This window comes from Zootoca vivipara, chromosome Z1, assembly GCF_965207765.1.
Source record: "Zootoca vivipara chromosome Z1, rZooViv2.hap1.1, whole genome shotgun sequence".
In the NCBI taxonomy this organism is placed as follows: Eukaryota; Metazoa; Chordata; class Lepidosauria; order Squamata; family Lacertidae; genus Zootoca; species Zootoca vivipara.
The window spans coordinates 17,649,600-17,721,688 of record NC_142583.1 but is presented as its reverse complement, the minus strand read 5'-3'; the positions used below and the strand labels follow the sequence as shown (position 1 = coordinate 17,721,688).

Below are 72,089 nucleotides of genomic sequence, written 5' to 3'. Positions count from 1 at the left end.
ATACTTGCTGGAAAAGGTGCATAGGATTGCAGCCTTCTTTCTTTCTTTCTTTCTTTCTTTCTTTCTTTCTTTCTTAGAATACTAAAATGGTTTGGCCTATACGTATATCTATTTATTTATTTATCTACTGCTTAAATGGCTCCTAAGTGGTTTGCAGCTATAAAATAAATACATAATTAAAATACACAATAACGTTTCCGTTGAGGCATTTAGGCAATAACAAGATATTCAATAATACCATTTGTTTGATTCTTTTCCTTTCTTGCATGTTCTACTTGTTGCGTGTTCAGACCCAGAGACCTCCCCGCTAAACCAATTCACACTTGACTCAAATTTTGGTTTGGTTTTTGGCAAAATTTAGGCCACAACTTTATTGATTACAGAAAGTGAGTGGTTGCATAGGCTCTGGTTCGACTAGCTCCCTGCACCCTTGCAGGTAGCGCTGACCCAGGGCACCAGCATAGGTCAGCCAAGGGTGAACACATGGACAGGCGGAAAGCCGGGAACAGGCCATGCCCGCCACCCAGATGTCCCTGGACTCAGGCTCCGGGCACAACCCCCTCGCAGGGGTTGACCAAGCCATTTGAGTCCCTGGATTCCTTTAACGGAATACCCTTCACATAGGGATGGCGAGAGCTTTCTCCCATCCCTACCACCTTAACCAGTGCCTATCCGCCACATGAGCACCCGTGCTCGCCGCCAACCACTCACACTTGTAACCAATCCCTTAACCCTGCTGACATGGCGGTCAGCCATAAATCATTCCCAATCACAGACAGATGAACCCCATCTGCCCAAGGCCAGAACCTTTTTGGCCACTGCACACTGGATGTGCCTCCTGGCCCTCTTGGTGACAGCTGGGCATCGGCTTCCACGCCACACACATCGCTGAAGATATTAGAAATAAATTTAAGGAACCGCAAAAAGAGGGGGAAGGAAGTCAATTTTAACATGACTGAAAATTATTGAAATGTATAAACCTGAAAACTGTAAAAAAAATTAATAAAACATACTTGCAACACCCTTTCTCGTGCCTTATATTGACTGTTCAACAACAACAACAAAAGTATGCACCTCTTGCTAGTCTAACAATTATTTATGCGGTATGCAAAGGAGCAATGGGAAGCTTAGTGGGGGAAAGGTAATGCATCAAATATCTGGAAAGGCAATGAGTTTAAATAAATGCTGCATTGATTTGTTTTTCTTTTACTGACTCCTTAATGGATCTGCAGCAATGAGATTGGCTGCAAATTGATTAACTTTGTAGCTCTAATTGTGTCTTAGGCTTTCAAAAAAGTGAGTCTGTAAGTGGGATTTTTTAAAATTATTATTTAAAAAATCAGCACTATTTCTCTGGAGGGTGGAAGGAATCAAATGTGTATAAAAAGAACAATAACACCCTGCTAATCGAGTGAGATGTTTCAGTTGTGAGCACCATCTCTGTCCATGTCACCTGCATCTCAGCCCATGAAAATTCATAAACCGAGGTGTTCGTGGAACCGAGGTTCCACTGTAACTTCAACATGTAAAGCATGGTCATATAAATCGGTCCTCTGTTGTGAGACTGGACAAGAATTGCAAGATCTAAAACTTAACAAATACGGGGGGGATTTTTCTGTTTCGTTCTTCAGAAACTTATTAGAGAAATCTTTCAAAGAGCCTTCTGGCACATTGGAAGCTTGCTTCAAATCATCATTTCCCTCTGCATCCTATAATTATGGATAATTCATTTTCTGCAGCTGGAAAACCTCACACTTCTATCAAGAATTCAAGGCTGCAAAGTGCTGAGGGAATGCCTCAGAGGACACATGTTTGCTCTGTTGCTCAAACGAATGTTTCTAGCTTGTGCCTAGTCTGATTTAAAATTAATGCAGCTGTGTGCTGGTGCTAGAACTCAACCTTCCGCCGTTCTCTGCAGGATGGAAAATATTCCAGCCTATTAACTTTGGATGGTGTTTGTCTTGAAGAAGATGTCGCTGTGTTATTGCCCTGGCTCAGAGTGGGAGAGTGTAAAGATGCTGATATCATGCATCAAAAAAGAATTATGCACTTGTTTTGTATCGATGAATGTCATTCTTTAAGCTTCGCCTGGGTGTCATCCGACATCTTTCCCTCCCCCCAAACTTCACGGGCTGCTATTCTTTCCCATTATTTTCCTTGCTCAGCCTTTGAAACCTCTACAGATGCTCCCTCGCAAGATTCACAGCAAGGAGGGAGACGAAACAACAATGAAACTTTGCTTTATTATTTCAGGCACGAGAGAAAAATAGCACATATTTCAAGTGTCGTGCGTGGCCTGTAGAATTCCAGGATCCATTACTTCTATTTGAGTCAGTGGATTTACTGAGGTGAAAATGTGAGGCCTTGGTAGTCCCCCAATGCATGCTGCAATGCTGCTCAAAAATATAAGCAATATGCAGTATGAAGACGGGGCTATATACACACCATATCCTTAAAGCACATCCGTTCTGCAAATAATCCTGGGAACTATATTTTAAGCTACTATTCTCCACACAAAGGGACGCGGGTGGCACAGTGGTCCAAACCACTGAGCTTCTTGGGCTTGCCGATCAGAAGGTCGGCAGTTCGAATCCCCGCAACGAGGTGAGCTCTCGGTCCCAGCTCCTGTCAACCTAGCAGTTTGAAAGCATGCCAAAAAGTGCAAGTAGATAAATATGTATCTACTCTGCTCTGGCGGGAAGGTAAACCGTGTTTCTGTGTGCTGCTCTGCTTTTGCCAGAAGCAGCTTAGTCATGCTGGCCACATGACCCGGAAAAACTGTCTGTGGACAAACGCCGGCTCCCTCGGCCTGAAAGCGAGATGAGGGCCACAACCCCAGAGTCACCTGCGACTGGACTTAACTCTCAGGAGTCCTTTACCTTTTTATTCTCCACACATTTAACAAACTACAGCACCCCCCTTTTTTGAGGGAGGGAGTGTGCTTTGAATGTATGGTGTGACTCCCCCCTCCCCAGCTCCCACTTTCTGCGAGATGTGAAGTCACCACAGCAACGTTCCTCCTCCTCCTCCTCCTCCTCCTCCTCCTCCTCCTCCTCCTCCTCCTCCTCCTCCTCCTCCTCTTCCCACCTTATTTTCTGACAGTTTCCTGGTCTGTGCTCCATTTCGCAAACTCTTCTCATGGGGGTGGGGAAACATGTATTACGAAGGAGGAGCAGAGGAGAGATAATGGATGGCTGGTATGGGTGGCAGCCCCTTGTCTCCTCCCATCTCATCTTGCTCTGGGCTCAGTCAATGAGTGATGATGAACACGCAAGTATGAATCACCTCTCACATTCTGAAGGCTAGCAGGGCAATATATGAACACAGTTGGCCGTTCTCCCTCACATTTACAGTCCTCTCATTTTGCTTCTTAACAAGAAGGGCGTATATCGCTTGCCAAGGACAATTGTCAGCTAATATTGTTGAGGCAAATCTCAAAAAGAGAACACAGAGGTATGATTTCTGCCCCACCCCTCCAATTCTTAACAGTGAAGTCCATCTCAGAGGATCTTTATCGATTACGTTGGCTTGCTCGTAACTTACCCTCCTATGGAAAACATACTGGGACCCTATAAGTTACCGGGTTGTGACTCCAAATGATGGATTTACTACTGTTTCCATCTGCTCGTTAATTGGAATGAATTATTTATCGACTTTCCCGAAGAAAGGTCTAATTATTATGGATAATCATACCAACAAAAGACTCCAGCGCTTGGTGGAAAGAGCTTGCCTAATCAGGTTATTCAAAATGTATGTAAGTTGGCATTGGTAAAGAGAGAAGCCGGAAAGCGTTCTGACGGCATTCAACCATTGCTACACACCAGAACTTTCACATGTGTTGTGTGTGTGTGTTTGAGAGAGGTGCATGTATGTGGGAGGGAAATAATGAACAAAGAAAAATAAAGGAAAGGGTATTGAAGCAAAACCCCTGCGCGAGCATAATGTACAATAATATTTATGAAACTATAAATATATAGGAATATATATTTATATGACTATATATACAATTATAATATTTATAAATATTCATTTGAAATTCACCCAAATGTCTCCATCTACCCAGGGGGTTAATCATGCTGCAATTTCAGCCTGCAGCAGCTGTTTCCAGCCAGGCTATGGTGACCTCCAGTCAGAGCAGGTCATGGTGAGGTAGCCAGATGCAAAGGACAGCAAGACTCCTGTATTTTGCGGAGAGGAGGAAATGCTATCAGGTACACTTTTCGTACCTATTGCCTCATAAACATCACCTTTCTATTTCACTGGTTGGCAACACCCTTTTAAAAAAATGAATTTATAATGATTGCCTTGTTAAAGCAGATGATGGATATGATTCAAAGCTGTCAAAATACCCCCCCCCCCGCTAATTAGAAATGGTGTAGGACGCATTTGCGTTGGTCGGTCTGGTTTCTTCTGGAACAAACGTTTTATTATTGGCACATAACCAGCTGTCAAGTAAATTATTTGGCTTGTTATTAACTCAATGCTGTTAAAGGCTGAAGAAGTAAAAAAAATGCTTGTCATGCTGAAATTCAAATTATGATGATGATGATGATGATGTGTGTGTGTGAATATTCTGACAGATCATATTCTCAGATGCTGAGCTCTCCTCTCTGAGATGACTTAGATTGTGGGATAATGACCGCTCCCCACATCAATGGGGAGTGACTTTTGCATGGACGCACGCAGCCCCCTGATCCCAGAGGTGACTCCCTGGTAGTTAATGCATGAAGGGGTTAAGACCATAGAGTAAGTTGTTCTTTCATTCTTAACTGTTCTTTCATTCTTAACTAGGTCACACCCCCTCACCTTGAGAGGAAGGGTTACCGGATGTGAATCCGATCAGAAAGGACTTCTAAGCTAGATGTCCCAATCTTAGACCGCATGGCTTTAGCAAGCTATCCTTTTGAAACTAAGTTAAACTCTTGTGGTCTCTTCCAATTCTACAATTCTATTATTCTAAATAATGCCTTTGCTTTCATGACTTTAAGGTAGCGATATTGTCTTCTAGAGACCAACTTTAACCATGTTTTCTTGAAAGCCCCATTGATTTCTGTGGGAGCTGCTCCCAGGTAAGCATGCACAGGATTTCAATCATAGTGAAGGAACATAAAGGGTCTGCAACCCTATTTTCTTTTCATAACTCCCATGCAAAAATGAAATGCCTCTCCGAGGATAGTTGAATGCCTAATTTTGCTGATTCTCTCTTGAAAATGCCTATCCTCAGTTTTTTCTTCTAGAAAAAAGCTGCCAGTATTCACCATGAAGTTGTTTACAGTAAGTGCCACACTTTTAACAAGTGCTGAGTGACCCCAGAAAAAAGCACTGTCCATCCTAATGATGGACACCCACCTCACACCCAATTTTCCTTCTAGCCAGGCCTAGCAAGAAGCCTTGGTTGTGGGGGAACATGTTTGAGGACAGATTTTGCTGGGAACAACTGACAGGCATGGGAATGGCGTCCACCCGCCAGCCTACTAAATTCTAAAACCAATTTGCATAAAGTTATTGATTGTAGTGTGGCTTACCATTAGCACTTAATGCTAAACGAGTTAAGTCACACTGAATTCTGAAGAAGGTAAAGGTAAACTGTCAAACACTTCCAGAGTGGTCATTGCAATACATTTATTAATATACTGCAATGTATACCCTCATGTGGAGGTATGAATGTACTACAGCAGTACCAAAAAGGTGGTTATTTTTAAGTGTGTACATTTTGTTTTGGGAAAAGAATCCAAGAGAAATCCCATGACCCTGCTTGTAAAAATATATATGCTATGTTATAAACCTAGTTGTCCAGTCTGCACAATCAAGTGGACAGAATCAAATTAAGTTGTGATAGTATGTCCCAAGGTATTTGAAAATGACTTGGTCTGATTTCTGAAAGCAATCACTCTCTCTCTCTCCTTCTAACAAACCACCCATGTAAAATATCAAGACTGTACAATAAAACATAAAATTCCATAAAAATACAGTGGTACCACTACTTACGAATTTAATGCGTTCCGAACACACATCCGTAAATAGAAAAAAATTGTAAGTCGAATCCCATAGGAATGCATTGGGAGAAAAAATTCGTAAGTAGAAGCAACCCTATCTAAAAATTCGTAAGTAGAAAAAATCCTATCTAAACCGCATCCAAGATGGCGGATGGAGCTCCATTCGTAAGTAGAAACATTTGTAAGTAGAGTTATTCGTAAGTAGAGGTACCACTGTAATACAAAATAATTGTAAAAATGACTGGATCATCTTGAGAAAAATTAAACAACCAAATAGGCCTGTTGGCATAAAATGGTTTTTCAAGAAATGTCTGAAAGTTAGCAGCAAGGAAGCTTGTCAACTAACAGCACTCCTCTGGGTAATCTCAGTGATCAAGCTGGGATGTAAGGGCTCGTGTGGTTTCTTGAATGCAAGTATATACTAATACCCACATAGAAGAGTGAGGTAGAAGAGTGCATTAACTTTTTGGTGGGGTGGGGAATCCAAGGTGACAACCCCCCTCAGCGTAGCCCTACTCTCTTCCTCATGCCATGCTATTTATGGTGGAGAATGCTGAAATAGGGCTTATGTTTGTCTAATAAAGACAATCAACGCGTCTTGGGCCACCTTAAAAACTAACTAATTTATTTATAGTGCCATAAGCTTTTATGCACTCTCATTTAAGTCCGTAAATGTTTATGCCACAATAAATAATTTGTTAGCCTTTAAGATTTCACAAGACTCTTTGATTGCTTTTGCAAGAAGAGATTAACATGCTTCCCTCTCTGGAAATGTGCACATCCTTATGCACAGACCGTAAGGTTCACATTGTATCTGTATCGGTGCTTTTTTTTCTTGTAACCAATTCAATTCTATTTTTCAGTTGCTCTGTCTCCACTTTGATCTTTGTCTCAGGTTCTGAGCTGCTCTTTAAAAGAATGAAGTTCTGTGATATCCGTTCTCTATTATTTTTTTAAAAAAAGCTATAACTCTTCACCTTGGACCAAAGTGGATAAAATTTGCAGGCACAGGAGTTTCTCCAGAGTAGATTAAGCTGGCCAAGTTGCAGACAAATAGGTCCAGCTGGTGGTGAGGAAGTAGTTAGGATTCACAAGTTCCTTATGGGAGGGCAAATGATTTGTCCCTTGCTCTTTCTTCATTAAAGCAATTAAGAGATAACTGGTATGAATACTTGTACAGTGATACCTCGCTAGATGAACGCCTCGCACAAAGAAAAACTAGCAAGACGAAAGCAAGACTCATTTTTTTGAGACTCGTAAGATGAAGTTTCCTATGGCCGTGCTTCGCAAGACGAAGCAGGGCAGGTGCGCGAACAGGAGAGCGGCCATCTGGTTGGGAGTGCGAATGGTGAACGGAGTGTGAACAGCTGCTGGGGAAGGAGGGAGGGAGCGGGCAGAAGTTTCCATTGTCGTCCTGCCCGCACCCCTCCCTTACTTACTTACTGTACTCGTGGGTGCCCACGAACCACTGGCTGCCCGTCACCACCGTCACTGAGTAGGACGGCATAGCTGCACGGAGGCGCGCAAACGGGAGAGCGGCTGTCATTGAGCAGAACGCGAGCTGCCGAAGTGCTCCATCTGCCCCCGTCCCGTCCAGTCCCACTGGCTGCCTGGTTGGGTGCGAACAGCTGCTGGGGAATGAGGGAGGGAGCCTCTCCCTGGCCCTCCTCCTGCTTCCGCCTTCCCAGAGCCTTAAAAACTTCTGGAGCAGCCGTGGTGGGTGAGTCGGCGCCTTTTTGCACTTTTTTTTGCCCATAGGAATGCATTAATTAAATTTCAATGCATTCCTATGGGAAACTGCACTTCGCAAGACAAAATTACCGCAACATGAAACAGCTCGTGGAATGAATTAATTTCGTCTTGCGAGGTACCACTGTACATATTCCCAAAAATTTCATCTTCACTTTGTCCTTTCATTCTGGCAGTTGTTTGTGTCTCCCAATAGACACTATGGGCCTCTGATAGGCCTTACAACATAAGGCTGTCTAAAATGCTTCCTGTGGACTTCTGAAGACCCGTCCACTGTTCTACAGGCAGCATTTGGACAGCATCACTTCTTGCAAGGTCCATGAGCCTAGAGAAAGTAGGAAATTATAGAATTATATGGAACTGGAAAGCACACAAACAACACACCTAGACTTGGTAGCAGTGGCGGGGGGGGGGGGGGAGAACCCCAAATTATTCAACCCACAAGCAGAGGTGAAACACACTCCTAATCCTTCAATACAATGTGTAATTTGTTGGTTAAGCTTCTAAAATGATCCATGGTATGAGAGCAAAGGTGTTATGAGCATGGCTTATCTTCATCTGTGATATGCTGAAGGACACAGAGAAAATTATGAGTCATCTGAATAGGAGAGCAGCTAGTTAAGTGACTGCGCAAGACTACCATGACAATATTCAGTCTGTTGTCCAATTTCAAAGCTTTTTAACATTTTAAAATTACCAGTATATACTCATATTGCTTTATGATTTCAATTGCTAAGAATCCCCAAAGGTAAGCTCATTGTTGCAAAACAGCTGATTGCTTATTTGCATTACAGCAGCGCAAGAGCTTATTTTTTCATTCTGTCCCTTTGTATAAGGTTTGGATTCTCACTGGAATTGTTCTGGATACCAAAATAGCTGGTGGGTAGGTCAAGATCTCAGAATACCATAAACGAGAGCGTAATTCCTGAGCAAATACTATGAATTGTGCTTGCCGCACCTATGTTTATACATCAAACCAAAACACTGATAACGTTGTGCAAAGAAGAATGCCCTTTAATTGGTTGCCATCAGCCTGTGTTTCCTTCCAAGTATAACGTTTACATCTCAGAACCATGCATTGGCAAACTTCTAAGCAGACTGCATCACATATGTTAAAGCAGAGCTTTCTAAACTGTGTGTCGCGACATATTAGTTTGTTGGCTGCAGTGTCCACGAATGCGCCTCGCGCTCCTCCCAGGGCTGGCAAGGAGTTAGATTAACCTGCTAGCAAAACTGAATTACTGTGTTGCGAAATGATGCTTGTCTACAAAGTGTGTCACCGATGTGAAAAGTTTGGAGAGCTCTGCGTTAAAGATACTTGTGTTAAGATCCCATCAAAGGACACTGCCAAGATATAGACCAGAATCTCAGTCATCTTTGTGGCAATTAGCTTTGCAGTGCTTATGTATTACATCAGTTCATGTACAGTAGTATCTTGGTTCTCTTTTTTTTTCCCATAGTAAATTTTTATTATTTTCCTCAAATTTCTTTACATCAACATATAAATTTTACAATTGTACATTACACAGCTCTGACAAGCTTTGACTTCCCTCCTCCCTTAAGTAGGTACCGTAGTTCACTTTACTCGCGCATTTTAGAATTTTATCATTTTCCAATAATAGGTGCTATCTCAATATCTAAGATTATACTTATATTACATCAACATTGTAGGATCTAGTTTATACCCGCCAGAGTCTTTAAATTCTTGTAGTTCTCCTTTGCATAGTCCAAAAATTTACTCCATTCTTCTCTGAATTTTGTGTCTTCCTGATCTCGAATTCTGCATGTCAAATTCGCCAACTCTAGATATTCCAGCATCTTCACTCGCCATTCCACAATTGTAGGTAGTTCCATCACTTTCCATCTCTGGGCTATTAATACTCTCGCTGCCACTGTGGCGTACATGAACAGTCTTTGATCTGCTTTTTGGATTTCATTTTCCATCAACCCTAGCAAAAAGGCCTCGGGGTTTTTTGGGAATGTATACTTAAATAAGTTTTTAAAAATTCATTATAAACTAGTTCCCAAAGACTTTTAACTTTGTCGCATGTCCGCCACATTTGGTAAAAATCACCATCTGCTACCTTAAATTTCCAGCACGCTTTGTGCTTCTTTCTATACATTCTCGCCAGTTATACTGGCGTCATATACCAGCGGTATATCATTTTCATTACGTTCTTTTTCAGGACTGAGCATGCTGCGAATTTAAGGTTTTCCTTCCATAATTTTGTCCAATCTTCAAACTCAATATTGTGCCCTAGATCTATTGCCCATTTTATCATACATTCCTTTACTGTCTCATCCATTGTGTACCAGTCTAACAGCAAAGTGGTATCTTGGTTCTCAACTTAATCCGTTCTGGAAGTCTGTTCCAAAACCAAAGCGTTCCGAAAGCAAGACGGGCTTTCCCATAGAAAGTAATGCAAAATGGATTAATTTGTTACAGACTTTTAAAAACAACCCCTAAAACAGCAATTTAACATGAATTTTACTATCTAATGAGACCATTGATCCATAAAATGAAAGAAAAAAAACAATGTACTGTAGTCACACAATCATTCAGTAGCTAAACTGGGTTCCACAAAAAAAGAAATAAAAAGAGTTGCAAAAACAAAAACACAAAGTAAATAGCAAAAACAGACCTAAGTGTAACATTCAAAACAGAAGTGTGGCACTCAAACCGGAAGCGTTAACACTCAAAATGGAGCATGTTCGGCTTCTGAAAAAAGTTTGCAAACTAGAACACTTACTTCCGGGTTTGCAGTGTTTGGGTTCCAAGTTGAGTACCAAGGCAATTGAGAAGCAAGGTACCACTGTAGTATCATCATAATACCACAGTCTTGCTGAATCAGACCTCCCTGTGTTGTTTATCACCAGCATCTGGAACTGACTTTCCACATAAAGGCTCCATTAACCTTTAATGCCATTGCAGATCTACCATCTGTAACTTATTAGTTCATGGCAGCTGAAATGTGGTGGTGTCAGAACCTTGGGGCAAAAGTCCAGGGCTCTGCTCAGCAGAATGAGCAGGAACATCTCAGTGCTGGTTGAGCACATGTTAAAGTAAATTAAGTTTTAGATTTTGGGCTTAATGGTCTAACTGCATTGCTGTCGGGGTTGCACCAGATGAGCAGGAGTGGTGGCAAGCCTCCCTAGGCGAAGCGGCAACCACGGAAGAGTCTGGGGAAATGGAGGAGTTCAATACCTGGAGAAGACTGGTGGCGGCACTCCTCAGAAGAGGAATAATCAGATAGGGAAGAGGGAAGACCAGAGCAGCAGGAGGAAGGAGTTGAGGAAGAATCAGGCCCTTGTGAGGAGAGGAGCCGGTGGGCCCCCTCCCCATCTCCCTTCTCAGCTGCAGAGCGTAGAGCTGAGAAACGGAGGGAACAATTGGAGGCAGCTGCAGCTCGTAAAAGGCGTGGTGAGGAGCTGGCTACTTAAGGAAGGCCAGCTGCTCCCTTTGCCAGCACTTGCAACTGCTGTGCTGTAGCGCATGGTTGTCCTTGCTCATCTTGTCCTGGTTCCAGTGTTCCTGACTTTGGCTTCTCCTGACCCTCAGTACTGACATCCACCTCGGCTGGTTCTCGACACAGACTGCTCCTGGCTTCGGCTTTTCCTGACCCCCGGTACTGCCGCCTTCAGCACGCCAACCTGTTGGCACCCTAACAATTGCCGCAGCCAAGGTTGTCCTGGGTCTCTGCATGGTGACAACAACATTTCAGTGTGCAAACTAAGACCACCCACCCTTTGGTCACTGCTTTGTGGTGACAGGTGGTAAATACAGTACAGGCCTTTCCCATATCTTGGTCATTGCTCAGTAGAAGTGGAGTAAGGGTCTCCGCGTGGTCTGCTGCTGTCCACAGCCCTCACGCTATTTACATAGGAACCAGTCTGACATCACAAGTGGTTTGAATGAATGAGGCTGCTTTGCTGGAAGTGTATGTTCACACTTACATGGACATCACTTGATGACTCCCAGTCAAACACATGAACCATCTAAACTGAAAAGTGTTGCGGTTAAGAGTCATATCACTCTTTCGAGAGCTGATCCACACTTTCCTGCGAGTATGCCAGACCGAACACAAAGGGACTGTCTTTGAATAGATATGTGTGGGGTTGCCAATCCTTTTGCTGTTGGCTTAACTAAATGGAAATCCAAATCCCCAAAAATATGGAATAATGTTTCTTATCAGTGCTGGATTTACGTATAAGCTAAACAAGCTATATAGCTTAGGGGCCCACTCTCTTGCCCCCCCCCCAAAAAAAATGTAAAGGAAAATATAAGATAAAAAAAACAAAATAAAACCTACATACAGCAACAGTGGCAAATGGCTTTAGTCACCTATTAGGTCCATAAATTACCTTATAGCATATATTCAACACAAAAACAGCGACAATTTATTGTTGACAAAGGACAGCTGGCCATATAAAGGGCCCCATTATCTTCAGTAGCTTAGGGCCTCATCAAACCTAAATCCGGCCCTGTTTCTTATACATAATAACTACTACCAAATCAACATTTGTAATTAAATGGAAGTGTTCTAGAAGGCTCACATTTAAAAGATGGTTACAGACAGCACACCAAAGGCACACTGCAGACCATAAAAAAGTAGAAGATTAACATATATTAACAAATTTAATAAGGTTGCTATTAATAACCACAAATATTTATATTTGATTTAGTATTTAAACTGCCATGCATGTCTATACTTACATGATGAGAGCTTTAAATCGGCTCTTTTAAAAATATTGAATATATATAGAACACTCACATGCCAAAAGCAGGGGAGATCAATTAAGTTCCCCCCCCTTTATCTATGATGAAAGGCAAGTATACACCATCTGAGAATACCAGAAACGGGAAAAGGAAAGAACTTGAGTTGCTGTGAATCACATTGCTAAAGTTTTTAACAAAGGAATGTGGCTTCCCCTCCCCTTGTAGAATTCTAATAGCTTTCGAGTGGAGAAATCCATTAGTGCCTGATTTAATTATAGCATACTCAGGTGCTTCTTTATGCATTAGTATCTGCTGAAAAGCTGCTCTCTAAATAGGCCTTATTCAATGAGTGGGAAAACGTGTCTTGGGGGAAATGGTTGCCTAAGATTTGTATAATCACACACACACACACACACACGAACTTGTGTCAAGCCATTCCCAAAGCAAGAAATTTTTTTTTTGAATGAAATTAGAAATTAAATTTGGTGCACATTGAAAACAAGTGTTGTAACATAAAGACACCACAGTATATGCTGTGTCTCATTTCCAAAAGGAAACACAGGCCCTGGGTCAGCGTCTAGAACAGGCACCCCCAAACTCGGTCCTCCAGCTGTTTTGGGACTACAATTCCCATCATCCCTGACCACTGGTCCTGTTAGCTAGGGATGATGGGAGTTGTAGTCCCAAAACATCTGGAGGTCTGAGTTTGTGGATGGCTGGTCTAGAACACCTGAAATCTTGTGCCACTCAGAGACTGGGGGCAGCGTGCAACAATACTATCAGTGGAAACACATTAAAATGCAGATTGGATCTCATCTTTTGTCCACAGCAATTCATTACCTGGTCAAGATTTCAGTTCCCTGTGGTGAGCACATTTATCCTGCTTCTAAATGTGCTCATTATAGTCCTGGCCCTCATACATCACCTCCTTTTGAAATGGTCTACTGCCAATTATCAAATATTTTAATTCTCATCCGGGACGAAACCCTTCCTCGGGGACCAGAGAAAGGCACAGAGTCTGCCGTGCCAAAGAACTATAAAGCTAAAATAAGGAGACATCATTACTGAAGAATTATAAACCGTGAGTCAGAAATCTAATTTGAATACTCTGTCACACAGGAATAAGAGGAATAAGCAATGAGATACAGCAAGTTGATGGTTGTCGAAATTTGCCAGGCCTATTTTTCTAGTTCCGTGCTCAGCTTGCTTTGGAGGCAGGCTCACAACTGCATGGTCTGGTGGTGGGCTTGGTCCATGATTTTCTTCTGCCCGTGCTTAGATTGAGAAGCCGAGGGCATGGTCTTCCTCCTCTAGCACTCCCTGTGATGGAGAGGCACTGTAGCTATTCTGTCACACTGCTACACTGAATATTCTGGAGAATGGAAGTTCAGCATCAGCTGAAGACAAAATAAGCTCCATCATGTCTTTTATGTACATATTATAAGGCTTGCAGAACGTGTAATTTACCAAGCCAACCACAGCTCCCCAGCCCTGTATGATGATCCAACAGAATCTTGACAAGGTTCTTCAACGAAATAGTGAGGGGCTATCCAAGTGGCAAGTCCCAATAATACTTGAGTGTTTCATCATACATTAAGCATCACATTTTTTTTAAACAAAAAGGTGGAGCAACCTGTTGCTAAATACATTCACTTGGAGAACCACAGCCTGTAAGACCTGTCTGTAATTGCTACAGAGATGCCAATAGGTCCAGCAATTTTAGCAAAAAGGGAGAACTTCTGGATGTACATGCTGCACAACCTCAACCTAGAGGAGAGCACCAGCATCACTTATCTTCAGCAAACAAAGGCCTTCTGAGTATTTGATCCTCAAAGCTCTGTAGCTGCCACCTTGGAAAGCAGATAATTTCATTTATATTGGAGCAGCTGATGAAGGTGGAAGCCAAAACATTTCGCAGCACACATAGAAAGCATGCTGTTGTATTCATCACAGTAACATTATTTTAGTGATTAAATGGATTTTTAAAGGGATCCTGAGCAAGGTTATGTAAAGAGCTGTTTGACGCTTTTAGACTTCTATCATCTCTCTCTCCCTTTCTCTGTCTGTCTTTTTGTGTATCATCTACCTATCTGTCTATTTGGGTGTTCCTCTAGATCAGGCATCCCCAAACTTGGCCCTCCAGATGTTTTGGGACTACAGTTCCCATCATCCCTCACCACTGGTCCTGTTAGCTAGGGATCATGGGAGTTGTAGTCCCAAAACATCTGGAGGGCCGAGTTTGGGGATGCCTGATCTAGATGCACTGACAGTGAAATGCTTTTCTCATGTCCCATTTTTCAAACCTGTGCACTGGTGTCACTACCTGCTTATCCATATCTATAACTTTATTGATGAACTTTTGGCAAGTACCACAAACGTCTTTATTACAGAAGGCTAATTAACTGAATTTTATAATGCTGATTTCAATTCAATCCATTTATGATTGTCTTGAGATTTTTTTGTACAACACTTAGATGATAGTAAGTGGTATATAAATAGTCAAAATCCTCCTCCTCCTCCTCCTCCTCCTCCTCCTCCTCCTCCTCCTCCTCCTCCTCCATCATCATCTATCTCCTGCCTATCTTCCACCATAGAATTCAAGGCAGAGGTGTACACAGGGTTCCTATGGAGAGCCAGTGTGGTGTAGTGGTTAAGAGCGGTAGACTTGTAATCTGGGGAACCGGGTTCGCGTCTCCGCTCCTCCACATGCAGCTGCTGGGTGACCTTGGGCTAGTCACACTTCTCTGAAGTCTCTCAGCCCCACCCACCTCATAGGGTGTCTGTTGTGGAGGAGGAGGGGAAAGGAGATTGTTAGCCACTTTGAGACTCCTTCAGATAGTGATAAAGCGGGATATCAAATCCAAACTCTTCTTCTTCTTCCTAAGCTGACTCTCACCTGGGCACCAACCAGAACCAGACTAGGAATGAATGCATCAATCTGCCTCTGGTGTGTATCGCCACATGGAAATTCACATCGTATTGAAATACGGCAATATGCTTTTCATCTCAAAAGTGCACTTTGCTGCATTTTCTCGAGCTGAAAACTTGGTTAGAACATTCAGATAGTGTCAAATCCTGTGCTGAAAATCCACATCCTGCACCTAGGATCAGTTTGTATCAGAAGTCACAGAAATTGCATGCTTCAAGAATCTCACATCCAGACCTGCTTAGTTTCAATGAGGTTGCTGGGTCATGTGCTTCACCCCCCATTCAGTTAATTTCCCTCTGCTGCAGGTCTTATGGCACAAAACGCCCTAAGGCAATCAGGTTCCTACAGGAAATTCTTCCCCTTAGACTTTTTCTTGAGGGCACTAAAGCTTTATTATAGCCTCATAAATCTTCCTACTACATTTCCTTTTATTCCAGGTCAATCATTAAATAGATATCCTGGAAGCCTTCCCGAGTTCAGTCACTGGAAAACAAAAGCAGGAAAACCTGTTCCCAAGCTGATGTTGTTTTCAAAAGATGTGTGGCTTCTTCTACCCACACTCGGAAAATAAAGAGGTGAGAGACTTGAAGCTGGGTTAACTGGGGACACGGCTTTGTTAACTACACAAGGAAAGGAGACCACCAAGGGATCAAACTGAACAGATGTTTGTTTGTTTGTATCTTTTATGAATTTTATTTTCAGAAATGTACATATACACATCTTACAGTCTCATACTTCCAATACAAATATATGCCTTATCTCCCCCCCCCACTTTTGTGGTTTCTTATCTAATTTAATTTTTTTTAACACTGCATTTTCCCCTTCACTCCCCTTTTAAATTATTCTGCAATTAATCTTGATGATACTTTTAACTGCTTGATTTAAGTTAACCCTACCAATGCACTTGTACAGGTGTTTGTTTATGGGAGAGGTTTATGAACATGTCCCCCTACTGGCTCAGTCAGGAAGAGCTTTACACTTCTCTACCCAGCCCAGTACGTACATTGCCTGTCTCTGACCCCTCACTGTTTAGGGCAGGGGTAGGCAACCTAAGGCCCGGGGCCCGGCTGCGGCCCAATCACCTTCTCAGTCCGGCCCGTGGATGGTCCGGGAATCAGTGTGTTTTTACATGAGTAGAATGTGTCCTTTTATTTAAAATGCATCTCTGGGATATTTCTGGGGCAATTCATTCACCCCCCCCCCCAAAATAGTCCGACCCACCACATGGTCTGAAGGACGGTGGACTGGCCCACAGCTGAAAAAAGTTGCTGATCCCTGATTTAGGGAGACCCTTCTGATGCACAAGCCCCCTGACTCAGACCTCAGAAGGTTCATTCCCTGCCTTTGATTCCCACAACTCTGGGTGTCAAGTTTCAGGAATCTCCTTTCACCTTCTTGGTGCCTCTGGGGTGCTCAATGAGTACTACTACTTCTTCTTCTTCTTGTTCCCTGTCTGTCTCATGTAGGGTTTTCTCCTTAGCCCATTCTCCTCCCGAAGATGTCCCACAAGGCAGCTCTGCATATTTTGGTGTAATCTGCATATTCACTTTCATTTCAGTCACGACCACCACCGTTGCAATCTGGGCTTTACAGAACAAAATAGCCCCTCCCAGTAGAAATGCATTCATTAGCTGACCTAAACGGCTCTAGTGTGATACCCAAATGCCCCTTGAATAAGGGTTTCGGAGAAAAATGGTCAAATAATCAACAGCTGTGCATTAAACATTAGTCAAGTTGTTAAGACTCATGCACAGAATGCATTGTTCTTGCTCCTGAAGAGTAATTGTTTGTTTGTACTACATTAATTTGGCCTGTAGACTGCATATGATCAATAGATAAGGGAAAGAATTACATTGATATATCTGGCAGGGACAGGGCAGGAGTGGGGTGAGGGAGAATTGTATTAATTTGTATTGACTGATAAAAAATGGTCTGAATTCGGAATGTATTAAGGAACTGGCTGAAATCTCTGGAGACACCGATTCCAAGGAAAGGGGGGTAGACTTAGATTTGTGGGTGGGAATAATAAGGGGGTAAAAGAGTTTGATAGTTAAGTTTGAATATTTTTGGGTAAAGGGTAGAGAATATTGGGTAAAAAAAATAGCAGTGTGAAGTGTGAAGGGTTAATAGTAAAAAAGAGGTTATAATTTGGAAGAAAGAATGTGAGCTTAGAGTTGGAAACTGCAAGAGCTAGTGAATTATTAAGAACTCAAGAAGGGGGAACGAGGAAGTCTGAAATGTTTAGAATTGAAGTTATATACGGTAGTATGATTACCAATTTGGGTTTCTTTTTTCTTTTTCTTTTTCTATCTTATTGTTATTTTATATGTGAAGAATATGGGAGAATAAGATTTGATGATATTGTTTCATATTTTTGTATTTTTGTATTTTCTTTTTTCTTTATGTAAAATTCAATAAAAATTATATATATATATATATATATATATATATATATATATATATATATATATATAAAAGATATATCTGGCAGGGTTGCGGTTTGTTTGTTTGGACAAATTTTCATGTGTGACATGATGTACAGGAGCTTTGCTTGTGTATATTTGGCACTTTCCTCCTGCATGCATTCTTGTTCATGGGCACGCGATGCAGCCAAAATCAAGCACCACAAAAGCCTATTGATTACAATGGGTCAGAATCCCTGTTCAGATGTAATATGAATGCTTGGAGGGGAAGTGAGACGGAGGCCTCATCTCCACTAAGCATTCAAGGCAGTATTATAACAGTTCTGGTTTTCCATTGCTGCTTAAAGTCTTGTGATTCTAGGGATGGCCATCTCTCATGGATGCTTTAGTTGTGATTCCTGCATTGCAGGGGGTTGGCCTAGAGGACCCTCGGGGTCCCTTCCAACTCTATGATTCTGTGATGCTGCTTTAAATGCGTAGGTGGGGAGGGATGAGTGTGCCCAATCGTCACATCTTCAATGTAGGCTCTGAAAGAGCCCCCTCAAACATACCTGTGTGAGTACACCGCAGTGGACAAACATTTCAACAACAATAAAGCACTCAGGATGCGAGAAGCAGGCAGGATGAGATCAAAAGACTGCAGATTAGCAGCTGCTGTTCCTTTCCAATGGATGGCAGCTGCTAGAGAAAACATAAACAATTCATTACACCTCTATTGCATGGCTGGATGTGCCCTGGACAACATTACAGCCAAAATAATATTACGGTCTCATACGGTTTACAGGAAGCAAGGAGGCGAAGAAGAAAAAGAAGTAGAAAAGCCACAGTACAAAGCAGATGATGTAGTTAAAGAGCAGCCATCTGAAATGTGAAATATGAGAGTACGTGCAGAATATCTTGTTATTGTGAGTGCTGGGTTCATTCAATATCAACACACAAATGGGCAAACGATCACTTTCATAAAGGAGGGAATAGAATCAGAAGCTGGTGTTGGGTGATGCCAGCTCAGGTTCGCCTATCATTCTGGTTTTCCTAGGGCAAGCTGTTATATGTGCATGTACTAGAGCAAGGTATATCTCTCCCTCCCGTCCCCATGCCTCAGAGATTCAACTTCTGGAGAGGTGGGAGGAAAGGGATGAACATCAAAAACAGCGACTCATGTGCAACCGCACACTAACATTGCATTGTACTAGCAATTAGATAATACTGTATCCCATTATCACAATACATGCTCCTTGGGGAGTGTTGCCTTCTGCACTGATGTGATTGCCAGGCACCCAGACACCACCTCTGCATGGCCAAGGCATCATGCTGTAGCCATAAGCTATCTGCAGCTTCCTTGCATGGTGTGGTCCATTTCTGTACCGGTCTTCTCCAACCTCGTGCCTCCACGATAGCCCCGGTCAGCGTGGTCCCAGAAATGGATGGGAGCCCAGTTCAACTGGTAATGTCCTGGATTAATAGCCCCCAAACACACAACCCCAGTTAATAGTCTCGCAGGTCTATTTTGAACCAGCTGCGGTTTTCTAGATCACTTTTAAAGGCAGCTCATTGCAATAGTCTGAATGGGAGATGATGACCAGAGCGCAAAGGACTGTGGCCAACCTCTTTCCACCCAGGGTGTGTGGTCACAGCTGGCATATCAGCTGAAGGTGCTCTCAGTCACACGCTTGTTCCACAATCAGGTGGAAGCAAAACACAGACACACACATACAAAAGACCTTGACCATCTCGTAAAGCTGTCTATAAATTGGCCCTAGCTCTCAGATTTAAGAACTGGGATGTAGAAAAGAGATGGATGTTCTGCGACATGCAATAAATATTTTTCCCCCTACTTTTTGGTGCTGGGCATAAAGTCTGTCAAATGTGAGAACATTAATAATAATAATAATAATAATAATAATAATAATAATAATAATAAAGACACGAACTTCCTCAAAACCCTCTTTCCTCTCATTTTATCACGGTCTCTGTTCCACTGTCAAAATTCTCTTTTCCGTCCTAAATCTAAAGGAAGTTGTTTTAGCAGCTCTGTGTCACTTTTAACTTTTATGTCACACTTCTCTTAGCAGCTAGACTCTTGTGAAGAGCGTTTTAACAATGCTGTGAAAAAGTGGTTTGGATTTCTTTAGTAGAGACAGTAAACATTTTAATGCCATTCTTACTCCCAGTACATTTCCGAGCACAATTCAAAGTGTTGGTGCTGACCTTTAAAGCCCTAAACAGCCTCGGTCCAGTATACCTGAAGGAGCGTCTCCACCCCCATCGTTCTGCCCGGACACTGAGGTCCAGCGCCGAGGGCCTTCTGGCGGTTCCCTCACTGCGAGAAGCCAAGTTACAGGGAACCAGGCAGAGGGCCTTCTCAGTAGCGGCACCCACCCCGTGGAATGCCCTCCCACCAGAGGTCAAAGAGAACAACAATTACCAGACCTTTAGAAGGCATCTCAAGGCAGCCCTGTTTAGGGAAGCTTTTAATGTTTGATTTCTGTATTTTAATGTTTTGCTGGAAGCTGCCCAGAGTGGCTGGGGGAACCCGGCCAGATGGGCGGGGTATAAATAAATTATTATTATTATTATTATTATTATTATTATTATTATTATTATTATTATTTGTAGTCCTTATCTGAACACTTATTCCTGAGTTTCTCCAGTTTTCCTGCAATGGTGGCCTTTCACACAAATAAACCCTACATCCCAATTGCCCTTATTATCTAATGTCTGTCCTGCTCATATTTCTCATTTACAGGGGTTTTTGGGGGTGCCTTTTCAAAACTACTATGCTGTGCAGAAACACATGGGCATTGCAGAGCAGCAATGTCTAGTTTGGCCTGAACTCTCCAAAAGATGAATTTCTGAATGGGTGAAAACATCTTCTTGACTCTAGCTAGGGTTCGGTCCCTTCCACCCCAATTTTTTTGGACATGGGGATGCCAGCCCCCTCCCAAAAATATAGGAACGGGCCCCCAAAAGGGCTCACCCCCAGGAGTTGGCACCTCTCTTGCTCCCCATTTTATCTTCACATTTTATTTGTGAGGTGGGTTAGGCTGAGAGACAATGACTGGCCCAAGGTCACCTGGTGGGCTTCATGGTATATATTTCAGTTAAGCATAGGACAGGATCACACATAGGAGAAATGAGTACATGACAGCGGTTGGGAGTATTTTGGCATACATTGTTTAGTGTGAACCAGGGCTTTTGTGTGTACTTGAGTAGGCATTGCCTATGTGATCTGTTTTTCCATTTTTCTCAGAGTACGGCTTGCTTAGCAATGTGTTAGTTACTATGAAAATAGTCAGAAAATTCATTTCAGTGTGCTTTCAGCCTGCCTGAAAGATATCTGAAATGTCTGGACCCGGGCCACAACTTTGTACTCAGGCACAAATGGGTGTCATTATGTTATGAAATCTTTACACAATGTGTATAAACCATGATTTCTCAAGCAATCCATTTAATCATCTTCCTTGCTTTTCTGTAACATAAAGCCAAGAAGTCTATCAGCATTCAGTTTATGGAGAAACACAGCAATTTTGTTATCACAGTAAGACAATTTATATCTTGTTTGAATGAAGTTTTAGGTATAAGCTTTTACTTTCCTTCATACTGTGAAATATAATATACTCTCGGCTATGAGTGATCACAGAAGAAGAAGAAGAAGAAGAAGAAGAAGAAGAAGAAGAAGAAGAAGAAGAAGACTCTCTTGTCATTTATTATTTTTAGCTCATTTCTTTTGTGTAAATAGCAGCTGATAGGGACATAAATCTATTTTTTTTGGAAGAAAATATTTCTGACAGCTAGATGCTAAAGTTATGAAGTGCCACTAATCATTACTATGTTCTGGTTATTGAAGCAAAGAATCCCCCAAATCTTCACACCTTACTCTCTGTTAAAAGTTCTTTCTATTTCTAGTGTAAAGGGCTTTATAGAGTAATCATAACACTTTGAACTTGGCCCAGTAGCAAACAGCAGTAAGTGCAGATCTCTGAGCAGAGATGTTATACGCTGATGGTGCCATGTATATGAACCATAGGAAGATGAATTTCAAGTAAGTCTTCAAAAGGTTTTATTTATGTAATGAATAATTCCAGTATGATAGTGAGGCAAATAAAAATTAATTCCAGCGAAAAAATCCCAGGACAAGGCCCTGGTGTTTGGTACACCCTGACCATTAAAACATTGCTGATGAAGGATTAGCGAAACAGGGCCTTGTCCTGGGATTTTTTCACTGGAATTAATTTTTATTTGCCTCACTATCATACTGGAATGGATTCCTGTTTGAATCCATCCTATCATTACATAAATAAAACCTTTTGAAGACTTACTTGAAATTCATCTTCCTCCTGGCCCGAGTTCTTGTGATTTACTGTTTATTTCTGGACTTCACCAAGAACTCCAATTTCTACAGTATGAACCATAGGATGCAAATCCTAGGGGCCGAGGTCACTTCAGCTCCCACCCTAAAATATTTGAGGGGGCTGGCCCCCTCAAAGTTGATGGGCATTGTTATTCAAATGGTGTGCATGTGCCATGTCATGTGATCGATTATGCAAGGCTTATCTGCTCCCCCAATATTTTATTCCAGTTGGCATCCCTGGTATGAACTCTAAAGGTGCAGAGGGCCACACATCGACAACTGAGATCGGCGATGGACAAGGAGCAAACTACGGCTTCAATCCTGCACCATTTTACCAGAGATTAATTCCCATTGGACTCACCTGTGTGTAGAATTGTGCTGTCGGTCAAATAAATGAGAATAATTTCTACAGAGTGGGGAAAGTTCCTGGGAGGCAATCCAGTTGCTTATTGCAATCTAATGCAGACATCAGTGCTGTAACTGCTGTTGGGAAAGGGTGAGCCTTCAGACTGCTTTGGAAAAATACTCAAGCTCCTCTCTATTTTTTAAAAAGAAACAAAAATCTCCCTGTTAATCTGAAGAGAGCTTTGAGAAACTCACTGAACTTTAGTTGCCAATAAACTTACAGAGAGAGCAGTGGTGTAGCGTGGGTTGCCAGAGCCCGGGGCTGCATGGAGGGGGGTCGGGTGGGAAGGAGGGAAACAGGTGGAGTACACATGCACATTCAGCTGATTAATGGGGTCCACGTCACCCAGGAGATTGGAGCCGTAGAGCTAAGAAAAGAAGACTCATTCCATTGTCTGGAAAGATCACTTCCTGGTTCGCATGGAGAAACTGTTTTCAATGGAGCCCAGTGACAGAAGCGTGCAGCTGTACTGAGGCAGCACTGAGTGTTGAAATTTTGTGTCCCTCCCCACACCATGCCATTGGGTGAGAGTGATCAACCTAAGCCTTGGGGCCCAATGTAGCCTCCCCACCTGGTCCTTGGAACTGTCCCCAGGCCACACCCCTGTCTGGTGCTGCTTCATAGCCCAAATGATTTTTGCCAGGCTGGAATGTGTTCCTGAACTCTGATAATGCCTCTTGCTTATCTAGATAGAGGTGTAAGTGTGTGTAGAATATAGTACCCTGTAAAAAATGTCCATTAATGGAAGATGGCCCAGAAGGGAATGTGCTCCTTGGGTTGATAAAGGTCCCCCGTGGCCTAAAGCCTCAAAGTCTCCTTAGCTTCTCCAGGACTTCTGAAGGGAAAGAGCTCCAAGAGAACCATCGAGGTCATACCTGCTCCAGAGGGTCTTGGACCATGAGCTGTGCACAGGAGGAGCACAGAATGGGCAGAAAAGAGAGCAGGAGGAAGTCAGTCAAAGGATGACTGTGGGAGCAGGATTGGAAGAAGAGGGGGTGAGGTAAAGCAGCAGAATAAGGACTCTGAAGAGTGCAACCTGAAATCAAGAATCCAATGACTGCACACATAAGAACGATGGGCCTTTAACTGGCTAGATGCAGCCCTTGGAAAGCAGGACTATAAACCTGACCATCTAGACCAGATTATAATGCTTCTGGCAGTTGCTTCAGGGAGATCCCAAAGCAATTTCCTCCTCCTGCTCAGCAGGGCTATTAATTGTGATCTGGTACTTACTGAGGTGAATCAATGCTTGGATCCTTGTCCAAGGTCCTGGCTTTGCCTGAGTTTCCACTATCCTACTTGGGCCTTCATCTCCTTTTAGTGATGAAAATTGAAATGGATTGGGACATTCAAGAGTTATGAGCTGCAAAGTTTCTCATTGTGAACTTGGCAATTTTTCCTCCCACAGGTTACTTGTTACCTTTTTAGCCTGGTAATTATGGGATTTAGTGCCGTCAGGCAGAAAGAAGACACCCTAAGTATGATTAAACTTCAACAGTTTTAACTCCTGAGTAATAATTATCACAATACTGCATCTAAACTCACCTTTGTCTGAGAACATGCCTGCAGTGTTCATCAAAAGATCCGCCAAGGTCAGTTTTTCATAGACATAGATGTGAAACTGGCATTCTACAAACACAGATGGGTACAAATGCTTTTAGCTTTGAGAAGCTATCAACACCTGAAAAAACAAATGTCTTCTAAGACTGGATTCATACAGGATGCTGCTAAAAAGGTTGCATGATTTGAGTAACTGAGACCTTTTTTTTAACCTTAATGGTACGGTTCAAGCCTTGAGATATAAGACGCTGAAGAGCTGAAGAGCAGAAGAGTAGGTGCTATATATTTTAAAATTTTATTACAGAGATTTTGTTGTTGTTAGTCTTCTTGAAATTCTTTTAGCTTCTCCCAGCACCCCTCCTGGTGTATTTTCAAATGCCCTTTGATTTCGGCAAGCGGCAAATCCAGTTCATCACAAACAAAGCAACATGTACTGCATGTGACTTGTGTTACAGAGTCACATAGGCAACAATAGAAAAAATGCCTGCTTTCACTCAAAAATTGGCATGGGGTAGGGGGAGAACCAGAGAGAGGGATGGATGGAATGAGAAAAAAGGAATGGGGAGGGAGAATGGTGGTGGGGAAATGAGTCCAATAGGACTTCCTTGTGAGTAAATATGCATATGTGCCATTGCACAAGGACAAGGCAAAGGCCGTTCCCCCAGGAAAGGGCAGCTGAGTGTTTTGAAGGAGGTGAGAGAGGTGAAATCACATACTTGAGATGGCGTCAAAACTACCCCAACCTCATAGTGAGTCAGTTTACCGGATGATAATAGCTGCGACTGGGTGGGTGCAATGGGAACCTTTGGTCCTTGGGATGCCATTGGATTCCAGCATCCAACATCTCTGGCTGATAGGAATTGGAACCCAACAACATCCAAAAAGCCAGAAGTTCCCCTCATCGGCTCTAGAGCATGTTGCCTGAGGACCTGTTAGCAATTCAGCTGCCTCAGTTTGTGACGAAATACCAAAAAAAGAGGCAACACGCCGACCAATTCCAACGGGCGAAATATAACTTTTTTTATCTTTATAAACTATAACGACATGCGAGACAGTGATCCAAGGTAATCATACTGTTTCGGTTTGATCTTCAGTTTTTTAACTACAAAAAATACAATTGTAAAGTCTTATGCTCTCATGCATGTAACTTTAAAATTTCAATATTCTTGATTAACTAGGGTGTTACCTGTGGTGGAACTGTATATTAAAGCCTTTTCCTGCTTCAGGCAGCAGGGGGTTACATATGTGTATGACCCCTGTTCCGCAGATTGTATACAAACACTAAGGTATGTTTTATTTTTGTATTTTTCCGTATTTTTTCAATGTTAAGATATTATGGACTGTATAGACTCGTGTTCATGCTGGCCATTGGCCTTAATATAATGTATGACATAATTGATGAGATATATTTATTTGATTTATTTTTTGTAGTTAAAAAACTTAAGAAGATCAAACCGAAACAGTATGATTACCTTGGATCACTGTCTCGCATGTCGTTATCCTATATAGTAATGTGCAAGTGTCTCTGCGTCCAGATTCCCTGTGTCCCTGTGTCCGCGCTACTGCGCATGTGCCCCATGGACACAGGGATTGGATGCAGAGACTTGACGCGCGCGCGCACACACACACACGCTCTCCCCACCCCCACCCCTCTGCCTACCGTTTCCCTCACAGTCTTCAGAAGAATCACGACCTTCTCCTGGGTGCCAGCTGGGCTCAGCGGAGCGCCCCGACGAAGCGGTGGCCGTGGGAGGGGCCAACCGCCTCCCCATGCGCCGCCGCCAAAAGAGCCCGAATCACGGCCTTCTCCTGGGTGCCCGCTGGCCAGCTGGGCTCAGTGGAGTGCCCAGACAAAGTGGCGGCCGTGGGAGGGGCCAATCGCCCCCCCCCACGCGCCGGCGCCGCCGAAAAAGGCTGAATGCTCTAGCACCCGTTTATTAAACGGGCTGGATGACACTAGTAGTTTATAAAGATAAAAACAGTTATATTTCACCTGTTGGAATTGTTCGACGTGTTGCCTCTTTTTTTTTTGTATTTTGACTCAAGTCTGCAACACAGGGGTTGTTTCATCAGTTTGTGACGAGCCAACTCACCACAGACTGCAAGCGGCCATTTGAGCAACTTCAAGAAGACCAGGCTCGGTCAAGGTGTAACAGTTAACTGGCTGAAGATTGCTCCACAAAATGTCATTTGAGGATGCCAGCTTGAAGATAGTTCCAAGCAGCAAGTGTGAGATATGCCAGCAGCTGTCAGGAAACAGGAGCTCAGGAAGGGTTTAACATTTCCTCTTTTCTTCACCTATGTTTCTATTATGCCACGAAAACTAGCATATATGCCTCAGATATATCTTAAGCTGTTTCTTTCTTTCAGCCATAGACTCTTTTTCTTATCACCCCACCCCCTTTCTGACACTGAGGAAAATACACAATGGGTCGTGAATATTTAATGGTTCCTCTCATTTTACAGGTTTTAGTTTAAAGGTAACCATAGCACACGCATGCATCCATTATTAATCGCTGAACAGCTCTGTAGCTTCTTAGGACTCCACTTTCCTTTAGATGTTAGCTTCATATGAGCAGTGGCGCCGTCAGTGGAAAACAACTTTGATATTGTTTTAAGTGTGAGAATCTGGCAAATGCGATGACAACCTAGACCAGTAGGATGTAAGTAAGCGGCTGATTTCGGCGGATGGGACAATGTTTAAGAGCGACAGCAAGGGCGAGGGCGAGAGGCAGCCGAGGAAAGTCCGATTCCGGGTCGCTTCTTCTCACAGCGGGAGAGTGCTCAAGGAGGTGTACGCCGACGGGGAAACCTCTGACTCCTTGGATTCCGAGTGCACCAGCAGCTCGGAAACAGACCCAAACAGCAGGCTGAGTGAATCGGACGGACCGCACAACGGAAACCTTGGGTCGGAGTGGGATGAGAACGAGAACGTGGGCGATGACATGCTCATTTTCGTGAGAGCTGCCAAAGAGAGAGGATTTGGCACCAAAAGAGTCAACATCCTCAGCAAAAATGGCACCGTTCGAGGAGTCAAGCACAAAGTCAGTGCTGGTCAAGCCCTCTTTGACAATTTAACAAAGGTATTTGAGGTAAGTGAAACGGCTTTGCTCCTAGTCTTTCTGTCTCCACTTTCAAATTATCCCAAAGCACGCGCCATATTTGTGTCTATGTCTATGCTCAACATTCAGAGTCCATAACAACATCCCAGATATTAATTCATAAAACGAGAGGTCCTTTTGATCTAGAGGTCAGTCTTTGATACCATTGCAACAAAAACAAAAAAAATTAAAATTAAAATTGACATTACTGGTGGCCAAATGGAAGCCTGCAGGGTAGATCACACCCCAAAAAACCCTCAAAGGGGAACACTCTAAAGATCTCTGGAAAGATCTTCACCACATGTTTTATTAAATATTCTTTTCAAGCACTTTTGGGGTATGTAGTCCTCTTTAGCCCTGCTCAGGTGATCAAAATGATGTGTGGGGACTCAAATGGTGTAAGGGTATGGGGTGAACTCCCAGGCTTCGCTCCAAAAGCCCTCATGTCATGGGGAGAATTCTAACCATGTGACAATCACCTCACAGTCCTTCATGCTCGATACCTGAAAGGTCAGTTCAGATCAAAAGGGGGCGGGGCCACTGCACATGGGGATGCTGGGAGTGGGGCAGGAAATGGAGAGTTTAAATGATGCTCCCTTTGGAAGATGCCATCTGAAATAGACTGCTGTTCACCATTTCATTTAAAAATCGGCCTTGTCAGAAATATTTCATTTTTATATCAGGTTCTGATGTGGTTAATCAGTCCTGTTTCTAATGATCAATTTCAATATTGTAAAAACATGCGTCTCACAGCAATTACATCATCATCATCATCATCATTATTATGTAGCACTACAACTGATCTCAGTAATTCTTATAATCCTCTAAAGTAGACTAGCATTATTATGTAATGGTGGAGATGGGGAGCAGAGCCAAGAGTTGGTAACTTGCCTAAAGGTTATCTAGCTGGGTCCTAGCAAAGGCAAAATTTGAATTGTGGACTTTTGGGTTTGTAGCTGTGCCTCTCCTCCACTATGCAATTTGAGATTTAAAGTAAAAAAGAGTAGTGCAAGAGTAGTGTCTGCAAGATTTTTCTTGCATGTAGGAATTTTGTCGTGTTTGAAGTGCTCCTTGGTGGTGAAGAAAAAGAATTCTCAAAGGAGATTTCTTCCTTCCTTCCTTCCTGTTCAACCTGCCCTAGCAGTATTAAGCCCTGGTCATATCCAGCTTGAATTAACCCCTGAAAACCATTGTTGGTTTTTACAAGCAGGAGTTAGATGATCTAGCCTCAGTCAAGCACTTTTCAGACTTACCTTTTTAATGGGACAATTAAATACATGCCTAAAGTTGCAATCTTCTGCACATTTACCTGGGAGTTAGTCCCTTTGAATGCAGCATTCCTTTCTTCTGAGTAGACATGCAGGTGATTGCATTGTCACCCTCTGCCGCTGAAGTCCAGAGGACTTAAATATTCCAAGGACTGGATGGATCGTGTCCATCCTGCCTAATGGTGGGTTCTATCCGGTGCCGTTACTCAGCTGACATAAAGGTTTCCATCAGCGGAACAAGGGAGGGAAGAAACTTTTGGTGATTCAACCTTTCTGCTGCAGACCATCACCTCCCTAAATCTGCTCCAGACGGTTGGGGGACCCTCCAGAGTAAATTTAGAGGGGTGCAGATAGGAGGGGACACCACTAAAAATTGCTTCTCTCCCTGTTCTGCTAATGGAGGCCCTACGATCCCTGTTGGATACAACCCAGTAATTCCTAGTGAGATATACTAAGGTTGCAAATAAATTATTAATCCTTCTTATCACCCTTTCCTTCTGGTGATTTTCAGGTTGAAAATAATGAATGTTCTTTGTACGTCATGTTAAGTCTTGAAATGATTACGTATGCGAAGCATTAATTTTGGACTTCTGAAAACGGATTAAGAATGGAAATGTGTCATTACATCACAGTCATATGGTATAATTTTAACAGCTTTAGGCAGCTGTTTGCATCTTTACATCTTCCTTATGTAAAAATGCATTCTTGCAAACTCCCACCAACTTGTCCAACCAAGAATATTACCTTTGATAATGAATAATGGCACTAACAGTGTCCACACAAAAACACTTTAGTAGAGGGGAAATGAAAACTGAATTAGAGCTCCCTGTCTTAATAAGACCCTCCTCTCACTAACTGTAGGAAAGGATTAAATTGCTTCATTTGAATTTTTTTCCCATTCTGAGTACTTGGACTGCAACCTTCTTTGTACAATAAATTTCAGGACTCCTAGAGAAATAAGTCAATTGAATTCAGTATATGTCTACTCAGAAGTAAGTCAACTGAGAATGGCGATGTGTGATTATAGCGTAAATGTATGGTTTATTGATATAAAATCTTAACATTTATATATTGAGGAAATAGAAAAATATATATCAAAATATCAAATGTTAACTAATTATATTTTTCTAAATCTCATTTTCAGCCTTTAAACATTGATTATTATTCAGTTCATTTTATTTACATATTTACAACATTATATACCATTAATTAAGTGGAGTGCAATGAGAAATATATTAAAACAGTATAAAATTCAACACACACACACACACACACATGCATGCAAACTATACAGCACATCAAAAACCCCAAACAAAGCTTGAGTAAGTGGGAAAGTTTGCAACAACTGTCTGTAACTTAGTACAGAAGATATGTGTGCAGTGTTCAAATGGAGGGAATTCCGTAAGATAGGTGCTGCTACCCAGAATGCCATGCTGAAAGTTGATGGGCAGATGTCCTACAGCAGAATCTCTGGTCAAATGCAGTGGTCAGGCAGGGGGTGCAGGAGACCAGGCTATAGTAGCCCCCGCAAGGTTGATAGGCGTCTTGTGATTGATTATGTGAGGTAGGTCTTACTTGGGCTCCCCCAATATTTTGTTCAAGTTGGCACTCCTGGACCAGACAGTTCCTCAGGTAGTAATAATAATAAAGGTAAAGGGGCCCCTGACCATCAGGTCCAGTCGTGTCCGACTCTGGGGTTGCAGCGCTCATCTCGCTCTATAGGCCGAGGGAGCTGGCTTTTGTCCGCAGACAGCTTCCGGGTCATGTGGCCAGCATGACAAAGCTGCTTCTGGCGAACCAGAGCAGCACACAGAAACGCCATTTACCTTCCCGCCGGAGTGGTCCCTATTTATCTACTTGCACTTTGATGTGCTTTCGAACTGCTAGGTGGGCAGGAGCTGGGACCGAGTAACGGGAGCTCACCCCGTCGCAGGGATTCGAACCACTGACCTTCTGATCAGCAAGCCCTAGACTCTGTGGTTTAACCCACAGCGCCACCTGTATTATTTATACCCTGACCATCTGGCTGGGTTTCCCCAGCTACTCTGGGTGGCTTCCAACTGAATATTAAAAACACAATACAGCATTAAGCATTAAACACTTCCCTAAACAGGGCTGCCTTCAGATGTCTTCTAAAAGGCTGGTAGTTGTTTTTCTCTTTGACATCTGACGGGAGGGCGTTCCACAACTACCGAGAAGGCCCTCTGCCTTGTTCCCTGTAACTTCACTTCTCGCAATGAGGGAACCCCAGAAGACCCTCGGTGCTGGACTCAGTGTCTGGGCTGAACGATGGGGGTGGAGATGCTCCTTCAGGTATACTGGGCTGAGGTCGCTTAGGGCTTTAAAAATCAGCACCAACAGTTTGAATTGTGCTCGAAAACATACTGGGAGCCAATGCAAGTCTCTCAGGACTGGTGTTATATGGTCTCGGTGGCCACTCCCAGTCACCAGACTAGCTGCCGCATTCCGGATTAATTGCAGTTTCCTAAGCTACCTCATTGGCTCTGTTAATAGTCACATATAACAAGGAGTGACCTGGGATGAATATATGAATTCCATTCTGCATCAAAAGACAAATGCAGCCACTTTATTAAGTGGAACTGGAACATACCCTCCAACTCCCAGATTGAAAAATCCGGGATCGGCGGCGGCGCGGCACTGGAAGCCGCTTCTACGCATGACATTGGGTGGGTGTGTGAGGAATCACACCTAACATATGAACCATCCAGTCAGAAAGATATTGATTTCTGATCCTCAGCCATGAAGCTGCCAAAAATACGTCCTCAATGGGGAACTTGGATAATGGATGGGAAACTTCAGAGAGCCAAATGTGGCCTTCAAAGCCTTCCAACCTGGCCCTCAGGGCTCTCCCCTGTGAAACTCCCTTTTCTCAGATCACACCCCTCTCTGGTTCTGCTTTGCATCCTCTTGGAATGTTTTTGCCTGGTTGGTATGTGTCATTGAACTCTAATAATGTCTCTTACTTGTTTGGATGGAGGATTAAGAGGGGTGTGTGTGTGTGTGTGTGTGTGTGTGTGTGTGTGTGTGTAGAAACTAGCCTCTTGCATAAAGGTAAAAATTTGCATATGTTGCCCTGCCTCCTTTTGCTTCTGCCCACCACTAGCATGTGTCCTCCACAATGCTGCCCAGAGGAGAATGAGACCCTTAGACTGAAGGGAAAAAAAAGTTCCCCACCCCGTCCTAGATTTAACTGGAACCGTTTCTCTTCAAAAGGATCCCTTGGGCCTAACACTGCTTCAAAATTCCCTCTTACTGAAAAAGGTCCACACACTTGACCTAGTTACAAATTCTCTTTTCAACTAAAAACACGGGGAAGTTATTTAAGATAGGAGAAGGCGACAAAAGGCAGAGTTGGGCTGCAATAGCAGGCAGGTAGTTTTGTCCAGAAAGGCAACGTGAAGAGTCTTAGAAAGGACTACCCTTATTTATTTATTTTGTCAGCTGAATTTTACACAACCATACGTGTTGGACCTAAAAGGGTGTCCCCACATCTTGCAGGGAGGTTAAACAGATAGATACTGATATAGACAGTGTCTTTCTTCTAGACCAGGCATGTCCAACTCCCAAGAGACTGTGATCTACTCCCAGTATAAAAAAAACTGGCAGTGATCTACCCATTGTCATTGGAGGGAGGAGGAGCGTGCGTGGGGTGGGTGGATTGCCCACAGCTTTTTAGCTTTCCCCCATAACTTTTTGTACACGATAGGGATCCCACGATCTACCAGGATCAGCTGGGGATCTACCGGTAGATCGCGATCTATAGGTTGGACATCCCTGTTCTAGACAAATAGGTGTTGGTACTCACCATGCCAACCTAGCAATTCGAAAGCACGTCAAAGTGCAAGTAGATAAATAGGTACCGTTCCCGCGGGAAGGTAAACGGCGTTTCCGTGTGCTGCTCTGGTTCGCCAGAAGCGGCTTTGTCATGCTGACCCACAAGACCTGGAAGCTGTATGCCGGCTCCCTCGGCCAATAATGAGCACCGCAACCCCAGAGTCGGTTACGACTGGACCAAATGGTCAGGGGTCCCTTTACCTTTACCTTTTACTCACCATGAAGTTGTTTCAGCAAGTGCCACAATTTTTAACAACAAGAAAAAAGATGTGCCAGTACTGCGTACCCTTGAGTACCCCCTGGGGAAGCACTGGAAATAGACATATTCAGGTGTGCATGAGTGAAGCGCCTTTTCTACCCCATGCCAGTTCAAAGCTGTTCAGTAGTAGTTGAGGGTGGTGGGGGACTTCAGGCAATGCAGCTTCATTTGCCCCCAATGATGTCACCAAACCTACTCAAGTGGTCAGTGATGTCATCATGGTCACTATGTGATGCATTATTTTTTTTAAGGCAACCCAAGCAATATTGTACGGAGGAGATAAATGGTTTCTAATAGGGATGGCACAAATATATACACAAAAGCATGGAAAATAGACTCTTGGTGGGGTGGGAGATGGGGAGGGTCTGCATAACTTTCACGCCTTTTCAAACGGTCAGTTTGGGCCCCAAAATAATTTGGCACGCCGCCAGCTTGCACTCTCCTTTTTTCCACAAAGCAGATGTGCCAGGATTGGAGCCTTCAATATTCCAAGAAGGCAACGCTACTGGTGCCCCATGGGGGTGTTATTTATCCCTCCCCACTTGCCTTTTTGATTGCTGCTGGTGTCTGGAGTGGGAAAAGTTGCTATGGCAACCCCTCCCCCCCTCATCTTCTTTTGCCTGCTTCAATGAGAAGGGAAATGCAGTTGCCATGACAACATCTTTCCACATCCTCGAGGCAAAGCAGCCAGAAGAAAAGGTGACGTAGCAATTCATTGGTGGCCCTTTCTGTGGGCTTTTGTACCTTTGGGACTGAGAACGAGGGGTTCTGAGTGTCGCCTGGCTTCCCATGCTAAACCAAAGGCGTGCTGGGCTAGAGTTAGATGTTATCATTCTGAAACCAGGAGAGGCCCTCTCTTCCAATGGACAGACCGCTGTACTTGGAATTGAGAAATCTCAGTTGAGTTGACTAGACTAGTCAGCTTTTGCCAAAGCACTGCTTTTTATCCACTGTTCCTCTTCCTTCGCATGAAAATAATAGTGACCTTGCTTCTCTTTTAAAAAATAAATTAGTTGCAAATATAACAGAATGAAATAAAAAGAGAGGATCAATGTCAGCTCACCTTAACAGAAAGGATGAGCCATCAATCCTAACTGAAATATTTATTTATTTTATTAAAAAAATGTCCAGTAGCACCTTAGAGACCAACTAAGTTTGTTCTGGGTATAAGCTTTCGTGTGCATGCAGGTGGCGCTGTGGGTTAAACCACAGGGTCTAGGGCTTGCTGATCAGAAGGTCGGCGGTTTTAATCCCTGCAATGGGGTGAGCTCCCGTTGCTCGGTCCCAGCTCCTGCCCACCTAGCAGTTCGAAAGCACATCAAAGTGCAAGTAGATAAATAGGGACCGCTCCGGCGGGAAGGTAAACGGCGTTTCCGTGTGCTGCTCTGACCCGGAAGCTGTCTGCAGACAAACGCCGGCTCCCTCAGCCTATAGAGCGAGATGAGCGCCGCAACCCCAGAGTCAGACATGACTGGACCTGATGGTCAGGGGCCCCTTTACCCTTTACCTTTTAAGGTGCTACTGGACAATTTTTTAATTTTTTAAATTTATTTTGACTGTGTCAGACCAACATGCCTACCTACCTAAATCTATTTTTTTATTGATTTATTAAATTTGTATACCGTCCTTCATCCATAGATTTCAGGGCAGTTTACTATATATTTGGATGTCCGAACTGATATCAAAACCAGATTGATGATGGTATACTCAAATGCAGACATATTTATTCAAATGCAGAGACAGCAGGAAGATTTCAGACTATTGAGTAATGGATGGTGGGTGTTTATTCTTCCATCCTCGAAGTATCAGTCTCTAAGGGCTCACAGGGCCCACCTTCATTGTTAGTCTCCCACATTGCAGGAACAGAATTAAAAAACCTGTGAATATCTGCAAATATAAAGGATTTTTTCCAAAACAAAATTAATTTCTGACTGGAAGACAACACAGGACTCACCCGCATCACATGCCTCAAAGAAGCATTATCAGCATTACATCACCAGCAACTATCTGAAGTAGCCCATTTCTTCCTAGGTAAAGTTGGGTCCAATATACTTGAAACATCCATTTTCTAAATTTGAACCATTAAAAGTAGTTGCTTGGAAACCATGTGCAGCATTTGGATGGAGCCTTGTAGACATAGGTGCCAACTCCCAGATTGAATAATCGGGATTGGCACCGGAAGTCGCGTGGTGGCCATTTTGGAAGTGGGCAGAGCAGCACTGGAAGTTGCTTCTACGCATGCTCTGCCCATTTCCAAAATGGCCGCAGTGCCAGAAATTGCTTCTGTGCATGTCCAGAGACTCCAGACATGCGTAGAAGGAGCCTCCCCGGGCCGGTAAGAATCCGGGGGATTTACGGTTTGTTTGTTTTTTAATCCGGGCTGCCAGCGGGAAACGGCTGGAAAAACGGGAGTTTCCCGGGGAATACGGGAGACTTGGCAGCTATGCTTGTAGATTATTCAGTCAGGCATTCAGGCTAGAACCTTAACCATGTCTACACAGAAGTAAGTCCCATCGAATTCTTACTGCCAGGTAAATGTGGTTAGGATTGTGGTCGCAATCCAGGTCATGTAGGAGGACAGCAAGCTATATTTCAGAAAGGGGAGAATCAACATTTGGCAAGAACTTGCTTTTGTACACAAGCAAAGCCAACTGATGAAAAAGATGCATCATCTGAGAACATCTTTTTTTCGATATACATCCTAATAATAATTGTAGTTTTTGTCGACCGCAGAAGAAGCAGGCAATTTTAGCGATTTGGGGCAATGAAATTTGTGCTTTTGGCATGCGTACCTCTGAGCAAGAGTGATGCATACAGGTAGGCTGTAAGTAGAGATGGGAGGAGAAAGATGATTCAGTCCACATTTAAAGGCAAAGCTACATAATCTGCATGTTCCAAAGCAATGAATCAAAACACAGCTGCCCTTTGGAATTCACACTTCTCTGAATTTTGCAGTTCAGTTCTCCCGCCAAGTAAAATATACTAAAATGCATATATTAGGGTAAAGTGTGCATATAAACACACACATTCATGAAAATAACATAAAATGCATTGAATTAGGGGGAAGCTGCTTGGGAAAAAAAGGAGTACATTTGTCAAAAGTGCACAGGAAAATGTGTTTATCGGGAGACATTGGCACTAAAACGCTTGCAATTTTCCGTGAAGATTTTTTTTATATAAAAAAAACTGCAAATTGCTACAGAAATGTGGAGCAATGGAGAGAAAATGAAATGGGAAGATTTGTCGTCCCCCCCCCCTAACTGAAGCTCCCATGGGTACTGGCTCTTTGTGGATCTTCCTGTGACTCTTGCAGGACACTTTGGGTGTGAGGTGTCAACATCCTTGCTTGATAGCTCCTGATTCAGGCTTCCTGATACCAGATCCTGTGTGAGCTGAGCGCAGCTAACTTGAGCTGACTTTCATAAGTGAAACGGAATCACCTGACCAGTGCAAGTTCTACAGATATCAGCAGGAACACAGGAAACTTACCCCTGGATATATTAAACCCTAAAGTTATGAAAATGCTCGCCAGTTGTATAAGGAGCTTAGTAATCTTAGTTAAACGCAACCCCCCCCACCCCCCAAAAGATTTGCTTCTATATAGTCTGCAAGTTTCCTGAAGCATGTGCATTATTTTATAAGCTGGGGGATGCCAATGCTCTTTTTATAGATGTACAGGCATGGATTCAGTGTTGTCTTAATGCCAGATGAGCAATCAGAGAGAGATGATGGAATCTAGACAGATATAAAAAATGCTGTGAAAATGCTTTTTAAAAAAGCATATTTTATATATATACACACGCTTTTTTAAAAAGCATTTTCACAGCATTTTTTATATGTGACTAGATTCCATCATACACACACACACACACACACACACACACACACACCCATCATATACATATATATCAATTACAAAAATCCAACATGCACCATATTTATATTATATTATATTATATTATATTATATTATATTATATTATATTATATTATATTATACACCAAAAAGCAATACCAATTCAAATACAAATCATATACATGGCCAATTATAAATTTTGTGTGGCTTCACACATGCTGTGCTTCAAGTTCTGAATACAGTGGAACCTCGGTTTATGAACACCTCGGTTTATGAATTTTCGGTTTATGAACGCCGTGGACCCATCTGGAACGGATTAATTCACTTTCCATTACTTTTAATGGGAAAGTTCGCTTCAGTTTATGAACGCTTCAGTTTATGAACAGACTTCCGGAACCAATTACACCCATGTTTCAGTTTATGAACGCTTCAGTTTAAGTACTTCGCGGACCCGTCTGGAACGGATTAATCCACTTTGCATTACTTTCAATGGAAAAGTTCGCTTCAGTTTATGAACGGTTACTCCACGGACCGTCTGGAACGGATTAATCCACTTTGCATTACTTTCAATGGGAAAGTTCGCTTCAGTTTATGAACGCTTCAGTTTATGAACAGACTTCCGGAACCAATTGTGTTCATAAACCGAGGTACCACTGTATATTAAATTTGCCATAAGCTCACTATCACCACCTAGTGTCACATTTGTACAATGCGCTTAAAACGTTATATTTGCAGCTGTATAGCTGAGTCCATGAGGTGAAGTGCAACAGTTGCTCTAGTGGAAGCTTGTAGTGCAACAGCCTGCGCACAGAAAGTATTGGGGCTACAGCAGGCTGTTGTGCAGCCAGACATAGGCATAGCTGCCAAGTTTTCCCTTTTATTGTGAGGAAGCCTATTCAGCATAAGGGAATTTCCCTTAAAAAAAGGGAGAACTTGGCAGCTATGGACATAGGAACCTACTGGCTTCTTGAGCCTTTTTTTTAAAAAGCCTCTAGAACACAGACTAGACTAGAAGCTAGAACTAGAACTAGAACATAGCTAGGCGACTTTAAATTAATGTCATGTTGAATTCCTTCCTGAGAGTGGACTTCATTACATTTCCTACTTTTTAAATAAAGAGACATTTCAGACTATTAGCATCGGTTTAGTTCTGCTTCTATGAAAATTGCTCTGTGACTTGTAAGCACGGGGTCCTTCTACCTAGGACACTGAATGTTAAACAAGTACCTGTGCTAAGCAGATGTTATATTACCATTCAAAGAAACATAGTTAAGTTTTGCATTCTTTGGATTCTCTCTCTCTCTCTCTTTTGCTGGACGGTATTATCAAGAGGGAGGCATAAAGACAGCATAGATGATATATGGAAGAGGAACAATTAGAACTTGCTTATGAACAAAGAAAAAGTCACAGCTGGGCAGTGATATGGAATATGCAGGTATACAGGACTGACCATTTCATTCTGATCCTCCCCTTTATTGCTAGTAAGCAACAGGAAAGGACCGTGAATCCATTTTCTGATAACCAGTCCTCTGGATATAGCAACCTTGCTTCCAAATGTAGGTTGTAGTGTAGCTTCTCTGCCTTGCAGACTCTTAGAAGGAGTTGCAAGGCAAATCTTTTTCATTTGTCCTTTAATTTTGCTGACTGCCGACCCTCCTCAAGGATGCCACCTTCGTCACCAGTGAAATATACTTGGAGTCCTGTAGTGACTTCATGCTCTTTATTGCAGCTTGATAGAGGGCTTTTATATATACATTATTTACACAATGAGTCCCGTCTGATTGGCTGATTCTGCTTCCCTCCTGGAGCCTGATTGGTCTTTTCCTGCAGGCCAATCAGTTGTTGCATTCTACGATCCTACCAGCCTAATAGGCTGATTAACTTCTTCCTGGAGCCTGATTGGTCTTCTCCTGCAAGCCAATCAGTTGTTGCATTCTAGGATCCTACTTGTTCTAGGATCCAAGCTTAGTACATAACAGCATTGCTAGTAAAAAATCTTGAAAGCTGGCTTGTTGTTTTCTTCTTCTTCCAGGTCGGTCTATATTTTGTGATTGATTCCATTTTTTATTTTATTTTTTCTTTAAGTAGATTTTTATGCACAGATTGGATGGTCATCTGTCATGTATGATCTAGTTGAGATTCCTGCATTTCAGGGGGTTGGACTAGATGACCCCCTGGATTCTTTCCCGACTCTACCATTCTATGATTCTGTGATTCATTTCTCTGCTTTTGTTTCCTTCACTGCACATCTCAACACTTTCCGAGTGAAATGTTTAAAGGCGGGGGAGGGGGAGGGGAGAGAAATTAAGCAATAGATTCAGGAAAAGGAGCCATGGAACACTTCATAGTTTCTCCCCTCCCAAAATCGACTGAAGAGGTCGTTGCAAACCTCGTGAGAAAGATGCTCATTTTACACCTGACAGGAAAGATGACAAAAAGCAATCTGGATAGCTAGCCTATGCGGTAGAAAGCATTTTAACACCACCACTCTGGAAACTTAAAGGGATATTTCCACCTGTATTTTCAGAGAAATATGCCAACCGTATCATGAAAAAATAATGTTGTGAGCATGTGTAAGATTTGCTGTTATCTGTTTCTTTCCTAAGGACTCGTTCTCAAAACTAGCTCATAAATAGAATAGGACTGTAATTGTCTCCTCGCCCCCCGCTTTGACATATGAAAGGCATAATTTTTCACGCTGGGAAAACCTGTTTCATTTCTGCCTAGCATATGACTGTTTAAAAGACCACAAGCTCTACTGGAGGTGGTTCTGGGGAGGAGGGGGAGGGAAGGTTGGCAACTCTGGGATTTCCACACAAAACTGTGTGCAACACATAAGAGCACAACTCATGATGGCAAGACAGGAAGTAGTTTCCTTATCCATGACAACATGTTGGCTTGGGAATGAACTCCTTGGAATCCTTTCCCGGAAGGGAAGAAACAAGGCTCGTCCTTAATTTGGAATATTAATTTGGGTGCCTTACAAGTGGTTAAAATGTGGATCCATAAACAGGCGACAGTGGTATTTTGGTTCTCGAACTTAATTCATTCCGGGACTCCTAAAACCGTTTGAAAACCAAGACACAGCTTCCGATTGGCTGCAGGAGCTTCCTGCACTCAAGCAGAAGCTGCGTTGGACGTTCGGCTTCCAAATAATGTCGGCTTCCAGGTTTGCGGCGTCCAGGGGCCGATTGGTTCGGCAACTAAGCCATTCGGGAACCGAGGTTCCACTGTTCCAGTCACATTAACACATATTGTTTGGGTTATTATTTTTTTAAAGTTCTATACCCTGGGTTGGCTTGTGTGCACTCGAAAAGATTGGAGTCTGTCAAAAGATGCTGTTGGAGAGTGGAGGATGGGTGAGACTCATACAAGCTGCCAGTTTGTGTCTCACTCCCCACTCCCAACTGCATATTTAAAGGTAAAGGGACCCCTGGCCATTAGGTCCAGCCATGACCGACTCTGGGGTTGTGGCACTCATCATTATTGGTTGAGGGAGCCGGTGTACAGCTTCTGGGTCATGTGGCCAGCATGACTAAGCCGCTTCTGGTGAACCAGAGCTGCGCACGGAAACACTGATTACCTATTTATCTACTTGCACTTTGAGGTGCTTTCGAACTGCTAGGTTGGCAGGAGCAGGGACCAAGCAATGGGAGCTCACCCCGTCGCGGAGATTCAAACCGCCGACCTTCTGATTGGCAAGCCCTAGGCTCTGTGGTTTAACCCACAGCACCACCTGCGTGCCAAATGCATATTTACTAAGGTATAAACCCTAACTGAATACTGTACAAGGCCCCTGATTTGATTCAGGGCCTGGATCCAGGTCAAATTGGCCTTGGGAAGATTAGGGTTAATCTGAAGTGCCAGGACCCAAATTAGATTGTGGGGGATGCTTAACAATATCGACCTGCTATTTCAACTGCAAGCTTCTATTTTAACAGTAAGCATCTTAGGGCAGGAGCCTATTTCTTTTGCTAAGATTACTCTCCAAAAAAATACCTATACTTATTTATAAATAACCCACAACAGCCTCTTCATAGTGGACGCAGCAAGAAATATCAAATGCAAATTAAAATTTCAATTTACACATTTTTTTTCAAAGGCGAGAACATTGGAGGTTTTAAAACGGAGCTTGGATGGCCATCTGTCAGAGATTCTTTAGCTGTGAAACCTGAGTTGCAGGCGGTTGGACTAGATGTCCTCTTGAGTCCCTTCCAGCTCAACAATTCTATGATTCTATAAGAAGTTCAATCAAACCCAAGATGACCTAAACTAAACCATTGCTCATCAGCTCCCAAACTCTATTGGTCAAAGTGGATTCTGATGAAATCAGTGGCACTTGCTTCCTGTAAATGTTCAAAATATTTTATTGCCTGCTGAAAGTTTTTCCACCAAGCATTATTCGAGAATTAATCTGATTCAGTGTTGGTCATTTGTCATTTTAAAATCTTGCAATGTTTACATTATTTTATTGTATAGGACCATAATTTTTTTTTAAAGGCACCTATGGTTTATGAATATTCAACCCATGACATTTCACTGCCTGGAAAGGGGTCTTATTAGGAAGGTCAGGCTAAGAGATAAAAACTGGCCCAAGGGCTTCACCACCGAGTGGGGATTTGAACCCAGGTCCCACAGGTTGTAGCCCAACATTCTAACCACTACACCACACTGGCTATGTTGGAGGATTGAGATGTGTGTGCCATATGGCTTGATCTGTGGTCTCAAAGTTTACCTACTGCCAGGTAGTGGAGGATGGTAATGTGGCCAGTGCTGAAGTAAGGTTCAACTGGCAGGCCAATCCTGGGAACATAAGAACAGCCCTGCTGGATCAGCCCAAAGAGGACAGCCAGCGAATGTCTAAGGGAAGCCTGCAGGTCTCCATCTTTTCCTGTGCCTCAGGCAGCAAAATATCTTGACCCTGACCTCTGCAGCACTTACAGATTTTGCATGTTGTAAGCAGGGCTGGACAATATTTGGTTTCCAACGTCACAATATATCACCAGCTAAACATCACGATATACCGATATATCACAATGTGAGTGAGACGCACAAGGATGGAGCAATGTAGAGCCATTGGCTGGCTTCATGGTTCCCCCCACATTGTGACTTTTGCATAGCACACACACACACACACAGACACACACATCATGATTCACAACATATTGCCAGGTAAAAAATGATGAAACGGTTATCATGATATGAACTTCAAACCAGTTTTGGATGATATATTGATATATCACCCAACCCTAGCTGTAACATCCTAGCTACTCTTTGCTTCCTAGAACCTCTCCTTTGTGCGTTTTGTTTTGCTTTGCTTTACTATTCTTGCTAGGAAAATTTTTGTTCGAGGAAAGCCTTTTCCCCAAGGTAGCATGCTTTAATGAAAAGAGAGGACACGTTCAAACACATAATGCAGAATAGTACATATAATTGGGGGAGGGGGCGATAAAGATGATCCATGTTATTTAATTTATTAATGCTTGTAAAGCAATTTGAAGATGAAAAGCCCTCTCCATGTTCTCGGCATGATTAAATGATGAGGAACAGTTGGGAGTTATGGCTCCAATTATGTTAAGTATGCTGCAAGGCCATTGGGCAGCCCTGAACTCTCCGACGGTTGACTCTAGCGCAGCTCTGTGCATTACTAGAGGAGAATATGCATCTCTTTCTGAAGTTCTTGCACTTTTGAGTTTCCTCAAAGAATACAGCAGGAGCACTGCAGTCACAGGACTGAGTCAACACTTCATCAGCACTTTGCTAATCTAAAGATAGCCCAACGACAGAGCATCTTTTTGTCTCATTAAGGGCACAGCATGCAAAGTCACTAATGTGACGAGTTTTTGGAAACCCTTCACATGAAATGCTAATTGGGTACCAATGGAAAATGCTTGAGTTTTACTCCTTTTTTATTTTTAAGTAAAGCTAGTTATTATTTTCTTTAATGTTATAGGAGTCGTTCCAGCAGAATTCAGTGGGGTAGAACTGTGCTGTATATCGGATCCAGAACTACATGGGCTTGTTTAGATATTCTTCAGACCAGAATATCGTTTAGATATTCTACGCAGCTGTTGGGATGGGAGACGGCACTTGTTCACGTGGTGGGGGGTGGGGTAGGGGAGGGTCTGCCCATCCTCACTGGCTGGCATCAAGAGGCAGCAGAGGAGAAACTGAGCCAACATCACCAAGATGCTTTTGGGACAACCTGCCTGCAAGGGACGGCTGGCCAATCAGGAGCTGCACGCCTTTATGGTGCTGCTGACCCAGCCTCTACCTCTGCTTCTCCATACCTGCTGGCAAGGGTGTAGGAACCCTCACATCCCCAGTGACTACTCAGGTATTCTGTTCTACTCCAACTCTCACCAGGGGCACCAACCAATTTAATTGCTTCTTCAATCCAGATATACTGGCCTCGGCCCAGTATACCTGAAGGAGCATCTCCACCCCCATCGTTCCACCCTGGACACTGAGATCCAATGCTGAGGGCCTTCTGGTGGTTCCCTCACTGTGAGAAGCGAAGTTACAGAGAACCAGGCAGAGGGCCTTCTCGGTAGTAGCACCTGCCCCATGGAACGCCCTCCCATCAGATGTCAAAGAGAAAAACAACTATTTAATGTTTAGAAGACATCTGAAGGCAGCCCTGTTTAGGAAAGTTTTTAATGACTAGGGTTTTCATGTATTTTTAATCTTTCGTTGGAAGCCGCCCAGAGTGGCTAGGGCAGGAGTCCCCAAACTAAGGCCCGGGGGCTGAATGTGGCCCAATTGCCTTCTAAACCCGGCCCGCGGGCGGTCCGGGAATCAGCATGTTTTTACATGAGTAGAATGTGTCCTTTTCTTTAAAATGCATCTCTGGGTTATTTGTGGGGCCTGGCTGCTGTTTTTATATGAGTAGAATGTGTCCTTTTATTTAAAATGCCTCTCTGGGTTATTTGTGGGGCATAGGAATTCGTTCATTTCCCCCCCAAAATATAGTCCGGCCCCCCACAAGGTCTGAGGGACACTGGACCGGCCCCCTGCTGAAAAAGTTTGCTGACCCCTGGGCTAGGGAAACCCAGCCAGATGGGCAGGGAATTGTTGTTGTTGTTTAGTCGTTTAGTCGTGTCCGACTCTTCGTGACCCCATGGACCATAGCACGCCAGGCACTCCTGTCTTCCGCTGCCTCCCGCAGTTTGGTCAAACTCATGTTGGTAGCTTCGAGAACACTGTCCAACCATCTCGTCCTCTTTTGACCACATCCAGCTTACCGCCATTCATGGTTCTTACATTCCAGGTTCCTATGCAATATTTTTCTTTACAGCATCGGACTTTCCTTTCGCTTCCAGGCATATCCGCAACTGAGCGTCCTTTCGGCTTTGGCCCAGCCGCTTTGGCCCAGGGCAGGGAAGGAATAAATAAATAAATAAATATCCATTATGCCATCTAAACTAGCAAATTAAGTCTCAGTGATTAGCAATCATGTTGTTTAGAAAGGATATTGCAAAAATGAAATAAACATACACTTCCATAGCTAGTTTAACAATCTAGGAAGAAGGCCTATTTCAATAATGCCAGGGCTTGTGTAGATCCTGGATGAGTGGAAAACACGTTTTATTGTGCCAGGCAGACTGGATGCTGAAGTGTAATTAATCCTGGGATGAAAGGTTAGATCAACTGCCAAGGAAAAATGCCGTAAATTTTCAACAGAGCTCAGTCCATCTGATAACAGTCTTACTAGCAACTGCTCGTTTCTCACTGATTGCAATCTATAACCCTTAAGAGAGCTACTATTAGAAGCAGTGACACTTGTTTTAATTAATATAAGCTAGCTCGGATGGTTGGCAAATCAAGCAGACAGAAAGGGAACACAGCACACCAGTGAACTATTTGCATTGCTCTGCTAATGAAACGGATTCGATCCCGCCCTAGACTGAGATAGAAATTCAAAATGCTAAGGCAGAGAAGAAAGCAGGTGTGACATCATTTTTAAGATCTGTATTTCTGCCTTAGTATCAGGGAAACAAGTCATTGTGGCCGTAGGCAGGCCATGCAGTGCTGCAGTGCTGACTGCTGCAAAGTTCAGCAAACAAAGATGCCTTTTAATTAAGTGAAATGCAGTTGATCACCTGGCAGAGATAAGTGAACTATGCCTCTCTTTTTTAAAAAAAAAAAATGTGAAAAGTTCCCAGACCACTGACTTCATTCCGTCTCGCTTACTTTTGCAAAGGAGAACGTCACGTCTTGGGGGCTGCAAGAAATGTGATGCTTTTCCTACTAACATAACACATGCATGTAGTAGGTGGGTGGCTGGGGGAATGAAACTGTGGATGCAAACCCGCTTTCAATATGCAGTGTGGAACCAGGTGTGTATCAGTGAACCAGGCCATTGTCCTGTTTCTGTTTATCCTTTTGGGGTATGCAGTATCCCAGATATGCATGTGATATCTGCCGGTAGCAGGAGTAAGCATGGTGTGCTTTGGGCCTGTGCTTCCAGTAGCCTTAAGAGGAGTGGCAGCCATAGCTGCCAAGTCTCCCGTATTCTCCGGGAAATCCCCGTTTTTCTAGCTGTTCCTAGCTGAAAAAACGGATTTTTTGGTTTCCCCCGGTTTATTTTGGCGCAGCGGCCATTTTGGAACTGGGCAAAGCAGCATCAAAAGTCACTTCTGATCATGCTCCGCCCAGTTCCAAAATGGCGGCAGCGCTACTTCTGGTCTGCTACTTCCGCCCGGTCCCTTATTTCTCCGACAGCAACTTGGCAGGTATGGCGGCAGCTATGAATCTGGACGACTGGGAATTGGATTGCAGGACCTCCAAGTGTCCCTATTTTCCACAGACAGTCCCCCCGGGTTTCGGATTTGATCCCGGAATGTCCTGCTTTTCCTTAGGACATCCCTATTTTCATCAGATAAATGTTCGGGGTGTGCGGAGTTTATCTGACTCCCCGAGCCATCTGAAGGAAGCCCTGTATAGGGAAGTTTGTTTTTTAAAAAATGTTTATTATGTTTTTATATATGCTGGAAGCCACATAATAATGAAGCCTGCCATTTAGTGAATGAGACTGGAAAGCTGAGGCTCAGTGAGCTTCCTGGTGCGCAATAGACCAGCTTCACACATGGCAATCTATAGGCAGTCGCCATGATTTCGCCTACACGGAATTGTGTGGTATCTCTTGCTTTCACAACAGCCCTTGAAGCATTTTCTTCAGTCTGGAGAACTGAGGATGGGCAAACAGGCTTGTCAGGCACGGGAAGGTAAAATTTGTGTGGGCTTAATGACTTAATTATATTTATATTCGTTAAAGCTTCAGGCTGACAACATTTCCCGCCGCCTTACATTGATTCTGGAATAATTAGAGCCCTATTATTCCAATGACGGGGGACTGAAATTCAGAGAAAGATTCGCTCAAAACTGCCCATTGAATCCAAGAACGAGCTGGAAGCTGAGCCCAGTTTGGTCAGGCTGGAATCCAAAGGCCAGTTTACCCAGTCAGGAGACTCACTTGCTCAACGTTTTTCAAAGGGGTTCAGCTGAATCTTCTTGCTTAATTCTGAAACACCGGGAGCATGTTTTGTGGGCGTATAATCCAACATAATCACACAGACAGGCACAACCACCGTGCACATCTCTGCTTTGTAGGAAATCAGGTCCTCCCTAACAAGAGGGCACGTGTTGCGGTGCGACCTGGCAACCAGACCCTGTGTTGTGGGTGGGTCTGGTTGCCAGGTCGCACCGCAACACCCTATTGGAGGTCCCTCGATCATCCTGGGTGCAATTGGGCCAATGCGATGCCAGTCAAATCAACCGAGGGACCTCTATTTAAGCCCATGCACATGTCCCTGAGCTTCCTCTTTGGGGCTCTGTGCATCGGAACACCTGCCCACCTCTCCCTGTTTTAGGGCTTGCGCTTGACCTCGCTATGACGTCGTGTGTCACCTGTCGTTGGGACATGGGCACAGCAGAAATTTTCCCCACTTGGCTGATTGGCTGGTGCCATTTGAGTTTCGCCTGCCGCGTAGCAAATTGTCACAACTTGTAAGGTTGCGGAGAGGCTCTGGTTCAGGTGGTAGTGTTGGCAGAGCGCTCTGGCCATCCCTATGCAATGGGGAATCTAAAGGAATCTATGGATTCATGGTTGGTCTTTCCTGTGAGGGGTTGTGCCTGGAGCCTGAGTCCAGGGGACATCTGGGTGGAGGCTTAGCAGACCCCCCTGCTTGCCACTGTCCCAGGTGTTCTCCTGAGGCTGACCTATGGTTGGTGCTACCTGCAAGGGTGCAGGGAGCTAGTCGAACCAGAGCCTATGCCACCACTCACTTGATTGTAATCAATAAAGTTGTGGCCTAAATTCAGCCAAAAACCAAACCAAAAATTTGAGTCTTGTCTGAATTCATTTCGAGGGGTGGTTAAAAGGTCTACACATGCAAAACCTTTACCAGATGAATCGGGTGAGCGCCTACATTGGCCCATCAACGAGGCCCCATTGCCTCATATAGTAATTGGCACAGTATTTTAATAGGTACTGTTCCCTGCTTGTGACCCAGATTGCTGCTAGTTGCCAGTAGTGTTCATTATCACATGGAATTCTCTAGTGGATCACACTTAGGGATGTGAAATGCTTCAGTATCTAACACAATATCTGTGCGGGGAAGAGGAAGCAGTCAACAAAATAGTTCCCTGTGCTGTATGGCATTTGAGATTAATTTTATGTGGAAGATGGAAAAAACGAGAAAGCAGAGGGCAAGGCAGCTGGGCATCCTTCCTTGCAGAGCCATAAAGCGGAGAGCTGGTGATGGTTGAGATTTATTACTCTTTGTAAAGGGCACCGAGACTCACAGAGGGAGGTGTTGCATAAGGGAACTGCTGCTTTTGTGACAGGAGAGAATAGGCAGTCAGAAGCACACACCCACACCCCACCGCCTGAGTGACTGGACCAAACTTTGAGCCATTTCTGCACCTTATCTTGAAAGCAAGTAGCCACCTGTTTTGGCTAGCACAGCACTCCCAAAATATAAGCAAACTGATCCATTTGCAGTAATTCCCCCTTGTAACTCATGTTGAAGAACAGTCTTCCACATGGGATCGTAGAAGTGTAGAGTTGGAAGGGGCCCCAAGGGTCATCTAGTCCAACCCTCTGCAGTGCAGGAATCTTCTGCCCAATGTGGGACTCAAACCCATGACCCTGAGATTATGCGCTACTGATTGAGCTATCCCTGGGTCTTAGACCCAGCTAGTGATAGAAACCTTGGCCAACCTCTAGCCCTCTGGATGTTATGGGGCTATAATCCTATTAACCCCAGTCAGCATGACAAACGATGGGTTGCAGTATAAAGGGAGTGAGGATGGAGCATTCTGGATTGGTGGCAGGGAAACCCACTAATGTCCTATCACTGTCCCATATGCTTCCAAGAATGGGGTCCTCATACCTGAGGTCACTGTTTTCACCGTCCTGTCCCACTTTGTTAAGTATAGTCATTTAATTCACTGAAAACATGATCGTATGCATTACTATGTGTTTAAATTTGATTGGTTGGTAATTGAATTATAGAGAGTTCTCTAGTAGTTCTCATGTGATTGGCTAACGTTGGTCACATGGGAGGTATCGAGTGAAGGAGAGACTCCTTCACCTTACGTGATGCAAGGTGACTGTTTTAGAATCCACTGTGAACACTGCTAAGTTGAATGAGTGTTGGAGTGCTCCCTCTGTGCTTGAAAGAAAGAGAGCAAAGCTGCAGGAGGAGGTAAAAGTGGAAATCTCTCAGAGGAGCTGCAGAGCTAATTAAGATACAGAAGGCTGAGTGCTAAACTCAGCAAAGAGAGAAAAACACAGTTGCTTGGAAGTGAGAAGGAGACACCGTTTACCAATGCTTGGATAAGCTTGTGACTGCCGATGTCATGTTTTAATTCATCTATAAGTTTCTGCAAGCAAAGCTTTTGAATGTTAAAGTCTGGACATTGGTTTAGTTTCCAAAGAAGAGTGTCAGTCAAATATATATATTTGAGCTTCTTAGCTGCGATTTTGCTCCCCTTACTTCAACATGCATCCCCTTGGGGCCATGCACAGTTGCATTCCTCTGCTATTCCCAGAATCTCCCCCAAATTGGCAGGGGGTCACTTTTGGTCTACTATCAAGCCTCCTTACCTCTGCAGTATACTCTCTCCTGGCTAGGACATATAATTCTCCCAGCCGTTAATGCAAGTACCTTGGGGCTCAGATGTCACCTCCCCCCCCCCCCCCCAGAGAGACCACCATTCTACTGATAACAACAGACAAAGTGACTCATGGATAAGAATAACACTGCTGTAAACAAAGCTATTTTTTAAAGCCTTGTATGCATATAGCGATGTTAGCTTCTAGTGCACCCACTGATTAAGCACAACCAAGCATCTTTGTCTCTCTAATTGGATTTGAATTGCTCAGCCAAGAAGACATTGGTTATATGGTAGATAATTACACAATATTACAATTAATTTGCTCCCACCGGGATCAGCAGCTTCTGTTCAAAGGGCGTTTGAAGCTACATATAGCGGCTGCCACATTGATGTACCATAAAGTACCAGGAACAAGAGCAGAGGGGGCACCGCACCGAGGGGGGGGGCGAGAAAAAGAACCCGAATGCCAGCAACCAGAGCTTTGGGTGTAGGGTATTTGTATATAGAGAGCTGGATTCTGCTGTGAAATAAATTCCTACTTCTATGTATGGACAGAAACAGGATGAACACCACAGTGGTGCCACTTAGGGGGGGGGCAAGCAACATTTGATTTGGACAGGAACACTACTGGCTCCTAGAATCACCTGACCTCTGCAGTTTGTAGCAGCAGCGCCACCCTCTGGCCATCTGCAGTGCTGCTGCTGCTGCTGCTGCAACATAGCAAAGAGCGGGCAGTGCCTCTTTCCCCTGGGAAGCTGTTATTGTGGGGAAAAGAAATGCATCTCTGTCCTACAGGTGGAGCTGCCTGTTTCAAGTGACTCACACATTGTCGCTTCCCACAGTGGCTGCTGATGTCCCTTTTCATCTTCCCATGTTTCCTTATGTACACACTTGGGTGAGGACTTTTTTACAACCTCATTTCCCTGTATCATAATTTGATGAGCTTTCATTAAAGATTAGGTAAAATCTTACTTTCAAAGAGATTGGATAAAAAAACCTCACGCACAAAATGATTTAAAAAATTTTATTTGTCAGTTTTTTGACCGTTTTTGAAGTCACTGTAAGCAGATATAAAATTGAACCCAAGCTTTAGAGTCACATATATACAACATTATATAGAGTCATCAAACACACAAAGAAGCTTTTTTTAGCTGCAGTAACAGTATAGATGCCGCTAGAGGACGATGTCTTGCTACCTCTCCTGTAGGTTCTTTTCCCAGCATGTCCGGCAGGGTCTGCTGGCTGAGTTTTGAGGTCCCCAAAAGGGGCTTTTACCTTGCGCAGGTGTGACATTTGTATACCCTATGTTGCTAAGAACACTCCCCAGTGTGGAATGTGGTGTTGTGTCCAAATTTGATACGAAATATATATATAGAATTGTTAATACAATTTTATGAAATGGTAAAACGGCATACAAAAAAAATTAAAAACAGTTTGTGCGTAACCTTTTTAAATATTTCAATGGAATATACCTCATTTTAGTCATTAATAGGCAAAAGTTCATCCATTTGTGCTAGGGGAAATAATTTTTGAGAAAAAAATATGAAAAAGTCACCACCCTAGTACACACACACATTGGATAATGGTCTCATGATTGGCAGGTTAGAGGGATGAGTGAGCTCATCATATTGGAGTAATATTCCTCTACAAAGTCACAAACCCAAAGCACTCCTTTGCAATTTGTGTGCAAGCATTTCTGTCTGCTAATAGAGCATCAGGCAAGTTTGGGCAAAATCACCAGCATAATTAACCTTCTCAAGTATTTATGTACCAATAGATGTTTACCTCATATACATGGGAGTGCAGAAGAGCTGGATGAGTGCAGAAGGGTTGAGACGAGAATTTGATAATTATTATTATTATGGGAAGTGGGCATAACAGGTAAAAATGGAATTGTGTTGCAGGTAGAGAAACAACAAAACAAAAATGGATATGTTGTGACTTTTCAGTGTCTGGGAGGTGAAATAATGAGATTATGTGCCCACTTTCTTTAATATAATGGATTTGTAATACTGTGAGAAGGGGAGCCATCCGTTTCAGGGGCTTCCTGTGTGGCTGGGAGGTGTTTTGCCTGCTTTCTAGCTACAAAAGAAGTTGGGAGTTTGGTCACTTTCACAAGACTTAAAGTCAAAAATAGGCAGGCTGCCATTTTGCCTTTAGTGATATTGTATGAGCAATTCAGTCTGCACTGAAAGCAAAGGAATTGTTTGCACTGTGTTGAGATTTTGAGTGACTTAAACAGCCTCTATAAATTGTGTGAAGACGTTTAAAGCTTAGCAGAAATGCGTCAGAAAAATATATATCCCAGTAGCACTTTTTATGGTGAACACACACACACACACACACGCCTAAACATCATACTTTATCTCACATAGCAGAAGCTAAGGGTCACTTGTTTTGCAAGTGGCTGCTCCTCCGAAAGCCATCATTTTAGCAAGCGCCCTGGCATCCTTGCTTGTGGCCATTTCCACTTTTCTGTGTGACTGATAGTATTTATTTCAAGAAGTAAAACGCTAAACAAAAAGCATTGGTGGCAGAGCAGGGCTTGCTTGCAAAAGTGGAAGCCTCACTGCAAAAACCAGGAATGCAATTCGTGCGGGTAAAGGTCACACGCACACACTCTACAAATTGACAGGAGATGTGGGCCCGAGCAGTGAGCGGCTAAGTCATAGCCTGGCAGGGGTCACCGACTGTTTGGAAGCAAGGAGGCAACGCTGGAGCAGGTGGCTTCCAAATCACGTTCATTGCCAACTATTTGGTTGGTAGGGGTAGCAGAGCATTTTAGTCTCCCTATTTTCCAGAGACAGTCCAGGATTTACAGAAGCCATCCCAGTTCCTGCTTTGATCCTGGAATGTTCCTTAGGTAAAGGGTAAGGGGACCCCTGACCATTAGGTCCAGTTGCGGACGACTCTGGGGTTGTGGCGCTCATCTCGCGTTATTGGCTGAGGGAGCCGGCGTACAGCTTCCAGGTCATGTGGCCAGCATGACTAAGCCACTTCTGGTGAACCAGAGCAGCACACAGAAACACGGAATGTTCCTTAGGACGTCCCTATTTTCATCGAAGAAATGTTGGTGTGTATAGTGATGCGACCCCCCCCCCCCCGAGCCAAGGAAATAAGTAACTATACAACCTTTAGAGGACATCTGAAGGCAGCCCTGCATAGGGAAGTTTTTAAATGTTTAATGTTTTATTATGTTTTTATATATGTTGGGAGCTGCCCAGTGTGGCTGGGGAAACCTAGTCAGGTGGGTGGGATGATGATGATGATAATAATAATAATAATAATAATAATAATAATAATAATAATAGTTATTTTATCATACATTTGTTGGCGGGTATGGGGTAGACTGTGTATTTAAGGCACAAATTGAGTGAGGGCTGATGCATATGCAAGTCTGGCCCATCTGATGGGCAAAATTTGCACCAATGGAGATCAACTTTCCTTTCCCATGCTGTGTCTGTAGCTGCTGGCCACAGCGGGTGACATTTGAGTCACCACAGCAGCACGCGGTAAGTGGCTGTCGGAAGCAGCCGCAGAGGCCACTGGTGTCAACTGGCCATGGCAGTCGCCGGAGTGAGAAGTGGTCCTTTGTTCTCGCCATTCGCTGCACAGTGTCCAGCAAAACGTTTAAAAATGGCCAGGGATATGGGGAGAAGAAGAGGGGAGCGGCAGGGAGGAAGGCATTGTGCACTAGTCCCTGCTACCTTTTGGACATGCGGGTCAGATCTGGGCTGATAGATCACCAAAGAAAGAGATAAAAGCATCCTAGAGCCAAACATACATCAGAGTTTGGTCAGAATCAAGTACACATGTCCAAACTTAATGCTAAATGCATTACTTCTGGTAAATGAGCCACAATAGCTGCTAGAGGGCAGTGAAAATTTGTGTCCCTGGCTTTTTGGACCAATCTACCCACGTACTGTCTGAAATCAAAGAGGCTCATTGGTTGGCAGATGTGAAATATCTTGGCATTATTCTCAGCTCTCCTACTGCTCCTTAGAGATAGGAAAGGTAAGAGCGAAATAATGCCCGTGTTTAGGGTTGAGTTAGTACAGTCATGTGATGTTTGGCTGAGGCAAAAATGCACCATGAAGGAGCATTCAAAGGGAAAAAAATGTTTCATTTTTCTTCTACAGGTATCATCAGTTCTGGAATATGGGCGCATAGTAATTTACACGACCAGCCTTCGGGTGGTTAGAACAACTTTTGAGCGGTGTGAGCTGGTTCGAAAGATATTCCAAAACCATCGAGTGAAATTTGAAGAGAAAAACATTGCACTGAATGGTGACTATGGGAAAGAACTGGACGAGAGGTGCAGGAAAGTTGGTGAAATCCCATCGCTACCAGTTGTGTTTATTGAAGGCCAGTATCTCGGGGTAAGTACCATATGCTTGAATACCAGCTCCCTACAATGCACATTTTACTCAATAAGCATGAGAAATAATTAGGAATGCGTGAATAAAAACAAGATGCAAATCTTCACCATGGATTAAGCTTCTCTAAAATGCAGTATCAAAAGGAAAGGAATACAAAGAGCGCAATTCGATATATACCAGTCATAACGAATTCAAGCAGAGAGACTTAACAAAACATGTCTAGAATAATGTGTAGACAAGCTAAGAATGAAATATTTCTATTTCAGAAGTGTTTTGCATAGTAAAACCCAATGGCTCTTCTTCAGCGGCCCAACCATACTTAAAGAGAACTGCTGTCCATTAGAGCAATTACTTATTGTGAAGTCTTCAATAAACCGTTGCTATGCATCATGCTAATTTCAATCATTCTTGTTCAGAAAAGATGAACCGTAGTTCCCTAGATGTTTTCATAATTTCTGGCCATCAATTAGCTGCCGAGCTCAGGTCAAGGCGCTGGTTCTGTTGCACAAAGCCCTACACATTAGGGCTTGGTGATATTTGGTTTTCAACATTGTGATATATACTGATATATTACGATGTCTGAAATAAGGATGGAGCTACGTAGAGGCACTGGCTGGCTTCATAGTTTTTCCCATACTGTGATTTTGGCACAGCACCCCCACCCCCCACCCCCAAATGATTTGTGATATATTGCCAGGTCAAAAATTATGAAACCGATATCTAGACTTCAAAGCAGTTTTGCATTATATATGGATATATCACCGAGCTCTGCAATACATCTTGGGACCTGGATACCTCAAAGGTCAACTCCTCCCTTATAGACCCAGTCAATCCCTGCCCTCGTCAGAAGAGAGGCTCCAGCATGTGCCATCTCTTCAAGGGGGTCTGTTCTATACAATATAGGAATCAAGTGTTTTGTCTGTTCTATACAATATAGGAATCAAGCGTTTTGTGTTTAGTGACACCCATCCTTTCACATCAGATACAAGCCACCTCTATTGTATGTTTGAATCACAGAATCCATAGAATTGCCAAGTTGGAAGGGACCCCGAGTTCTGACCACCTGCAATGCAGGAATCATTTGGCAACTGAAGACTTTCCTTTTTCAACAAGAGAACTTCATGCCAGTCTGCATAAGCACTGGAATACTGTAGTTTTAAGAGACTTTTGAATGTTTTAATAGGGTCACTTTATGTGTTTGGTTTTTTTTTTTTAAGGAGGAATAGCAAGATATAAGTGCAATTAACAAATAAATGATTTCATTTTACGCGGGGCTGATTCTGGGTCTGGTTCAGAAGCTGCAGTTAGTGCAGGAGGCCACGGCAGTCTGGCCGAGACTGATGGGAATTGTAGTCCAAATGATCTGGAAGGCACCAGGTTGGAGAAGCCTGATCTACATTATGGATCAGATCCCTAAAGTCAATATCATCTGGTGATTTTTAAAAATAAAAATTATAAATGCTACCTACCTTGACTTTAGAGTCTAGGTTCAGTACAGGAGGGGTTTTTTTAAAGGGTACTAGCTGAGAATGTCAAAATTCTATCACGCATCAAGGCCAACAAAATGCCATGTAAGTATGTGATGTCAAAGGCTGTAGTCGGTACCATGAGAGGGAAGGGGCGTACGCTAGCCAAACCAACTCCTCCTTCCTCTAAACTTCACCACTGCCACCAAGTGGATACCTTAATTTCTCTCTTGTTTCCGCCACTAAACAGCCTATTAACCTTCTAGATTTTCACCTGCTCAGCCTATGCCGGCATTTAGGTACAGGGCAAATAACAAGGCCTCTGACCAATTTTCTGCTAAGCAAACCGCTTGCCTTAAGTCTTTATTTTTCCTGCAATTTTTGTCAAATCGGTCCTCCGGCCTCGTTTTGCAAGTCCTGGCCATGTTTCCTAAGGAGCACAGCTTGCCACCATCACTAATGCTTGAAATGTCAGTGAGTTGCTTCTGAATGGGAGTCGGCGCAGTGGCCACCGAAAGTTGCAACTGACCAGTCTGCAGCGAGACCCTACCTCTGCTACCGAATGTGCGCTGCGAGGTCTGGGCTCCGCAAATGGCATTGTCCTTGGTTCCATGCTCTTACTCACTGTCAAACTCCTCCCTCCTGCGCCCATCATTTTGACAGCGCCTGACCTGTCTGAGAGCTGTCAGAATTTTCTGCACTTTCTAGGCCGAGCCAAGGAACTTGGGTGCATTATCTTTTTGATGCAGGTTTTTTTTTAAGTGATGAGACAGTTTGCTTTTTAGGCCGCCACTTCAGTTTGGAAGAAAAGCTGCCTACTTAAACTGCCATTATGTTTGTCAGCCTCCTTAAGGGCTTATTAAGGCAGCAACTTACACAGTTTTTGGGTTGTGCCATTTTAGGAAAAAGAACTAATCTTACTGTTTGAGCAAACTCCTAAGAGCTAAAAAGAGAAAGATAAATGCATCCAAGTTTACCAATACACCAAGCAAAGGTGCATTGATTTGTCTCTTTCAGTTTGTCTTTCAAGCTGCTTTGTGGTCTCATTCTGACTCCTTTCTGCTATAGTGCCCAGCTGAGTTCTCTAAGGCTTTTCAGTGTTTCAGCCCTTTTCTTCTCTTGCCTTTCTTCTTCTCTTCAGGTTTCTGGCTTCTTCTTTCCAACACTTCCACTTACTTTTGAATAACTGTCTTATTTTCGAACTCAAATTGTATACAACTTCCCCCCTCCCAATCAGAAAGAGAGTGGAGTCGTGACTAAGATTAATTTCTCCTCAACTGGCAGTTGCCTATAGGACTCCCTTCACCTGCATAAGGCTGCCCATGAACTGAGCCCCTGCTGTATGCCCACAGTTAAGATCCAATAGGTTGGCAGCAGGTGTGCCAACTCTAGGGTGCTGAGGTGGTTTCGGCCTCCTCAATTTTTGTTGGAAGGAGGCCAGGCCCCTTGAATGTTGAGGGGACAGAGGAGGCTGAGTATGGAGTAGAGTGCAGGGCAGCTATAGTGGCTGGCTCCTCCAGAGCACTTGGCTTCTTCCAAATGATGACATCATGCTTGCGTCACATGTGTGATGTCACAGGTGTGTGATGTCACAGGTGTGTGATTTGCGCTGGGCCCCCTCAGTCTTTGGGGAACTTGGTGCCTCTGGTTGTCAGGCACAAGGGGGACTTTTATGTGGGAGCATGCGCCACCACTATGGAACCCATTATCCAAGGAGATATATTGGTGATTTGAATTCAGGTCATTTTATTTCTTGATGGTTTTATGCTGCTGCTGCTGCTGCTCACGTTACATTTTAACTATAATGATGTGGCTTCATTTGCCATCAACGTGTTGCGCTTTAAATAGTGTTTTTTTATCTTATCTGTTTTTACAATTGCATTGTGTATTGTAAATAGCCTTCTGAGAGTATATGTTCTGAAAGGCAGCCCATAATACTCCAATAAACACACACACACACACACACACACTTTGGGCAATACTTTTAAAAAGCCAATTAATTCTTTTATGAGCCTTAAGGTAGTTCATGGAAGAGTATTCCCCCCTCTGTTTGAAAGCCTGTGTGCTGAGCATGATATAATTTTAGTTCTTTTGGACTGCTGGGGAAACAACTCAATGTATTGCAGCTGATCTTATCAGATTGTCATGAAATGAATGCCATCTATTTATTTACAGAAGCACATTGGGGTCGATAGCAGAACATATAATCTAGTCTTTCTGAAGTATTTTCGTTGCCTGGTAGAATATTATTGGAATAAATTTAGCAAGCCTATTTTATTCTCAAAGCCATAAGGAGTGTGATAATATATGGATTTTTTTTTAAAAAAAAATGTGTTCTTCAGTTTTATCCTTTATCAGGTTTGTTTTGTTTTGCAGTCTCCTTTTTGTTACATAAGGCTCCTTGAGTATATTGTAGAAATATGACCCATATGTTTATAGAGAAATTATTATAAAAGATGAAAATGAAAAAAAAAAATCACCCTGTGTTTCCTTACATTTTTACCAGCAGCTGGTCAATAAATCTGTCCTGTTAACCCACTTCATGCCCTTTAACAGAAAGGAAAATAGCTTTCACTTGTGAGAAACCACAATATCCTGACTTGGCAAAATTGTGTGGAACTGATTTGAAGCAAAACAAAATTATCCAACCCTGTAGTTACACACAAATATGAAATTCCTGTTGTGAAGACCTTTTCAAAAATCAAATGGGGCACTTGAAAGAATCTTAAGGACAAATAAATGTAGGGTAAAGGTAAAGGACCCCTGGGCAGTTACATGCAGTCAAAGGCAACTATGGGGTCGCGGTGTTCATCTCGCTTTCAGGCCGAGGGAGCCGGTGTTTGTCCACAGACAGCTTTCCGGGTCTTGTTGTGGCCAGCATGACTAAACCGCTTCTGGTGCAACAGGACACCATGACGGAAACCAGAGCACACAGAAACGTCGTTTACCTTCCCACCACAGCAATACCTATTTATCTACTTGCACTGGCGTGCTTTTGAACTGCTAGGTTGGCAGGAGCTGGGACAGAGCAATGGGAGCTCACCCTGTCGCGGGAATTCAAACCGCCGACCTTCCGATCAGCAAGCCCAAGAGGCTCAGTAGGACCACAGTTTAGAGACCACAGTCTCACAGAGCAGGTAGTGTGTGATGTCTCTGCTGCACCTGCCAAAAGTGTGAGTGGGTAGTGTCATTCAGGATGTTTCCAGGGGTAAGGAAGAAGTGGAGCTCTGGGTCCTAAATGGGTCCAGTCTAGGGATAAGGAACACGTGGTTTTCCAGATGTTGTTGGACTCCAACCTCCATCAGCCCCTGTCAGAATAGCTAGTGGTCGGGGATGATGGGAGCTGTATTCCAGCAACCTCTGCAGAGAAGCATGTAATAATAATAATAATAATAATAATAATAATAATAATAATAATAATAATAATAATTTATTATTTATACCCCGCCCATCTGGCTGGGTTTCCCCAGCCACTCTGGGCGGTTTCCAACAGAAAAATAAAATAAAATAATCTATTAAACATTAAAAGCCTCCCTAAACAGGGCTGCATTCATATGTCTTCTAAAAATCTGGTAGTTGTTTTTCTCTTTGACATCTGATGGGAGGGCGTTCCACAGGGCGGGCGCCACTACTGAGAAGGCCCTCTGCCTGGTTCTCTGCAACTTGGCTTCTCACAATGAGGGAACTGCCAGAAGGCCCTCGGTGCTGGACCTCAGTGTCCGGGCAGAACGATGGGGTTGGAGATGCTCCTTCAGGTATACTGGACCGAGGCCATTTAGGGCTTTAAAGGTCAGCACCAACACTTTGAATTGTGCTTGGAAACATACTGGGAGCCAATGTAGATCTTTCAAGACCAGTGTTATGTGGTCTCGGCGGCCGCTCCCAGTCACCAGTCTAGCTGCCGCATTCTGGATTAGTTGTAGTTTCCAGATCACCTTCAAAGGTAGCCCCACGTAGAGCGCATTGCAGTAGTCCAAGCGGGAGATAACTAGAGCATGCAGCACTCTGGCAAGACAGTCTGCAGGCAGGTAGGGTCTCAGCCTGCATACCAGATGGAGCTGATAGACAGCTGCCCTGGACACAGAATTGACCTGCTGTGAGTCCAAAATGACTCCCAGGCTGCGCACTTGGTCCTTCAGGGGCAAAGTTACCCCATTCAGAACCAGAGAATCCTCCACACCTGCCCACCCAGGAACAGTACTTCTGTCTTGTCAGGATTCAACCTCAATCTGTTAGCCGCCATCCATCCTTCAACTGCCTCCAGGCACTCACACAGGACCTTCACTGCCTTCACTGGTTCTGATTTAAAAGAGAGGTAGAGCTGGGTATCATCATTCTGCATACTGATGAACACCCAGCCCAAACCCCGATGATCTCTCTCAGCGGCTGCATGTAGATGTTAAAAAGCATGGGGGAGAGGACAGAACCCTGAGGCACCCCACAAGTGAGGTGTACTGAGGTTGCAAGTCAGTTGAATTGCAAAGGGGGGAAAAGAGTAGTGGTTTCTGTTTAATTAAATTGTACGTTGTCTAATACTTCCTGCTGTATCCCCCAAAGACAGCTGTTTTAAGGGTTTGCCATCAATACATTTTATCAATTAATTAGTAAGTTGAAAGGCAGAAGATTCATCAACTATGTTTTTCAAAGGTGGTGGACAGCCTTATTGAGTCCACATCCAAGAAAGGATAAATAATCTCGTGGCATTAGCTTGCCTCTGTCCATATTGTTAAGTGCACTTTAGTGTGTCTGTAACGTTTATATTGGCCAAGGGCTGCTTATATCTGAAAACGAATCATGCCCTCTGCTGGGATAACGATGAAGCATACATAATGAAACTATTTCGACTAGAAGGTTACATAAAAAGGAGATTGGGCCCTTCTCATTTCCAGGTTTTGAAAGGTATTGAGAAAGGGGTGAGGAAGCCCTGACAATGGCCGAGTGATTATAAACTTACAACCTGCTTGCCTATGCAAGTAGATATTTTATTTTAAGGCCATTTAGAAATACCAACCAGCTCCTGTAGCCATTCTTATGATGAAGCAGTTCTATGCAAACACAGCAGAACCTGGGTCATCCCAACAAGCCAGCTAGCTCTCCTTTCCCCTGACATCACAGAGATCGTCAATCAAAGCACTAAACAAAGTACCGTAAGCAAATTGCCAGAGAAAACGCCAACAAAGGAAGAATGGCAAGCCAAGGTTATGGACTACGCGGAACTGGCTAAGCTGACAGAGAGGATACATGAGAGAGACAACATTGATTTGAAAAAAGGAGTGGGAACCATTTATAACCTATATTAAAAGGCAGTATAAAGACTTGGACCCATTGGCAGGTTTTGACTAAGCTTTCACAACTATATAAGAGATAAAATCCGCCGGGTATAGAATTTGTTTAATAAATCAATATGGAAATATGGAGGAAGCCAAAGAGGGGGAGAAGGGAGAAATATGGATATATAAATTGTTCAATTAAGATTTGTGGAAAATTTGTTGTTATCATTTGAAAATTCAATAAAAATTATTATTATTATTATTATTATTATAAAAAAGTAAGCAAGTTGCCAAATAGGCATGACCAGCTGACCACACTGCTTGCATAAAGCAGCGGTGGTAAATCTAGTCATCATCATAAAGGCCCCAGCTTTATAAGAACTGCTGATAAAATTACAGACGTACCTTGGAAGTCAAAAGGAATCTGTTCCGGAAGTCCGTTCGACTTCCAAAACGTTCAGAAACAAAAGCGCGGCTTCTGATTGGCTGCAGGAAGGGTTTGCAGCGTTTGGGAGCCTAAATGTCCGAGTGCCAAAGCATTTGGGATCCAAGGTATGACTGTATAGGAAAGGAGTGGGAAACTGGATCCAGCCAGTAGGTGTCTTTGAAACCACACAGTCACCTGACGTCAATCACTTGATGTCACAATGACACCAGATGAAACATTTCCCTTTATCCATGTAATTTGAAATCAAACAATGCAGGCAAAGGAAGCAGACTTTGTAGCCACCACTGACCAGCTGACTGCGTAGTGGGAATGGTTTGAGGTAAAGGGTCTCATGAACCAAATTAGGAGCCCAGGGGTCAGAGGATCTCCATCTCTGGTATAGGAGGTATCTATCGTACAGTGGTACCTTGGTTTATGAACACAATTGGTTCCGGAAGTCTGTTCATAAACTGAAGCGAATTTTCCCATTGAAAGTAATGGAAAGTGGATTAATCTGTGGGGTCCGCGGGGTTCGTAAACCGAAAATTCGTAAACGGAGGTGTTCATAAACCGAGGTTCCACTGTATATTAAATGTCTCCCAAGAACACGACAGAAAGGAAGCAGCAGGTGGCATTTGAGGACCAGAGAAATTTCGTCACTGAAATGCTTGGAGTATTGTATTTTTTTTTTGTTTCTTCTGGATAAATGTACTTTTCTTTTGTTGTGGTAAGGAAACACTTTAAATTGTTTAAAATGTATTAAATCACATGGCTTCATGTAGCTACATAGAAAAGGCATGATCAACACTGCTGCTGTTATTTGCTCCACTTCTAAATGCATCATCTTTGTTCAAAATGCACATGTGGAGCAGTAATTCTCAAGCATTGGGGTGATGCCTCTCATGGGAGCAGACAGAACTGATGTTAAGGAGAGCAGGGTCTTTTCTTGTCTTTTCTCTCTTCTCTTCTCTTCTCTTCTCTTCTCTTCTCTTCTCTTCTCTTCTCTTCTCTTCTCTTTTACCAGGGATTAGACTGTTTTCAGAGAAAAGTTCCCAGCCTCATTCTCGTGTGTGTGTGGGCCTAGTCTCTGTAGGATCTTTACATCTTCAAAATGGCGGCAGCAGAAGAATGACAGTTTCTCTGGACTATAGCAGTTAGAAACCTGAAGCCATGGAACTTGATCTGAACCCCTCTGTGCCTCTTGATTTCACATACAGTACCCTAGCTCAGTGTAAAAGAACTGAACTACAGTCCTAGGGTAGATCTACACACAGGAAAAAAACCACTATAAATAAGTCAAAAATTAAATTGTTATAAGAAAAGAAAAAACAACAACGCTGTGGAAAATTGCGTATAATTTTGTTTTACCCTCCAGCGCCATCTGGTGTTGCATTCAAAATGCTGTTTTTTGACTAATGTAGCTGAGTTCCTAGACTGCTTCTGTATATTATGAAAATGTGTGATGTACATGTATGTCCTGCTGCATCTGCCAAGGGATGCATATCTTTCCTATCTATTCATTTGGGAAGTATGAGGTGAACTTGGAGACCTGACAGGTGCCCCGAGGCCCATTAAACTCCAAGGGTGAGGCATCCGCCATTGCTGATGGGCTTGCTGGCACATCTCTCATCCGAGGGCAGGGGATTTGAAAGCTCTAAACTTCTCTGAGCAGGTATCCCAAGGGGAGGAGCACATTATAAGAGCCTATAAAAACATATACATGGGAGATGGGCAGATCAAGGGGATATCAAAGTGATGTACAGAAATTTGGGGAGCTGGTGAAGAAGGCTGCAAGGGAAATGTGTACCTATGAGAAAAGAGTCCTGCTGAGAGTCTGGTAAGTTAAGGGACTGTCCAGACTAGGGCTAGAGACTTGGGTTTATCCAATTTTGGTTTGTTTTTGTTCCAACAGGGATATTTTGGGTTTCTGTAATTTGGCGGCATCACATTTCTTTCTCTTGTAACATTTATAGCAATACCTAAAGAGGCTTCATATGGGACCCCAGTTAACTTTTGGAGGCTGTTTGATAAGGAGCACTCTGGTAAACAAACTGAAGCTCAGTCCAGATAAGACTGAGGCACTGTTAGTGGGCTGTTCTCTAGACCAGATCGATGGGAGGTTGCCGGCTCTTGATGGGATTACACTACCTCTGCAGGAGTAGGTACGTAGCTTGGGGGTCCTCCTGGATCCTTTGCTGTTGCTTGAGGCTCAGGTGGCCTCGGTGGTGTGGAGTACCTCCCATCAACTTTGGCTGTTGGTCCAGCTGCACCCCTGTCTGGACATAGATAGACTAACTTCTGTCATCTATGCTCTGGTACCCTCTAGGCTAGATTACTGCAACACATTATAGGTGGGACTGCCTATGAACAAAGTTCAGAAACTTCAGCTAGTGCAGAATTCAGTGGCCAGGTTGCTCACCAAGGCAAGATTGTTTGAGCATATAATGTCAATCCTGCCCTGGCTGCTCATTAGTTTCCATGCCCAATTACCGACAAAAGTGCTGGTTTTGACCTATGAAGCCTTAAACGGCTCAGGGCAGCAGTACCTCAAGGAGCACCTCTCCCCATATGAACCAACCTGGACCCTGAGATCATCATCTAAGGCCCTTCTTCGTGTTCCCCTTCCACGAGAGGTCCAGAGGGTGGCAACACAAGAACAGGCCTTTTGTGTGGTGGCTTCCCCAGTTGTAGAATGCTCTCTCCAGGGAGGCTCGCCTGGCACCTTCGTTGCATATCTTTAGCCTTTGGCTAATTAAACAATCTATGGCCTTTTAAACTAGGGTGCGGGAGTTGTTATTATTTGTCATTTTGGGATGTTTGTTTGTTTGTTTTTATATCGTAAACTGCCCGGTGATCTTCGGATGAAAGGCGGTATAGAAATCTAACAAACAAACAAACAAACAAACAAATCGATCCCTTATCTGAGGGCACAAGATATGGGCACACTCCTCCTTCAACCTAGCAACCAGTATGTGCAAGTATAATCGTTCCCTCCCCGCCCCCTGAATAATGCACACATTGAATACAAAATGCCCTTGGTAGAGTTGCTCCGTTCCTCAACAGGTCCTCTCTGATTAGCAGAAAGAGCCAAAGGAAAGTTTTATATCTTCTTTGGCAGTTTAATTTTCTTTACAGTAACCTTTTGTACTTTCAAGAAGAAAAATGAAGAACCTCTTCATTACTGCCTTGCTTCAGAGCTCAGAAATTCCCCATGGTCCTATGTACTCAACCTAAATTATTTTTATTATTCACGGCTGGATCTTGATTTTCGTGTCATAATGGTATTTTTCATCATCTTTCTTCCCCTGGCATCGTAGCCTCAACATGCTCCGTATGAATTCAAGCTGGAAATGCTTGAACAGTAGAAATACTGTTTTTCTCATGCTCGTTTAGGTGTATTCTCTGATGCACCGTATATTTAAGAAATTGCCTCCTTGACATATTAACAAGGTGCCTCCTTTTTATTTATAAGAAAGCATGCATTGCAAAAGAAGGGGGGGAATTGCAGTGATCATGTAGTACAATATATATGAGATACAACATGTAATGATCCTATGCTCAGCAGCCAAAGCACACACAGGCCAGCTGAAAAAGTATGATGATATTGTTAATAATTTTCTTTTTGGGGGGAAAAAGGATCTGTTGTCTGACTTTCAGCAAAATTGTCTAGACAAAAACTCCAACAGAGCTTTATATCTCAGCCGTTACATTAACAAATTTTGTCTGTTTCCTTACAGGGTGCTGAGAAAATTTTGTCCATGAATGAATCAGGGGAACTGCAAGATCTCTTAACAAAAATTGAGGTAATTGATGAGGTTATAAAAGGTGACAAATTAAAATACCATTCTCATACTTTAGTTACATACATAGTGTTCTGTGGTAAGCTCACCAATGAATTATATTTTCTTTGTAAGGGAACACAAAATGTCTCCAGCCTTTTGCTCATTATTCACTACAAGTATGGTATCTGTTGGCCCTACACTTGTATTAATTCTGGGGGAAAAAAATTAGGAACATGGTCATAGGAAGGTAATATGTGGTTCTGCCCTGAGTATATATAATTCATGCCCATGCCTATGCCGTTCAACCTCTCCCAGCCTCTATTTCTCAAACTCAAAAGTGCCTCACATAGAGAACAGGGCAGCTCAGGCTAGAACTACATATCACCCCAAACAAAATGGCCACCCCATATATTCTTTTCATCCTCTTCTCTGTCATGTGGCAAAGGCATAAAATTGTGCATCTTTGTTCCCATTGGGTCTGAACTGGTGGTGACAGACCAGGAATGACTGACCTTTGGGTCAAATTGGTAGCTTAGTGAAGATGTTGACCCAGTGTGTGGCAACTGTGAAAAAGTTGGATTCCATGCTAAGGGATACCGGTAATTAATAGTTAAATCAGTATTATTTTTAAAAAATCAAAAAATAAAACTGTCAGTATTATAACACCATTATGCTAATCTATAGTGTGACCACACCTCGAATACCATGTACAGTTTTGGTTACCTCAGCTCCAAAATGGCACCGTAGAACTGGAGAAGGGTCAGGAAAGGGCAACCAAGATTATCACAGTGTCACTTGGACGACTTTAAAAGAGGATTAGGGTAGACAAGTTCATGAAGGATAAGCTACTACCCACAATGGTTACATTCTGTCTCATTGTAGGAGGCAGCATGCCGCTGAAAACCAGTTGCTTGGAATCACAAGTGTGGAGAGTCCTCCTGTCCTCCTTGTGGGCTTCTTTACCATAGGCTTTTGGCTGGCCACCACGGGTCCAACGGGGCTCTCCTTTTGTTTTGTTTCTTATGTAAATCACAGCCATAGGGGAGCCCAAGAAGCCTCAGTACCACGGAGAGTGGAGGGGTTTATCTGCAACCATCCGTTATAAGAATCTCAAGGTCTCAAATCTAGAATAAATATTCATAAATGCACACATATCTAAATGTATGAACCGTGTGTCTGAAATAGTATGGGAGAGCAACCCTGAAGCCATTTTGACTCTCCCAGTGACCTCAGATATTCCTCTGCAGTAAGGGAGGCAAATGGGGAAAGTCTTCCCATTGTCTTTTTGCTTGCAAATCCTGTCTTAAGGGTGTGTTTGTGTATGCCTGTGATCTGGATCCAGGAACTAAAGTATTAACCATCATAAAAGAATGGCCAGGCTGCCCAGGCAATACAATCAGTGACCATAGCTGCCAAGTCTCCTGTTTTCCCCGGGAAAACCCCTTTTTTACTTACCTTTTCCGGTGGTATGCGTACAAGCGACTTTCGAAGCCGGCGGCGGCCATTTTTGGTGCCCATAGAAGGGCAAAGCGACACCGGAAGTTACATCGATGCAACTTCCGGTGTCAAATGGCTGCCGGTCCCGGATTCTGCAGTCCGGAACTTGGAAGGTAAGTCAGTGACCATTCTCAGGTATCTTGGCAGGCAGGGGTTCTCCTTCTGTGATGTATGTATGATGTTTTAGGGGGTGGTGGTCTTGGGCTACAGGGTTGGCAATTTCAAAAGTCTATATAAGGCCTTGCGCACCATTGTTCAGGGTTCTCCTCCCACCTGCGTGTGGTGAGTGAGGAACCCTGTTGCAACAGTTCTTTGAATAAAGATCAGGCTTACTAGCCACTTTGCTTCTCAATATACTCTGGTTGGCCTCTTGTTATTTTTTTCCTACGGATAGGGAACCCACTTAAGGACTCTATACCGGCTCCGGAATACCCCATAATGGAAAGGGAACAGTTTTTCTTATAACACATCTCAACCAAAAAAATACCTCCCTGAAACTTCCATTCCTAATTCAAGGGAAGCTTCCACTGGTGGGAATGGAGGGTTCTATTGAAATACAAATAGCAGCTTCAGAAAGGTTTTTGTTGGAGCTATGGGCCCTGAGAGCCATATTTACATAAGAAGAAATGTGTAAGTTACTTTCATTCTCACAGTTAATTCCCTGTCCGGTTTGGACCTCAGGATATAATGCAAATAATGGATGCCATCTTTCTTTCTCTCTCTCTCTCTCTCTCTCTCTCTCTCTCTCTCTCTCCCCCCCTCCCACCTCAGAGAGTTCAACACCCTCATGAATGCCTCTCATGTGGGGGCTTTGGTTTTATTCCGTGCTCAGCGTGCCATGGGAGCAAGATGTCAGTGTTTCGGAACTGTTTTACGGACTCATTCAAAGCCCTCAAGTGCACCGCTTGCAATGAGAACGGGTTGCAACGCTGCAAGAGTTGCCTCAGCTAAGGATGGCGCCTTGATACAAAAACCAACCTCATTTTATTACGTCAATGCAGCAGTTTGTTATACTATTTTATATTAAGGAAAACCACCATGTTTGTCTAATTCAGTCAATAAACGTTCATTTGTAAAAAATAAAATAAAACGAAACAAATAGTTGCTGGAGTCCTTCATGTGGTGAGATCTCACAGTTGCCTGAAACTCAACATATAAAAAGCTGGTATAGTCGTACCTTGGTTTTCGAACAGCCTAGTTCTCAAACATTTTGGCTCCCGAACAATCAAAACCGGAAGTGACTGTTCCGGTTTTCGAACGTTCTTTTGGAAGCCAAACGTCCGACGGGGCTTCCACGCAGTGGCAGAGCTTCATGCTCTAGCACCGGCGGTGGAGCGCAGGCGGGGGCGGGGCTGGCATGTGTCCTGGGGGTGGGGCGCTTCTGATTTGCTCCAGGAGCTTCCTGCGTCGATAACTAAAGGTTAATGTGTAGCCAACCACCTATGCAGAATTGACTGGCCTTCCATCAGCTCTCCTCTCTCATTTGGTCCAGGGAATTTGGGGTACCGTATCATTCGCTATTTTTGCTGCCTTCACTGGTTTTGATTTAAATGGTGCCACCATCCATGCACAGGAATATATCAGCAGGCTTAAGGAAAGTTTGCGTAAGTACAAAACATCTACCAGACACGGTCATGGCTGGTGTGTGTGTGTTGGAGAAAATATAAACCATAGCTGCCTTTGGAAGCGGGAGGGCCTCCTTTCATTCAACATCTCTGTTACTCAACTGCTGAGTAGACCTAATGGAAGTGAGTCACTCTGCTCCATTGTGGATGATAAACTCTATGGTACATTAGACTTGACTCTCTTGCATCTATGCTGGCTGTTGTTGTTGTTGTTGTTGTTGTTGTTGTTGTTGTTGTTGTTATATATGCTGACTATTACAACACTGCCTCTTTTGCTGACCATGTGGGGGTTTTGGACCCAACTTCGCAATAGCTTCATTCACCACCTCTAAATGACCCTGGCTACCTATAAATTCTTCTGTAGAGCTTCCAGCTCTTCCATGCCTGTACTTGTCAATTCCCATGATATGTCATTGGTTCCCCAATTCCTTCCTTCTTGCCCATTTTCTTCTTGGCTGGCTCCTGCCCTCCAGCTCCGGAGTCATTCCAGGTCCCTGAGACCTTTGCTGTTTCTGGGATGAAGCCTAATTCTCCCATTAGTTCCTGCCTATACAGTGGTACCTCTACTTACAAATTTAATGCGTTCCGAACACACATTTGTAAGTCGAAAAAATTTGTAAGTCGAATCCCATAGGAATGTATTGGGAGAAAAAAATCGTAAGTAGAAGCAACCCTATCTAAAAATTCGTAAGTAGAAAAAATCCTATCTAAACCGCATCCAAGATGGCGGACGGAGCTCCATTCGTAAGTAGAAACATTCGTAAGTAGAGGTACCACTGTACTTCCAGGACCAACACTGCAATTTACAAGGCTCACGGAGGGGTACTGGCCATGCTCGCTAAGCATAGGATTTTGCCAGTAGCAAACTGATGGCACAAAGACTACAGATATTTGCTATGTTATCGTTCCAAAATGCAGTTCTCTGAAGTTTGGGACAGGATTGCTAACCCCTTTCTTGTTGAGAGCAAGCACATATGACTATAGAGATTTACAATATAAATCCTATATTCGTTTACCCATAAGGAGGTCCCACTGTAGTCCATAAGGGCCTAGTCTCAAGTAGAATGAATACAGCTGCAATTACAGCAGATGTTGAGGATATTTTCCTGCTTTGTTTGTTTGCTTGAAAGCTCTTGCAATGTTTTATTAAGTGTTACATAAGGTGAGGGGACATATAATGCATTCCATTTTTTGGTACAGTTTTATAGTTGCAGGCATTTTCTTCCATTTAATTCAATATTCTTAAATGAGGCTCTTGATGTACAGAACAGTTTGGTTTTACGTATTTATTTATTTTTAGGAGAGGGAAGGAGGTTACTTTTATATTGCTTCAGGGAATACACAACCCTTTTCTTTTCTGATGAGAAATAATACCGCGAGAAATTGATTTCCATCAAATGTGATGTGTCTGGCGGCTTTGTCATTTGAAAAGATTTATAATAGCCGAGATCCTGTCATGTCCAACAACACACTAAATTAATATCAAGAACTTGCGTTTCTATGGCCTTGAGAACTTGGTGTAAAACCTTGGAACAGAAGGACAGCTTCACACCCAATAAAGTAAACTAAAGCTCTAACCAGGATCAAGTGAAGATGGTCAACATTGATAAACAGTGCAATATATGCTAAGGGATGAGCTCAGTGCCAAATACAAATACAGTGGTTCCTCGCAAGACGAAAGCCCTGCAAGACGAATTTTTCACAAGACGAATGCGTCTTGCGATCTGATGGTGACTCGCAAGACGAATTCATTTTGTGAAAAATTCGTCTTGCGATCGCGGTTTCCCATGGGAATGCATTGAAATTTAATTAATGTGTTCCTTTGGGCAAAAAAAAAGAAATTTCAATGCATTCCTCTGGGAAACCGCGATTCGCAAGACGAATTTTTCACAAAACGAATTGACTCGCGGAACGAATTAAATTCGTCTTGCGAGGCACCACTGTACACAGGTTCCCATAAACAGCTATTCTGAATAGCGTCTTTATTACTGCTCATTTTGAGACAAAGAGATACCAGGTGACAGAAACGAATGAGTAACCACACCAATAGAATTTTCCTGGCCTGGAAAGAATTTCACCCTCATGTCCCTTCGTCAAAACTGGAGGATGCTGAGACATTCTTTCTATTAAGTCTCACACATCCTTTCATAGTATGCACTTATGTACGTGTGCAAAAACAGAAGGGCCAGGAAGACCGGGAGGAAGTATGCTGTCATAGGGAGGCAGAGGTTAAAGTTCAGGGCAGCAAGCAAGGAAAAGGAAAAGGCGTTAGAGTCCTTGTACTAGCAACAAGTTGCTCAAAGTAAGGAAGAAGTTCTGAGGCTTTGGAGTCAGCTGGCAATGCTCTGGCAGGCTGGTGCTAGAATGCAGATGGCACCTTGCCAGGCTAGCATACACTCCAAGTGTCCCAGTTTTTCAGGGATAGTCCTGGAATTACGAAAGCCGTCTCAGCTTCTGATTTGATCCTGGAATGTCCCACTTCTTTTTTTTATATAAAAAAAACACACTTCATTTTTGTCTTCCCCATAACTAAAGGTTGACCCATTTTTCACAGGCGCTGGCTTTTACGGAAGACAAATGAAATGATATTGTTGATGAACAGGGCTTCATGGTTAAAAAGATAATGACAGAAACTTCATGCATTATTTCCGACCCTTGCTTTGTATTATGGCATGAAAGCTAATTTTATTCACTTAGGAGCAAGACACATAATATGACCACAAAAGCATTCAATGGGAAACATTTATGCCCTAAATAATTTAGGTGGTGGGAGAATTTCGATTGCTCAGCTTACCTTAAATAATTGAGGGGCGATAAGGAGGAGTATTGTAATCCAGTGACAATTTGCAGAATGAAAATTAGGGGAAATCATTATTTATGTTCATTCCCGACTCTCTCTCTCTCTCTCTCTCTCTCTCTCTCTCTCTCTCTCTCTCTCTCTCTCTCTCTCTCTCGATCTTGTGGGTGTTGAATTGGGAAATGGTGGCATTTCAGAAAAGGGTTATGAAAAGAGCAATCTGATCTAAAATGCTTCTGGCTTACCAGTCCCATTGTGAAAAATAGCTTTCAAGCGAGTTTTAAAGATTTATGAAATCGAGTAAGCTCTCACTAAAGTAATGGCACTCTGCAATGATTTGCATGTGAGTCCTGCACAGTCTCTGTGTTTCGATCTCCAGACTCCACACATTGCCTTTCAAAGGAGACAGCCTGTCTCTTGGCAAAGGAACGTCTTTTAATAGCCAATTAGCAGCTACCACGTGCCCATGGAAAAAGAAATATTACAGGCCCTTGCAGTGTACGGGATGAAACATCTCGTGTGAATTTATTCTAGGCTGCTTTTTCAGGTGATTTGGTGAGAAGTTATATTTTGAATGAAGCGGCAAAACGTCACTGCAAATGCATTGATATTTAATGTAATATATCGGGGTGGCCAACTCCCAAGAGACTGCGATCTACTCACAGAGTTAAAAACTGGCAGTGATCTACCCCCTTTTGGGGGGTCCAGGTCAAAGTTGTTCAGCTTCTGTAGGGGGAGCCAGTGATCTACCGATGATCTACCACAGACGTCCAGTGATCTACTGGTATATCATAATCTACCTGTTGGACGTGCCTGTAATGTATTATTACGTTATTACAATATTACAATAAAGAAGGCAATCCCCAGACCCTCACTTTTTTGTGGTTGAAAGAGATGTTGTGATGAAAGCTGTCTTCCGGTTTTTCGAAGGTTTTCTTTCTCTGTGAAAGAGGTTTTCATTCTTCTCCTTCATTCTCTCAGCAGGAGTGAAACGCAAATAATAATAATAATAATAAATTTTTATTTATACCCCGCCCTCCCCAGTCAAAAACCGGGCTCAGGGCGGCTAACACCAACAGAATTACAATAAAACATAAAAACAATTAATTAAAATACAGATTAAAATACAGTATTAAAATTTTGAAGTGCAGCCTCATTTCAAGTAGGCCATAAATCCAAGCCATGAGGGAGGAAAACACAGGGGTCAGGCTGAGTCTAACCCAAAGGCCAGGCGGAACAGCTCCGTTTTGCAGGCCCTGCGGAAAGATGACGAATCCCGCAGGGCCCTGGTCTCCTGGGAATGAGCGTTCCACCAGGTTGGGGCCAGTATATAACTGCTTTGCTCAGAGACCTGCACTGGTCGCTGATTTGATTTGTTACGAGACCAAATTCAAGGTGTCACTATTAGTCTACAAAGGCCTTAGCAACTTGTGAGCTTGTCTTGTCCTATACATGCCCATTCGACTGCTTCAGTCTGTTGAAGTGGCACTATCAATATGCACCACATAATACGCTTTCTGCCTTTGTACGAAATCAAATATTTAGTGTTTGCAGCATTTGCACCTTGGAACTCCCTGCTGACTGACATCAAGCACAAGCCTTCACTGTACTCTTTTTGGTGCTTGCTTAAAACATTTTTGTTTAGGAAAGCCTATACAAGCATGTGGGTGGCACTGTGGTCTAAACCACTGGGCCTAGGGCTTGCCGATCAGAAGGTTGGTGGTTCAAATCGGGGAGCTCCCGTTGCTCGGTTCCAGCTCCTGCCAACCTAGCAGTTTGAAAGCATGTCGAAGTGCAAGTAGATAAATAGGTACCAGCGGGAAGGTAAATGGCGTTTCCATGTGCTGCTCTAATTCGCCAGAAGTGGCTTTGTCATGCTGGCCACATGACCCAGAAGCTGTCTGCGGACAAATGCCGGCTCCCTCGGCCAGTAAAGCGAGATAAGTGCGCAACCCCAGACTCATCCGCAATTGGACTTAACTGTCAGGGATCCCTTTACCTTTACCTATACAGGCATGTAGAAGTTATATGTGTTTTAATCTGTTTATTATTGGTTTAAATTGGTTTTTCATGCTTTAAAATACCTATTTTTAACCTCTATTGTTAAATTAATGGGTTTTATTTTTGCAAACTTCTTTAAGGTTTTACCACCACCAAGCAGTATATAATTTTTGTTAAATAAATAAAATAAAGTATCAGTTTATAGCAATGGGACTTAAAAAAAGAGTGCAGGCAACATCTTTTCATGTAACTT

The 72,089-nt window shown here is 43.3% G+C and overlaps 1 protein-coding gene across 1 annotated transcript; it reads left to right on the top strand.

The window, feature by feature from the left end:
• Positions 1 to 26,824: 26,824 nt before the first annotated feature.
• On the top strand, positions 26,825 to 66,458 carry GRXCR1 (glutaredoxin and cysteine rich domain containing 1). Its single transcript, XM_088661163.1, has 4 exons — positions 26,825 to 27,223; positions 52,732 to 52,971; positions 63,872 to 63,937; positions 66,185 to 66,458. Exons 1-4 carry the CDS (start codon positions 26,828 to 26,830, stop codon positions 66,362 to 66,364), a joined length of 882 nt encoding a protein of 293 aa, XP_088517289.1. The 5' UTR covers positions 26,825 to 26,827; the 3' UTR covers positions 66,365 to 66,458.
• The last annotated feature ends 5,631 nt before the right edge of the window (positions 66,459 to 72,089 follow it).

Coding starts and splice junctions, on each gene's coding strand:
- GRXCR1 (XM_088661163.1), top strand. CDS start 26,828: ATGTTTAAGAGCGACAGCAAGGGCGAGGGCGAGAGGCAGCCGAGGAAA. Junction 27,224..52,731: donor ATTTAACAAAGGTATTTGAG/GTAAGTGAAACG, acceptor TTTCTTCTACAG/GTATCATCAGTTCTGGAATA. Junction 63,938..66,184: donor ATCTCTTAACAAAAATTGAG/GTAATTGATGAG, acceptor CTCCCACCTCAG/AGAGTTCAACACCCTCATGA.